The 72,089-nt window shown below is 43.9% G+C and overlaps 1 protein-coding gene and 2 long non-coding RNA genes across 11 annotated transcripts; 2 read left to right on the top strand and 1 right to left on the bottom strand.

The window, feature by feature from the left end:
* The first annotated feature begins 31,815 nt into the window (after positions 1–31,815).
* Positions 31,816–39,546, top strand: LOC139838538 (uncharacterized). Of its 6 annotated transcripts, none has more exons than XR_011755679.1 (6): positions 31,816–32,337; positions 32,563–32,637; positions 32,821–33,056; positions 34,084–35,586; positions 37,157–38,779; positions 38,944–39,546. It is a non-coding gene; the product is annotated as an uncharacterized lncRNA (long non-coding RNA). The 6 variants fall into 6 exon arrangements; XR_011755682.1 differs by having other exon boundaries at positions 31,817–32,337; positions 34,084–34,806; positions 35,005–35,586; positions 37,157–39,546; XR_011755681.1 differs by having other exon boundaries at positions 31,817–32,337; positions 38,703–38,779.
* Positions 39,547–40,482: 936 nt separating this feature from the next.
* Positions 40,483–47,853, bottom strand: LOC127343212 (aspartic proteinase oryzasin-1-like). The gene is made up of 13 exons (XM_051369328.2): positions 47,497–47,853; positions 47,340–47,400; positions 44,435–44,529; positions 44,227–44,339; positions 43,841–44,009; positions 43,713–43,752; positions 43,545–43,609; positions 42,917–43,030; positions 42,766–42,830; positions 41,988–42,138; positions 41,778–41,897; positions 41,433–41,521; positions 40,483–41,192 (listed from the first exon to the last, which is right to left on the bottom strand). The coding sequence occupies exons 1-13, from the start codon at positions 47,845–47,847 to the stop codon at positions 41,108–41,110; spliced, it is 1,518 nt and encodes a 505-aa protein (XP_051225288.1). The 5' UTR covers positions 47,848–47,853; the 3' UTR covers positions 40,483–41,107.
* Positions 47,854–51,947: 4,094 nt separating this feature from the next.
* Positions 51,948–65,562, top strand: LOC139838537 (uncharacterized). Of its 4 annotated transcripts, none has more exons than XR_011755675.1 (5): positions 51,948–53,082; positions 53,562–53,646; positions 55,838–55,900; positions 63,081–63,143; positions 64,345–65,318. It is a non-coding gene; the product is annotated as an uncharacterized lncRNA (long non-coding RNA). The 4 variants fall into 4 exon arrangements; XR_011755673.1 differs by lacking the exon at positions 64,345–65,318 and adding an exon at positions 65,327–65,562 and having other exon boundaries at positions 51,949–53,082; XR_011755674.1 differs by lacking the exons at positions 63,081–63,143; positions 64,345–65,318 and adding an exon at positions 57,102–57,538 and having other exon boundaries at positions 51,949–53,082.
* The last annotated feature ends 6,527 nt before the right edge of the window (positions 65,563–72,089 follow it).

The raw sequence follows: 72,089 nt of genomic DNA, 5'->3' as shown, positions 1-72,089 counted from the left end.
ATGGTGGGGGACGAGTGCGTGCGTGTGTGAGGGATGAACGAGCGAGGGGTCGGGCCTTGACTGGCTCGACCAGGCCGACTCAGTCGGACTGGGTTGGATCAGGTTTGGTTTGGGCCAAACCAATCGGGTCAGCCCATCTAACCATTTAGATATTTTCACTCATTTATATATCTTCTAAATAAATTAAGTCATGAGAAATTCAAATATAAATAATTTTGTATAAAATTAAGAATTTGTAAATACAAGTGAAAACAGAAACAAATATTTCAAAATCCATAGTAACATAATACGAACTCTTCACTAATTTTAGAAAATCAATTCTTAAGTCTTAAATTGTTAAGACATAAATTCTAAAAATATAACTTCCTAATCATTTGAAAATAATAATAATTGAAGAAAATACTAAATAAACGTTAACTTATATTCCAAGTTTATTCCTTAACCTTGATCAATTGTTCAAAGCATTATTTCTTTATACTTATTACCTTAAAATTGAATCACAAATTGAAAACCCTAATGGATCATTACTTCAACATATAATTCCAAAACCTAGAAAGGAATTAAAAGATATGTCCTTATTTAAAAAAAATATATATTTAAAACCCTAAACCCTAACAGGATATTGATAGTGATTGTCTTATCCTAAACAACCAATTCTAGAACCTTTAATAAACCAATCAAAATCATGTTTATATTCTACTTATAAACTCTACAAACTAAATGAAATGCATGGCTATGCCTTATTAGAGTTATACATGTTCCTTTTGCCAATAAGGTTATCATTTCATGTACTAGTTGAGTTGGCCTTATATGATCAAGTAATTATAAACCTTAACTTTTAATTCCAGGTCATCAACCTTAAACCCCATTATTTTATGTAACCATGGTGATCAACTAAAATAGCACTATTTTGTAGCAACTCACTTTATAATTTAATACTCCACTAAACCCTACAAGTACTTCCCAATTATGAATCATCCTATTTAGAAACTAACCAATCTTTAATTAGTGGATCCAATAGCAAACCCTAGTCAACCTCAACTCTAATTGAGATACTTCTTATTACTTAAGAAGTATGTTCTTCAAAAGTTATTCTTTTGAAGAAAATAAAGAATAGCCATCAACCCTGCCTCATAGGACCTATAAACCCTACCTAGCTATCACCAGCAAGATGAACCACCATGATAGCAACCATGTATAATTAATTGCTTAAGTTGCTTATGCCTAAGTAAAACCATACAAGCCCGAGTAGCTGATGAATCCAACCCTGTTATGATCCATCAACTCCTTACTCCAGCAACTAATTGGAACCATAGGAAACTATAGAACCCGTCAACCCAATTATCATATTTGTTCTTTATTAACAAACATGTTCTTCAAAAGTTATTCTTTTGAAGAATATAACAAGTAATCATTAATCATGCCATACTGTACTAAAATTGACAACTGCTCTTTACTTATTATACAACTACTATTCCTTGGTATGTATGATTGTTACTATGCATTTTACCACTTTCTTATGATACTAAAACAACACAACACTGAATAAGAACCTTGTTTGGGAATCACTCTAAAAGTGCAACACATCCTAAATCAATCATAACAACTCATTAATCCTAAATCATCGGGGTTAGGACACACTTAGAACGATTGCATCTCATCTTATGCATTATTGCATCCTTGCCAATCTTTTAAACATCGTCCTTACCGGACGATGATGATATTTCAGAATTTGGAGTTATTGCGTATCGAAGACTTTGCCTGCACAATCTTGCAGTCAAGAAAGGCAAGTTCATCACTTGCTCATGTCATTTGATTATTTCTATCAAATTACTTGCAAAGTACTATGGTTATCACTATCGCATAAAAACCAAAACCACTACTTTCATAACTATGAATATGACTATGTGGTGGGCAATGGAACCATGGATTGTGTGGATATGGTGGAGGTTCCATTGCACGGGTTTATATCCATCTAGGATTAAACAACAAATGTCGCCAGTGATTCTTGTGCCGTAATACTCGTGTTAACCATAAGATCTGGAATGGGACGGACTAGTCAATCGTATTTCCACCTCTTGTACATCAACGGATGCGCTTACCGTAGCAGTTGTATCTGGCGGAACAACCGGAGGGTGGGGATCCCACTCTAATTCCCCACGGTAAAGCATTGCTTGCCGTAGCAGTTGTGTCTTGCGGAACAACCGGAGGGTGGGGATCCCACTCTAATTCCCCACGGTAATGCGGTCTATGATGGGTTGCAGCTACCGGCGTAGGAGTGTATGGTAGAGCCCAGCACTGTCGTCGTGGTCGGGGTCCACCTTGAAATCTACAGGAATAATGGGACCGGCGTGGACCCAGGGTCGGGGCATGCAACAAAGGGTGGGTGTGCGAGGTAGCGGAGGAATATGATTGGCTATGACCTTATACCGGGCCTCACACCAAAGGAAGTGTGGACGGGGAGTACGCCCGGTTGGCACCAAGGTTAAGATCTCTTATGGGTAAAGCAACACACCTCTGCAGAGTGTAAAGAACCGTGACCTGTCACTCCCTGTTCCGGGATAAGGAACTGCGAACGCGGCCGGAAAGGAGCTCCATGAAGTTCTAGTAAACCGGTGAAGGCTGATACGTCTCCGACGTATCGATAATTTCTTATGTTCCATGCCACATTATTGATGTTATCTACATGTTTTATGCACACTTTATGTCATATTCGTGCATTTTCTAGAACTAACCTATTAACAAGATGCCGAAGTGCCAGTTGCTGTTTTCTGCTGTTTTTGTTTTCAGAAATCCTAGTAACGAAATATTCTCGGAATTGGACGAAATCAACGCCCAGGGTCCTATTTTGCCACGAAGCTTCCAGAAGACCGAAGAGGAGACGAAGTGGGGCCACGAGGTGGCCACACCTAGGGCGGCGCGGCCTGGCCCTTGGCCGCGCCGACCTGTAGTGTGGGGCCCTCGTGTGGCCCCCTGACCTGCCCTTCCGCCTACTTAAAGCCTCCGTCGCGAAACCCCCAGTACCGAGAGCCACGATACGGAAAACCTTCCAGAGACGCCGCCGCCGCCGATCCCATCTCGGGGGATCCAGGAGATCGCCTCCGGCACCCTGCCGGAGAGGGGAATCATCTCCCGGAGGACTCTACGCCGTCATGGTCGCCTCCGGAGTGATGTGTGAGTAGTCTACCCCTGGACTATGGGTCCATAGCAGTAGCTAGATGGTTGTCTTCTCCCCATTGTGCTATCATTGTCGGATCTTGTGAGCTGCCTAACATGATCAAGATCATCTATCTGTAATTCTATATGTTGCGTTTGTTGGGATCCGATGAATATAGAATACTTGTTATGTTGATTATCAAAGCTATTTCTATGTGTTGTTTATGATCTTGCATGCTCTCCGTTATTAGTAGATGCTCTGGCCAAGTTGATGCTAGTAACTCCAAGAGGGAGTATTTATGCTCGATAGTGGGTTCATGTCTCCGTGAATCTGGAGGGGTGACAAGAACCTCTAAGGTTATGGATGTGCTGTTGCCACTAGGGATAAAACATTGGTGCTATGTTCAAGGATGTAGTCACTAGTTACATTACGCGCAATACTTAATGCAATTGTCTGTTGTTAGCAACTTAATACTCGAGGGGGTTCGGATGATAACCTGAAGGTGGACTTTTTAGGCATAGATGCATGCTGGATGGCAGTCTATGTACTTTGTCGTAATGCCCAATTAAATCTCACTATACTCATCATAATATGTATGTGCATGGTCATGCCCTCTTTATTTGTCAATTGCCCAACTGTAATTTGTTCACCCAACATGCTGTTTGTCTTATGGGAGAGACACCTCTAGTGAACTGTGGACCCCGGTCCAATTCTCTTTACTGAAATACAATCTCTTGCAATCTTGTTCTCTTGTTTTTACGCAAACAATCATCTTCCACACAATACGGTTAATCCTTTGTTACAGCAAGCCGGTGAGATTGACAACCTCACTGTTTCGTTGGGGCAAAGTACTTTGGTTGTGTTGTGCAGGTTCCACGTTGGCGCCGGAATCCCTGGTGTTGCGCCGCACTACATCCCGCCGCCATCAACCTTCAACGTGCTTCTTGGCTCCTCCTGGTTCGATAAACCTTGGTTTCTTTCTGAGGGAAAACTTGCTGCTGTGTGCATCATACCTTCCTCTTGGGGTTCCCAACGAACGTGTGAGTTACACGCCATCAAGCTAAATTTGTGGCGCCGTTGCCGGGGAGATCAAGACACGCTGCAAGGGGAGTCTCCACTTCTCAATCTCTTTACTTTATTTTTGTCTTGCTTAGTTTTATTTACTACTTTGTTTGCTGCACTAAATCAAAATACAAAAAAATTAGTTGCTAGTTTTACTTTATTTGCTATCTTGTTTGCTATATCAAAAACACAAAAAAATTAGTTACTCGCATTTACTTTATTATCATGTCTAGTCCCGTAGTTGTTACTCTATCACCTGAGGAATCGATCTTCACCTTTAAACAAGGAGGTGAAGAGAATTTTAAAGAAGCATGGTCTAGAATTTTTGATGCTTATAGTAAAACTGAACCTAAAATGACCTTAAGTTTGCTTCTTAGTAATTTCTATTTCGGGCTTATTCTTCGCTATAGATATGCCTTAGATGCTGTAGTGGGAGGAGATTTCCTTCATTGTGATGGGGATCAAGCTTTTAATGCTATAAGGAAATTGATTACATCATCTAGCTCCGATAATAATTTTGATCCATCTCATGCTAGCATGCATAATAGATTAAACACTATTGAAACAAATATATCATGTTTAAAAGAAGTGTATAATCGAATTCGCGAATATTATGATTATGTTCCATTAAGCTTCGAACCTTCAATGTGGGTGCCTACTGTTAAAGTTACTATTGGTGGTGAAACTTTTCCTGCTCGTTGTGATATTATGTCCGAGTTTTGCCTCATGCCTGAAAAAATTTATAAATCTTTGACACTTTGGGGACTTACTGAAGGGGGAGAAGAAATAACTCTTACGGATAACTCTGTTGTAATTCCTATGGGTATAGCTGAAGGTGTTTTCACAACCTTTCTTGGAAGGATGGTATCCACTGATTATCTCGTTATTGAATGTGTAGGGACAGGACAAATCACGCTTGGAAGATCCCTGCTGAAACTCATGGGAGCAGTCATAGATGTTGGGAAAGGCACTCTAAATTTTACCTCTACACCCGGATGCGGTCATGTATTCCCTAGACCAAAGAGTAGGAATAAGAGTAAGAAAGGTAAGAGCAACACCCCTGGTAAGAATGCCGATGCACCACCCTCCGATAATACTTGATGCACACTTTCTGCGCCTAGCTGAAAGGCTTTAAAGAAAAGCGCTTATGGGAGACAACCCATGTTTTTACCTACAGTACTTTGTTTTTAATTTGTGTCTTGGAAGTTGTTTACTACTGTAGCAACCTCTCCTTATCTTAGTTTAGTGTTTTATTGTGCCAAGTAAAGCCGTTGATAGAAAAGTTCATACTAGATTTGGATTACTGCGCAGAAACAGATTTCTTTGCTGTCACGAATCTGGGCTGTTTTCCCCTGTAGGTAACTCAGAAAATTATGCCAATTTACGTGAGTGATCCTCAGATATGTACGCAACTTTCATTCAATTTGAGCATTTTCATTTGAGCAAGTCTGGTGCCATTTTAAAATTCGTCAATACGAACTGTTCTGTTTTGACAGATTCTGTCTTTTATTTCGCATTGCCTCTTTTGCTATGTTGGATGAATTTCTTTGATCCATTAATGTCCAGTAGCCTTATGCAATGTCCAGAAGTGTTAAGAATGATTGTGTCACCTCTGAATATGTTAATTTTTATTGTGCACTAACCCTCTAATGAGTTGTTCTAAGTTTGGTGTGGAGGAAGTTTTCAAGGATCAAGAGAGGAGTATGATGCAACATGATCAAGGAGAGTGAAAGCTCTAAGCTTGGGGATGCCCCGGTGGTTCACCCCTGCATATATCAAGAAGACTCAAGCGTCTAAGCTTGGGGATGCCCAAGGCATCCCCTTCTTCATCGACAACATTATCAGGTTCCTCCCCTGAAACTATATTTTTATTCCATCACATCTTATGTGCTTTTCTTGGAGCGTCGGTTTGTTTTTGTTTTTGTTTTGTTTGAATAAAATGGATCCTAGCATTCACTTTATGGGAGAGAGACATGCTCCGCTGTAGCATATGGACAAGTATGTCCTTAGTTTCTACTCATAGTATTCATGGCGAAGTTTCTCCTTCGTTAAATTGTTATATGGTTGGAATTGAAAAATGATACATGTAGTAATTGCTATAAATGTCTTGGGTAATGTGATACTTGGAAATTGTTGTGCTCATGATTAAGCTCTTGCATCATATGCTTTGCACCCATTAATGAAGAAATACATAGAGCATGCTTAAATTTGGTTTGCATATTTGGTTTCTCTAAGGTCTAGATAATTTCTAGTATTGAGTTTGAACAACAAGGAAGACGGTGTAGAGTCTTATAATGTTTTCAATATGTCTTTTATGTGAGTTTTGCTGCACCGGTTCATCCTTGTGTTTGTTTCAAATAAGCCTTGCTAGCCTAAACCTTGTATCGAGAGGGAATACTTCTCATGCATCCAAAATACTTGAGCCAACCACTATGCCATTTGTGTCCACCATACCTACCTACTACATGGTATTTTCCGCCATTCCAAAGTAAATTGCTTGAGTGCTACCTTTAAAATTCCATCATTCACCTTTGCAATATATAGCTCATGGGACAAATAGCTTAAAAACTATTGTGGTATTGAATATGTAATTATGCACTTTATCTCTTATTAAGTTGCTTGTTGTGCGATAACCATGTTCACTGGGGACGCCATCAACTACTCTTTGTTGAATTTCATGTGAGTTGCTATGCATGTCCGTCTTGTCTGAAGTAAGAGAGATCTACCACCTTATGGTTAAGCATGCATATTGTTAGAGAAGAACATTGGGCCGCTAACTAAAGCCATGATCCATGGTGGAAGTTTCAGTTTTGGACATATATCCTCAATCTCAAATGAGAAAATTATTAATTGTTGTTACATGCTTATGCATAAAAGAGGAGTCCATTATCTGTTGTCTATGTTGTCCCGGTATGGATGTCTCAGTTGAAGAATAATCAATAGCGAGAAATCCAATGCGAGCTTTCTCCTTAGACCTTTGTACAGGCGGCATAGAGGTACCCCTTTGTGACACTTGGTTAAAACATGTGCATTGTGATGATCCGGTAGTCCAAGCTAATTAGGACAAGGTGCAGGCACTATTAGTACACTATGCATGAGGCTTGCAACTTGTAAGATATAATTTACATGATACATATGCTTTATTACTACCGTTGACAAAATTGTTTCATGTTTTCAAAATCAAAGCTCTAGCACAAATATAGCAATCGATGCTTTTCCTCTATGGAGGACAATTCTTTTACTTTCAATGTTGAGTCAGTTCACCTATTTCTCTCCACCTCAAGAAGCAAACACTTGTGTGAACTGTGTATTGATTCCTACATACTTGCTTATTGCACTTATTATATTACTCTATGTTGACAATATCCATGAGATATACATGTTACAAGTTGAAAGCAACCGCTGAAACTTAATCTTCCTTTGTGTTGCTTCAATGCTTTTACTTTGAATTATTGCTTTATGAGTTAACTCTTATGCAAGACTTAATTGATGCTTGTCTTGAAGTGCTATTCATGAAAAGTCTTTGCTTTATGATTCACTTGTTTACTCATGTCATATACATTGTTTTGATCGCTGCATTCACTACATATGCTTTACAAATAGTATGATCAAGGTTATGATGGCATGTCACTCCAGAAATTATCTGTGTTATCATTTTACCTGCTCGGGACGAGCAGAACTAACTTGGGGATGCTGATACGTCTCCGACGTATCGATAATTTCTTATGTTCCATGCCACATTATTGATGTTATCTACATGTTTTATGCACACTTTATGTCATATTCGTGCATTTTCTGGAACTAACCTATTAACAAGATGCCGAAGTGCCGATTCTGTTTTCTGCTGTTTTTGGTTTCAGAAATCCTAGTAACGAAATATTCTCGGAATTGGACGAAATCAACGCCCAGGGTCCTATTTTGCCACGAAGCTTCCAGAAGACCGAAGAGTCAATGAAGTGGGGCCACGGGGTGCCCAAACCCTAGGGCGGCCCCCCCCCCCCTTGGCCGCGCCGGCCTGTGGTGTGGGGCCCTCGTGCCCCCTCCTGACTTGCCCTTCCGCCTATTTAAAGCCTCCGTGACGAAACCCCCAGTACCGAGAGCCACGATACGGAAAACCTTCCAGAGACGCCGCCGCCGCCGATCCCATCTCGGGGGATCCAGGAGATCGCCTCCGGCACCCTGCCGGAGAGGGGAATCATCTCCCGGAGGACTCTACGCCGCCATGGTCGCCTCTGGAGTGATGTGTGAGTAGTCTACCCCTGGACTATGGGTCCATACCAGTAGCTAGATGGTTGTCTTCTCCCCATTGTGCTATCATTGTCGGATCTTGTGAGCTGCCTAACATGATCAAGATCATCTATCTGTAATTCTATATGTTGCGTTTGTTGGGATCCGATGAATAGAGAATACTTGTTATGTTGATTATCGAAGCTATGTCTATGTGTTGTTTATGATCTTGCATGCTCTCCGTTATTAGTAGATGCTCTGGCCAAGTTGATGCTAGCAACTCCAAGAGGGAGTATTTATGCTCGATAGTGGGTTCATGTCTCCGTGAATCTGGAGGGGTGACAAGAACCTCTAAGGTTATGGATGTGCTGTTGCCACTAGGGATAAAACATTGGTGCTATGTTCAAGGATGTAGTCACTAGTTACATTACGCGCAATACTTAATGCAATTGTCTGTTGTTAGCAACTTAATACTGGAGGGGGTTCGGATGATAACCTGAAGGTGGACTTTTTAGGCATAGATGCATGCTGGATGGCGGTCTATGTACTTTGTCGTAATGCCCAATTAAATCTCACTATACTCATCATAATATGTATGTGCATGGTCATGCCCTCTTTATTTGTCAATTGCCCAACTGTAATTTGTTCACCCAACATGCTGTTTGTCTTATGGGAGAGACACCTCTAGTGAACTGTGGACCCCGGTCCAATTCTCTTTACTGAAATACAATCTACTGCAATACTGTTCTACTGTTTTCTGCAAACAATCATCTTCCACACAATACGGTTAATCCTTTGTTACAGCAAGCCGGTGAGATTGACAACCTCACTGTTTCGTTGGGGCAAAGTACTTTGGTTGTGTTGTGCAGGTTCCACGTTGGCGCCGGAATCCCTGGTGTTGCGCCGCACTACATCCCGCCGCCATCAACCTTCAACGTGCTTCTTGGCTCCTCCTGGTTCGATAAACCTTGGTTTCTTTCTGAGGGAAAACTTGCTGCTGTGCGCATCATACCTTCCTCTTGGGGTTCCCAACGAACGTGTGAGTTACACGCCATCAAAGGCTGACGGACATAGTTCTTCTGAATAAAAGCAACCTTTTGAAGAAATGGTTATGAAAACTTGCATTGGTATTAGACTTTCTGGTCTAATGCTGTAGCTAGTGCATTAAACACCTCTTTCCTATAATGAACTTGTTGAGTACGCTCGTACTCATCCCACTCTTAAATCCCCTGCTTAGATATGGAGGCATCGAAGGAGGATCTACAGTGCAACTCGAAGGCCAAGGAGCCAACAACTACTTCACGAGACAGGACCCTGTCAGCGGAGTCAGATACGTCATCCAACAAGGAGAAAACCTAGATTAGCAGTAGAAAGGAACTAGCTTCCTCAACCTAGCTCCTACTTAGCTAGAATCTATTCTTAGCCTCTATAGCTAGTCAAATACTCTACAAAAAGAGTTCGTGATAGAATTAGACTACGAGTCCTTCTTCTGGAGTTTATTTGCAGATTTACCTCATTGTAAAGTAGGAGGCTGTGCTGATCTTATCTAATAGAGTCAATGTTGTAATTCCATAGACATGCCTTGGACCGGCATATGTTTCTGTTGTACCACTCTGAGCGATATAATACTAGTGGATCGGTGTTTCATTGGTGTTATATCAGACTTGCATACTACAGCATGCAGTGGTATGCCGGGTCACCACAAGGGAGTAGTTCTCCCTCGAGGCTAAGGGCTGTACCGGTAGCTATGTGGTTAATCTCTCTCTCCCATGTACTTCAATACAATGATCTCATGAGCTGCCTTACATGATTGAGATTCATATGATGAGCTTTGTATCACTATTGATCTATGTGCTACTCTAGTGATGTTATTAAAGTACTTTATTCCTCCTCCATGATGTAATGGTGACAGTGTGTGCATCATGTAGTACTTGGCGTAGTTTATGATTGTGATCTCTTGTAGATTATGGAGTTAACTATTACTATGATAGTATTGATGTGATCTATTCCCCCTTTCATAGTCTGTCGGTGACAGTGTGCATGCTATGTTAGTACTTGGTATAATTGCGTTGGTCTATCATGCACTCTAAGGTTATTTAAATATGAACATCGAATGTTGTGGAGCTTGTTAACTCCGGCATTGAGGTGCTCTTGTAGCCCTACATAATTAATGGTGTTCATCATCCAACAAGAGAGTGTAGAGTGGTTTTATTATGTGATCAACGTTGAGAGTGTCCACTAGTGAAAGTATGATCCCTAGGCCTTGTTTCCAAATACTGCAATCATTGCTTATTTACTGTTTTACTGCATCTTTACTTCCTGCAATATTACTACCATCAACTGCACGCCAGCAAGCTATTTTCTAGTGCCGTTACTACTGCTCATATTCATTCATACCACTTGTATTTCACTATCTCTTCGCCGAACTAGTGCACCTATACATCTGACAAGTGTATTAGGTGTGTTGGGGACACAAGAGACTTCTTGTATCGTGATTGCAGGGTTGCTTGAGAGGGATATCTTTGACCTCTTCCTCCCTGAGTTCGATAAAACCTTGGGTGATCCACTTAAGGGAAAACTTGCTGCTGTTCTACAAACCTCTGCTCTTGGAGGCCCAACACTGTCTACAGGAAAAGAAGCCAACAGTAGACAGCAAGCTATTTTCTGGCGCCGTTGCCGGGGAGGAAAGGTAAAAGGCACTCACACTCTGGTCCTAGGTAACTAAGTTATTTTCTGGCGCCGTTGTAAGTGCTCGAAGCTATTTTCTTTAGATCCTGCAATTGCATCTTTTTGTTTCTTGTTTTTATTTCACTAGTAAGGCATAATGGAAAACAACTGTGAGCTTTTTAATCTATTTCCTGAGTTAAGACATGGATTGTTTGCTGCGAAAATTAAAAAAACCTATGGAATCTTATTTCCATGCTAGTAGCAATGATATTAGTATGAACGCTTTGAACACCATTGTTGCTAATGATATGGAAAATTCTAAGCTTGGGGAAGCTGGTTTTGATGAGCATGATATTTTTAGTCCCCCAAGCATTGAGGAGAAAATTTTCTTTGATGATACTTTGCCTCCTATTTATGATGATTATAATGATAGTAGTCTTTTGGTGCCGCCTACTATGGAGAGTAAATTTTATTATGATTATACTATGCCTCCTACACTTGATGAGAATAATGATGATAGCTACTTTGTTGAATTTGCTCCCACTACAATTAATAAGAATGACTATGCTTATGTTGGGAGTAGTAATAATTTTATGCATGTAGCTCATGATAAGAATGTTTCATTTGATAGTTATATTGTTGAGTTCGTTCATGATGCTACTAAAAATCTTTATGAGAGAGTAAAATATGGTTGTAGAAGTTATCATGTTACTTAAACACCTCTCTATATGCTGAAATTTTTGAAGTTACACTTGTTTTATCTTTCTATGTTTGTTGCATTATGCTTCATGAATTTGTTTATTTACAAGATTCCTTTTCATAGGAAGTGGGTTAGGCTTAAATTTGTTTTGAATTTGCTTTTTTATGCTCTCTTTTTCTTCAACTCTTATTTCTTGCGAGTGCATCATTAAAATTACTGAGCCCATCTTAATGGCTATAAAGAAAGCACTTCTTGGGAGATAACCCATTTTTTATTTTACTACAGCAATTTTGGTTTATATTTGTGTCTTGGAAGTTGTTACTACTGTAGCAACCTCTCCTTATCTTACTTTATTGTATTGTTGTGCCAAGTAAAGTCTTTGATAGTAAGGTTGATACTAGATTTGGATTACTGCACAGAAACAAATTTCTTGCTATCACGAATTTGGGAAGGGTTCTCTGTAGGTAACTCAGAAAAATATGCCAATTTTTGTGTGTGATCCTTAGATATGTACGCAACTTTCATTCAATTTGAGCATTTTCATCTGAGCAAGTCCAGTGCCTCTAAAAAATTCATCTTTACGGACTGTTCTATTTTGACAGATTCTGCCTTTTATTTCGCATTGCCTGTTTTGCTATGTTTGATGGATTTCTTTGTTCCATTAACTTTCAGAAGCTTTGTGCAATGTCCAGAAGTATTAAGAATGATTGTGTCACCTCTGAACATGTGAATTTTTGATTATGCACTAACCCTCTAATGAGATTGTTTTGAGTTTGGTGTGGAGGAAGTTTTCAAGGGTCAAGAGAGGAGGATGATACAATATGATCAAGAAGAGTGAAAATTCTAAGCTTGGGGATGCCCCCGTGGTTCATCCCTGCATATTTCAAGAAGAGTCAAGCGTCTAAGCTTGGGGATGCCCAAGGCATCCCCTTCTTCATCAACAATTTATCAGGTTTCTTCTATTGAAACTATATTTTTATTCTGTCACATCTTATGTACTTTACTTCGAGCGTCTGTGTGTTTTTATTTTCGTTTTTGTTATTTTCATTCTCTGAATAAATTCATGCTTGTGTGGGAGAGAGACACGCTCCGCTGGTTCATGTGAACACATGTGTTCTTAGTTTTTAATGTTCATGGCGAAGGTTGAACTGCTTCATTCATCATTATTATGGTTGGAAACAGAAAATGCTGCATGTGGTAGTTGGTATAATGTCTTGAATAATTTGATACTTGGCAATTGTTGTGCTCATATAGATCATATTTAAGCTCTTGCATCATGTACTTTGCACCTGTTAATGAAGAACTACATAGAGCTTGTTAAAATTTGGTTTGCATGATTGGTCTCTCTAGAGTCTAGATATTTTCTGGTGAGGTGTTTGAACAACAAGGAAGACAATGTAGAGTCTTATAATGCTTGCAATATTTTCTTATGTGAGTTTTGCTGTACCGGTTCATACTTGTGTTTGCTTCAAATAACCTTGCTAGCCTAAGCCTTGTACTGAGAGGGAATACTTCTCGTGCATCCAAATCCTTGAGCCAAAAATAGTGCCATTCGTGTCCACCATACCTACCTACTACATGGTATTTTTCTGCCATTCCAAGTAAATTGCTTGAGTGCTATCTTTAAACAATTCAAAAGTTATTACCTCTTATTTGTGTCAATGTTTTATAGCTCATGAGGAAGTATGTGGTGTTTATCTTTCAATCTTGTTGGGCAACTTTCACCAATGGACTAGTGGCTTCATCCGCTTATCCAATAATTTTGCAAAAAGAGCTGACAATGGGGTTCCCAGCCCCAATTAATTAACCTTCATAATTTTACAAAAAATAGACACTCCTCCATGGTATGTGATTGTTGGACGGCACCCGAGGATTCAATTAGCAATGGCTTGAGAAAGCAAAGGTGGGGAGGAGTGTCATCTAAATAAAACTAAAATAAAAGGCACTCCTTCATGGTATGAGATTGTTGGCAGGCACTCGAGGATTCGGTTAGCCATGGTTTGTGAAAGCAAGGTTGGAAGGAGTGCCACCCAAAAATAAAAATCTTTCATGGGAGCCGCTCTTTGAAAGTCTGTCTGGCAAGGGGGTTAGAGTGCGCACTACCATTCGTTGACAACAACAAACACCTCTCAAAATTTTACTTTTATGCTCTCTTTATGTTTTCAAAATAAAAGCTCTAGCACAAATATAGCAATCCATGCTTCCCTCTTCGAAGGGCCATTCTTTTACTTTAATGTCGAGTCAGTTTACCTACTTCCTTCCATCTTAGAAGCAAACACTTGTGTCAACTGTGCATTGATTCTTACATGCTTACTTATTGCACTTATTATTTTACTTTATGTTGACAATTATCCATGAGATATGCATGTTGAAGTTGAAAGCAACCGCTGAAACTTATATCTTCCTTTGTGTTGCTCCAATGCCTTTACTTTGAATCTATTGCTTTATGAGTTAACTCTTATGCAAGACTTATTGATGCTTGTCTTGAAAGTACTATTCATGAAAAGTCTTTGCTATATGGTTCAGTTGTTTACTCATTGTCTTTACCATTGCTTTGAATCACTACATTCATCTCATATGCTTTACAATAGTATGATCAAGATTATGTATCTTTGTTATCGTTTACCTACTCGAGGACGAGTAGGAACTAAGCTTGGGGATGCTGATACGTCTCCAACGTATCTATAATTTCTGATGTTCCATGCTTGTTTTATGACAATACCTACATGTTTTGTTCACACTTTATATCATTTTGATGCGTTTTCCGGAACTAACCTATTGACAAGATGCCGAAGTGCCAGTTCCTGTTTTCTGCTGTTTTTGGTTTCAGAAATCCTAGTAAGGAAATATTCTCGATATTGGACGAAATCAACGCCCAGAACCTTATTTTGCCCGGAAGCTTCCAGAGAGCCAGAGAGGGACCAGAGGGGAGCCCTGGGGGCCCCACACGTGTGGGCGGCGCGGCCTAGGGTGGGCGCCCCTGTTGTCTGGCTGCCTCGTCAGCCCTCCGACTCCGACTCTTCGCCTATAAGAAGCCTCCTGACCTAAAAACTTCGGAGGAATAAGCCACGGTACGAGAAACCTTCCAGAGCCGCCGCCATCGCGAAGCCAAGATCTGGGGGACAGAAGTCTCTGTTCCGGCACGCCGCCGGGACGGGGAAGTGCCCCGGGAAGGCATCTCCATCGACACCACCGCCATCTTCATCACCGCTGCTGCTTCCCATGAGGAGGGAGTAGTTCTCCCTCGAGGCTAAGGGCTGTACCGGTAGCTATGTGGTTAATCTCTCTCTCCCATGTACTTCAATACAATGATCTCATGAGCTGCCTTACATGATTGAGATTCATATGATGAGCTTTGTATCACTATTAATCTATGTGCTACTCTAGTGATGTTATTAAAGTATTCTATTCCTCCTCCATGATGTAATGGTGACAGTGTGTGCATCATGTAGTACTTGGCGTAGTTTAGGATTGTGATCTCTTGTAGATTATGGAGTTAACTATTACTATGATAGTATTGATGTGATCTATTCCCCTTTCATAGTCTGTCGGTGACAGTGTGCATGCTATGTTAGTACTTGGTATAATTGCGTTGGTCTATCATGCACTCTAAGGTTATTTAAATATGAACATCGAATGTTGTGGAGCTTGTTAACTCCGGCATTGAGGTGCTCTTGTAGCCTGATACGCGTACAGCACGCGTCCGTTGGGAACCCCAAGAGGAAGGTGTGATGCGTACAGCAGCAAGTTTTCCCTCAGTATGAAACCAAGGTTTATCGAACCAGTAGGAGACAAGAAGCACGTTGAAGGTTGATGGCGGCAGGATGTAGTGCGGCGCAACACCAGAGATTCCGGCGCCAACGTGGAACCTGCACAACACAACCAAAGTACTTTGCCCCAACGAAACAGCGAGGTTGTCAATCTCACCGGCTTGCTGTAACAAAGGATTAGATGTATAGTGTGGATGATGATTGTTTGTAGAAAACAAGAAACAAGATTGCAGAGATTGTATTTCAGTATAGAGAATTGGACCGGGGTCCACAGTTCACTAGAGGTGTCTCTCCCATAAGATAAACAGCATGTTGGGTGAACAAATTACAGTTGGGCAATTGACAAATAGAGAGGGCATGACCATGCACATACATATTATGATGAGTATAGTGAGATTTAATTGGGCATTACGACAAAGTACATAGACCGCTATCCAGCATGCATCTATGCCTAAAAAGTCCACCTTCAGGTTATCATCCGAACCCCCTCCAGTATTAAGTTGCTAACAACAGACAATTGCATTAAGTATTGCGCGTAATGTAATCAGTGACTACATCCTTGAACATAGCACCAATGTTTTATCCCTAGTGGCAACAACACATCCATAATCTTAGAGATTTCTGTCACTTCCCCAGATTCACGGAGACATGAACCCACTATCGAGCATAAATACTCCCTCTTGGAGTTACAAGCATCTACTTGGCCAGAGCATCTACTAGTAACGGAGAGCATGCAAGATCATAAACAACACATAGATATAAATTGATAATCAACATAACAAGTATTCTCTATTCATCGGATCCCAACAAACGCAACATATAGAATTACAGATAGATGATCTTGATCATGTTCGGCAGCTCACAAGATCCAACAATGAAGCACAATGGGGAGAAGACAACCATCTAGCTACTGCTATGGACCCATAGTCCAGGGGTAGACTACTCACACATCACTCCGGAGGCGACCATGGCGGCGTAGAGTCCTCCGGGAGATGAATCCCCTCTCCGGCAGGGTGCCGGAGGCGATCTCCCGAATCCCCCGAGATGGGATTGGCGGCGGCGGCGTCTCAGTAAGGTTTTCCGTATCGTGGCTCTCGGTACTGGGGGTTTCGCGACGAAGGCTTTAAGTAGGCGGAAGGGCAGGTCAGGGGCCACACGAGGGCCCCACACTACAGGTCGGCGCGGCCAAGGGCCAGGCCGCGCCGCCCTAGGGTGTGGCCACCTCGTGGCCCCACTTCGTCTCCTCTTCGGTCTTCTGGAAGCTTCGTGGCAAAATAGGACCCTGGGCGTTGATTTCGTCCAATTCCGAGAATATTTCGTTACTAGGATTTCTGAAACCAAAAACAGCAGAAAACAAAGAATCGGCACTTCGGCATCTTGTTAATAGGTTAGTTCCAGAAAATGCACGAATATGACATAAAGTGTGCATAAAACATGTAGATATCATCAATAATGTGGCATGGAACACAAGAAATTATCGATACGTCGGAGACGTATCAGCATCCCCAAGCTTAGTTCTGCTCGTCCCGAGCAGGTAAAACGATAACAAAGATAATTTCTGGAGTGACATGCCATCATAACCTTGATCATACTATTTGTAAAGCATATGTAGTGAATGCAGCGATCAAAACAATGTATATGACATGAGTAAACAAGTGAATCATATAGCAAAGACTTTTCATGAATAGTACTTCAAGACAAGCATCAATAAGTCTTGCATAAGAGTTAACTCATAAAGCAATAATTCATAGTAAAAGCATTGAAGCAACACAAAGGAAGATTAAGTTTCAGCGGTTGCTTTCAACTTATAACATGTATATCTCATGGATATTGTCAACATAGAGTAATATAATAAGTGCAATATGAAAGTATGTAGGAATCAATGCACAGTTCACACAAGTGTTTGCTTCTTGAGGTGGAGAGAAATAGGTGAACTGACTCAACAATGAAAGTAATAGAATGGTCCTCCATAGAGGAAAAGCATCGATTGCTATATTTGTGCTAGAGCTTTGATTTTGAAAACATGAAACAATTTTGTCAACGGTAGTAATAAAGCATATGTATCATGTAAATTATATCTTACAAGTTGCAAGCCTCATGCATAGTATACTAATAGTGCCCGCACCTTGTCCTAATTAGCTTGGACTACCGGATCATCGCAATGCACATGTTTTAACCAAGTGTCACAAAGGGGTACCTCTATGCCGCCTGTACAAAGGTCTAAGGAGAAAGCTCGCATTGGATTTCTCGCTATTGATTATTCTCAACTTAGACATCCATACCGGGACAACATAGACAACAGATAATGGACTCCTCTTTTATGCATAAGCATGTAACAACAATTAATAATTTTCTCATATGAGATTGAGGATATTGTCCAAAACTGAAACTTCCACCATGAATCATGGCTTTAGTTAGCGGCCCAATGTTCTTCTCTAACAATATGCATGCTTAACCATAAGGTGGTAGATCTCTCTTACTTCAGACAAGACGAACATGCATAGCAACTCACATGAAATTCAACAAAGAGTAGTTGATGGCGTCCCTAGTGAACATGGTTATCGCACAACGAGCAACTTAATAAGAGATAAAGTGCATAAGTACATATTCAATACCACAATAGTTTTTAAGCTATTTGTCCCATGAGCTATATATTGTAAAGGTGAATGATGGAATTTTAAAGGTAGCACTCAAGCAATTTACTTTGGAATGACGGAGAAATACCATGTAGTAGGTAGGTATGGTGGACACAAATGGCATAGTTGTTGGCTCAAGTATTTTGGATGCATGAGAAGTATTCCCTCTCGATACAAGGTTTAGGCTAGCAAGGTTATTTGAAACAAACACAAGGATGAACCGGTGCAGCAAAACTCACATAAAAGACATATTGTAAACATTATAAGACTCTACACCGTCTTCCTTGTTGTTCAAACTCAATACTAGAAATTATCTAGACCTTAGAGAGACCAAATATGCAAACCAAATTTTAGCATGCTCTATGTATTTTTTCATTAATGGGTGCAAAGTATATGATGCAAGAGATTAAACATGAGCACAACAATTGCCAAGTATCACATTATCCAAGACATTATAGCAATTACTACATGTATCATTTTCCAATTCCAACCATATAACAATTTAACGAAGAAGAAACTTTGCCATGAATACTATGAGTAGAGCCTAAGGACATACTTGTCCATATGCTACAGCGGAGCGTGTCTCTCTCCCACAAAGTGAATGCTAGGATCCATTTTATTCAAACAAAACAAAAACAAAAACAAACCGACGCTCCAAGCAAAGCACATAAGATGTGATGGAATAAAAATATAGTTTCAGGGGAGGAACCTGATAATGTTGTCGATGAAGAAGGGGATGCCCAAGGCATCCCCAAGCTTAGACGCTTGAGTCTTCTTAGAATATGCAGGGGTGAACCACCGGGGCATCCCCAAGCTTAGAGCTTTCACTCTCCTTGATCATGTTGCATCATACTCCTCTCTTGATCCTTGAAAACTTCCTCCACACCAAACTTAGAACAACTCATTAGAGGGTTAGTGGACAATAAAAATTAACATGTTCAGAGGTGACATAATCATTATTAACACTTCTGGACATTGCATAAAGCTACTGGACATTAATGGATCAAAAAAATTCATCCAACATAGCAAAAGAGGCAATGCGAAATAAAAGGCAGAATCTGTCAAAACAGAACAGTTCGTATTGACGAATTTTATCGAGGCACCAGACTGGCTCAAATGAAAATGCTCAAATTGAATGAAAGTTGCGTACATATCTGAGGATCACTCACGTAAATTGGCATAATTTTCTGAGTCACCTACAGAGAAAACAGCCCAGATTCGTGACAACAAAGAAATCTGTTTCTGCGCAGTAATCCAAATCTAGTATGAACTTTACTATCAACGACTTTACTTGGCACAATAAAACACTAAACTAAGATAAGGAGAGGTTGCTACAGTAGTAAACAACTTCCAAGATACAAAATAAAAACAAAGTACTGTAGTAAAAACATGGGTTGTCTCCCATAAGCGCTTTTCTTTAACGCCTTTCAGCTAGGCGCAGAAAGTGTGTATCAAGTATTATCGGAGGGTGGTGCATCATCCTTACCTTGGGCTTTACCCTTACCTTTCTTGTTGTTTTTCTTTCTCTTTGATTTAGGAAATGTATGATTCCCCCCCGATATAGAGGTGAAATCCAGGATGCTCCTTCATCAACTCCCCAAAGTTTCAAAGATTTATAAATGCTCTCAGGTATAAGGCAAAATTCAGACATAATATCACAGTTGGCACGAAGGGTTTGATCACCGATAACAATTTTAACAGTAGGATCCCATAATGAAGGTTTAGAGTTCACTAAAACTTGTTCAAGACGATTACGAACATGGTGATAGTTGTCATCCAAGCGAGATGTACTTATCTCGAGATTGTTTAATCTATTATAAATGCTAATAAGGGCTGAATCAAAGTTATTAGCTGAATCATGTGATGCAACCAACTTCTTTATGGCATTAAAAGCTTGATCCCCATTGCAATGAAGGAAATCTCCTCCCACTAAAGCATCCAAAGCATATCTATAACGAATCATAAGACCAAAATAAAAATTACTAAGGAGCAAACTTAGAGTCATTTGAGGTTCAGTTTTATGATAAGAAGTAAAAATTCTAGACCAAGCATCCTTAAAACTCTCCTCATCCCCTTGTTTAAAAGTGAAGACTAATTCTTCAGGCGAAGAAGTAACAGGTTCAGAGCTAGACATGGTAACAAAAGTAACTAATTTTTTTGTATTTTTAATATAGAGTGCAAGACAGTAAATAAAGTAAACTAGATAAAGTAAATGCAAGTAACTAATTTTTTTGTGTTTTTGATATAGCAAACAAGATAGCAAATAAAGTAAAACTAGCAACTAATTTTTTTGTATTTTGATTTAGTGCAGCAAACAAAGTAGTAAATAAAACTAAGCAAGACAAAAACAAAGTAAAGAGATTGGGAAGTGGAGACTCCCCTTGCAGCGTGTCTTGATCTCCCCGGCAACGGCGCTAGAAAAAGGGCTTGATACGCGTATAGCACGCGTCCGTTGGGAACCCCAAGAGGAAGGTGTGATGCGTACAGCGGCAAGTTTTCCCTCAGTATGAAACCAAGGTTTATCGAACCAGTAGGAGCCAAGAAGCACGTTGAAGGTTGATGGCGGCAGGATGTAGTGCGGCGCAACACCAGAGATTCCGGCGCCAACGTGGAACCTGCACAACACAACCAAAGTACTTTGCCCCAACGAAACAGCGAGGTTGTCAATCTCACCGGCTCGCTGTAACAAAGGATTAGATGTATAGTGTGGATGATAATTGTTTGTAGAAAACAGTAAAACAATATTGCAGTAGATTGTATTTCAGTATAGAGAATTGGACCGGGGTCCACGGTTCACTAGAGGTGTCTCTCCCATAAGATAAACAACATGTTGGGTGAACAAATTACAGTTGGGCAATTGACAAATAGAGAGGGCATGACCATGCACATACATATTATGATGAGTATAGTGAGATTTAATTGGGCATTACGACAAACTACATAGACCGCTATCCAGCATGCATCTATGCCTAAAAAGTCCACCTTCAGGTTATCATCCGAACCCCCTCCAGTATTAAGTTGCTAACAACAGACAATTGCATTAAGTATTGCGCGTAATGTAATCAGTGACTACATCCTTGAACATAGCACCAATGTTTTATCCCTAGTGGCAACAACACATCCATAATCTTAGAGATTTCTGTCACTTCCCCAGATTCACGGAGACATGAACCCACTATCGAGCATAAATACTCCCTCTTGGAGTTACAAGCATCTACTTGGCCAGAGCATCTACTAGTAACGGAGAGCATGCAAGATCATAAACAACACATAGATATAAATTGATAATCAACATAACAAGTATTCTCTATTCATCGGATCCCAACAAACGCAACATATAGAATTACAGATAGATGATCTTGATCATGTTCGGCAGCTCACAAGATCCAACAATGAAGCACAATGGGGAGAAGACAACCATCTAGCTACTGCTATGGACCCATAGTCCAGGGGTAGACTACTCACACATCACTCCGGAGGCGACCATGGCGGCGTAGAGTCCTCCGGGAGATGAATCCCCTCTCCGGCAGGGTGCCGAAGGCGATCTCCTGAATCCCCCGAGATAGGATTGGCGGCGGCGGCGTCTCAGTAAGGTTTTCCGTATCGTGGCTCTCGGTACTGGGGGTTTCGCGACGGAGGCTTTAAGTAGGCGGAAGGGCAGGTCAGGGGGCCACACGAGGGCCCCACACTACAGGTCGGCGCGGCCAAGGGCCAGGCCGCGCCGCCCTAGGGTGTGGCCACCTCGTGGCCCCACTTCGTCTCCTCTTCGGTCTTCTGGAAGCTTCGTGGCAAAATAGGACCCTGGGCGTTGATTTCGTCCAATTCCGAGAATATTTCGTTACTAGGATTTCTGAAACCAAAAACAAAAAAACAAAGAATCGGCACTTCGGCATCTTGTTAATAGGTTAGTTCCAGAAAATGCACGAATATGACATAAAGTGTGCATAAAACATGTAGATATCATCAATAATGTGGCATGGAATACAAGAAATTATCGATACGTCGGAGACGTATCATAGCCCTACACAATTAATGGTGTTCATCATCCAACAAGAGAGTGTAGAGTGGTTTTATTATGTGATCAATGTTGAGAGTGTCCACTAGTGAAAGTATGATCCCTAGGCCTTGTTTCCAAATACTGCAATCATTGCTTATTTACTGTTTTACTGCATCTTTACTTCCTGCAATATTACTACCATCAACTGCACGCCAGCAAGCTATTTTCTGGTGCCGTTACTACTACTCATATTCATTCATACCACTTGTATTTCACTATCTCTTCGCCGAACTAGTGCACCTATACATCTGACAAGTGTATTGGGTGTGTTGGGGACACAAGAGACTTCTTGTATCGTGATTGCAGGGTTGCTTGAGAGGGATATCTTTGACCTCTTCCTCCCTGAGTTCGATAAAACCTTGGGTGATCCACTTAAGGGAAAACTTGCTGCTGTTCTACAAACCTCTGCTCTTGGAGGCCCAACACTGTCTACAGGAAAAGAAGCCAACAATAGACAGCAATGACGGTGAAGACTTCTGCCAGCCTGGGGACGTCCTCAAGACGCGGCATCGACGCGGGCGGGGCTGGGACGCTCCGAAGCAGCGGCGGCGACGACAGAGGCGTGACGGGAGCAACAAATCGAGTAGGAGGGTGGCGCGCAGGAGCCGATGAGGATGTGTCAGGGCTCGGGGCGGGCTCCTCAGGGTGGTGGCAGAAGTGTGCTCGGTGGCCGGAGCGGAACAAGCGTCTGCACTTGACGGGGTCGCGGCAAGCAGCAGCACGGTGCCCATGTCTCCCTTTGTAGAGGAAGTGGAACCAGCGCCCAAGCAGCCAGGCTGGCGGAGGCGGTCGTTGGCCCGGAGTAATTGCCGCACTTGATGGCAGCAAAGCCGCGCGGGCGGATTAGACCGCCCTCCCTCCCATCGGCCATGAATCTGGCGCACAGAGCTCTGCAACTCCGTTCGGCGCGGCAGTAATGCCTGAGAAGACTCCTGGGCGGAGGAGGCATTGATGGCCCGGTCGAGGCCCGTCCACCCACCCGCAGCAATAATTTTGCCCGCGCCGGGTCAACGGAGGCATGGTCTTGGGCGTGTCGGGGTGGATCAGCAGGGGTTCCCTGCACCTCTTGAATGCTGCAGGAGGAGCCGGCGGCGGCCGGCGGTGAGGACTAGCTGGCAGAGCCCAGATCTGATGGGGGGGGGGGGGGCAGAGTAGATGGGTAGTACCTAGGGGCGAAACCTGGCGGGATCTGCGAGGGCGGCGGCGGGAGCAGGCTGGGGAGGACCACCGCCGCGGCGCAGATGGTCGGCGGGGTGGTGCGGATGGCCCGGGGAGGTGGCGGCGGCGCGGGTCGCCAGGGCTCGGGAGGAGCGGTTCCAGTCTTCCATATGTGGTCGTTGCTAACAAACTCAAAAGTTGTAGCTAATAACTACTATACTAAACCTTAACAAACTTCTTTTTTCTCACTTTTCTGAATTTACTTTTTGCCTAATGGCTGTGGTGACAAGTGGTTTAGGGCATCTCCAACCGGCTGACCCAAACGGACACGCTGGGCCGTCCTGTTTGGGCCGTTTGGGTGGCTGATGGCGTGTATTTCACACGTTCGTTGGGCAACCCCAAGAGGAAGGTATGATGCGCACAGCAGCAAGTTTTCCCTCAGAAAGAAACCAAGGTTTATCGAACCAGGAGGAGTCAAGAAGCACGTTGAAGGTTGATGGCGGCGAGATGTAGTGCGGCGCAACACCAGGGATTCCGGCGCCAACGTGGAACCTGCACAACACAACCAAAGTACTTTGCCCCAACGAAACAGTGAGGTTGTCAATCTCACCGGCTTGCTGTAACAAAGGATTAACCGTATTGTGTGGAAGATGATTGTTTGCGTAAAACAGAGAACAAGTATTGCAGTAGATTGTATTTCAGTAAAGAGAATTGGACCGGGGTCCACAGTTCACTAGAGGTGTCTCTCCCATAAGACGAACAGCATGTTGGGTGAACAAATTACAGTTGGGCAATTGACAAATAAAGAGAGCATGACCATGCACATACATATCATGATGAGTATAGTGAGATTTAATTGGGCATTACGACAAAGTACATAGACCGTCATCCAACTGCATCTATGCCTAAAAAGTCCACCTTCGTGTTATCATCCTAACCCCCTCCGGTATTAAGTTGCTAACAACAGACAATTGCATTAAGTATGGTGCGTAATGTAACTAGTGACTACATCCTTGAACATAGCACTAATGTTTTATCCCTAGTGGCAACAAGACAACACAACCTTAGAACTTTCTGTCATCGTCCCGGTGTCAATGCAGGCATGAACCCACTATCGAGCATAAGTACTCCCTCTTGGAGTTACAAGCATCTACTTGGCCAGAGCATCTACTAGTAACGGAGAGCATGCAAGATCATAAACAACACATAAGCATAACTTTGATAATCAACATAACAAGTATTCTCTATTCATCGGATCCCAACAAACGCAACATATAGAATTACAGATAGATGATCTTGATCATGTTAGGCAGCTCACAAGATCCGACAATGATAGCACAATGGGGAGAAGACAACCATCTAGCTACTGCTATGGACCCATAGTCCAGGGGTAGACTACTCACACATCACACCGGAGGCGACCATGGCGGCGTAGAGTCCTCCGGGAGATGATTCCCCTCTCCGGCAGGGTGCCGGAGGCGATCTCCTGGATCCCCCGAGATGGGATCGGCGGCGGCGGCGTCTCGGAAAGGTTTTCCGCATCGTGGCTCTCGGTACTGGGGGTTTCGTCACGGAGGCTATTTGTAGGCGGAAGGGCAGGTCAAGAGGCGGCACGGGGGCCCCACACCACAGGGCCGCGCGGCCAAGGGGGGGGCCGCGCCGCCCTATGGTTTGGCTCCCCTGTGGCCCCTCTTCGTCTCTCCTTCGGACTTCTGGAAGCTTCGTGGAAAAATAGGCCCCTGGGCTTTGATTTCGTCCAATTCCGAGAATATTTCCTTACTAGGATTTCTGAAACCAAAAACAGCAGAAACAAGAATCGGCACTTCGGCATCTTGTTAATAGGTTAGTTCCAGAAAATGCACGAATATGACATAAAGTGTGCATAAAACATGTAGATAACATCAATAATGTGGCATGGAACATAAGAAATTATCGATACGTCGGAGACGTATCAGCATCCCCAAGCTTAGTTCTGCTCGTCCCGAGCAGTAAAACGATAACACGTATAATTTCTCGGAGTGACATGCCATCATAATCTTGATCATACTATTTGTAAAGCATATGTAGTGAATGCAGCGATCAAAACAATGTATATGACATGAGTAAACAAGTGAATCATATAGCAAAGACTTTTCATGAATAGCACTTCAAGACAAGCATCAATAAGTCTTGCATAAGAGTTAACTCATAAAGCAATAATTCATAGTAAAAGTATTGAAGCAACACAAAAGAAGATTAAGTTTCAGCGGTTGCTTTCAACTTGTAACATGTATATCTCATGGATATTGTCAACATAGAGTAATATAATAAGTGCAATAAGCAAGTATGTAGGAATCAATGCACAGTTCACACAAGTGTTTGCTTCTTGAGGTGGAGAGAAATAGGTGAACTGACTCAACATTGAAAGTAAAAGAATGGTCCTCCATAGAGGAAAAACATCGATTGCTATATTTGTGCTAGAGCTTTGATTTTGAAAACATGAAACAATTTTGTCAACGGTAGTAATAAAGCATATGCATCATGTAAATTATATCTTATAAGTTGCAAGCCTCATGCATAGTGTACTAATAGTGCCCGCACCTTGTCCTAATTAGCTTGGACTACCGGATCATCACAATGCATTGTTTTTACCAAGTGTCACAAAGGGGTACCTCTATGCCGCCTGTACAAAGGTCTAAGGAGAAAGCTCGCATTGGATTTCTCGCTATTGATTATTCTTCAACTTAGACATCCATACCGGGACAACATAGACAACAGATAATGGACTCCTCTTTTATGCATAAGCATATAACAACAATTAATAATTTTCTCATTTGAGATTTGAGGATTGTTGTCCAAAACTGAAACTTCCACCATGGAGCATGGCTTTAGTTAGCGGCCCAATGTTCTTCTCTAACATATGCATGCTTAACCATAAGGTGGTAGATCTCTCTTACTTCAGACAAGACGGACATGCATAGCAACTCACATGAAATTCAACAATGAATAGTTGATGGCGTCCCCAGTGAACATGGTTATCGCACAACAAGCAACTTAATAAGAGATAAAGTGCACAATTACATATTCAATACCACAATAGTTTTTAAGCTATTTGTCCCATGAGCTATATATTGCAAAGGTGAATGATGGAATTTTAAAGGTAGCACTCAAGCAATTTACTTTGGAATGGCGGAAAATACCATGTAGTAGGTAGGTATGGTGGACACAAATGGCATAGTGGTTGGCTCAAGTATTTTGGATGCATGAGAAGTATTCCCTCTCGATACATGGTTTAGGCTAGCAAGGCTTATTTGAAACAAACACAAGGATGAACCGGTGCAGCAAAACTCACATAAAAGACATATTGAAAACATTATAAGACTCTACACCGTCTTCCTTGTTGTTCAAACTCAATACTAGAAATTATCTAGACCTTAGAGAAACCAAATATGCAAACCAAATTTTAGCATGCTCTATGTATTTCTTCATTAATGGGTGCAAAGCATATGATGCAAGAGCTTAAACATGAGCACAACAATTGCCAAGTATCACATTACCCAAAACATTTATAGCAATTATTACATGTATCATTTTCCAATTCCAACCATATAACAATTTAACGAAGGAGAAACTTCGCCATGAATACTATGAGTAGAAACCAAGGACATACTTGTCCATATGCTACAGCGGAGCGTGTCTCTCTCCCGTAAAGTGAATTCTAGGATCCATTTTATTCAAACAAAACAAAAAACAAAAACAAACCGACGCTCCAAGAAAAAGCACATAAGATGTGATGGAATAAAAATATAGTTTCAGGGGAGGAACCTGATAATGTTGTCGATGAAGAAGGGGATGCCTTGGGCATCCCCAAGCTTAGACGCTTGAGTCTTCTTAATATATGCAGGGGTGAACCACCGGGGCATCCCCAAGCTTAGAGCTTTCACTCTCCTTGATCATGTTGCATCATACTCCTCTCTTGATCCTTGAAAACTTCCTCCACACCAAACTCGAAACAACTCATTAGAGGGTTAGTGCACAATATAAATTGACATATTCAGAGGTGAAACAATCATTCTTAACACTTCTGGACATTGCATAATGCTACTGGACATTAGTGGATCAAAGAAATTCATCCAACATAGCAAAAGAGGCAATACGAAATAAAAGGCAGAATCTGTCAAAACAGAACATTTTGTATTGACGAATTTTAAAATGGCACCAGACTTGCTCAAATGAAAATGCTCAAATTGAATGAAAGTTGCGTACATATCTGAGGATCATGCACGTAAATTGGCTTAATTTTCTGAGCTACCTACAGGGAGGTGGACCCAGATTCGTGACAGCAAAGAAATCTGGAACTGTGCAGTAATCCAAATCTAGTACTTACTTTTCTATCAACGGCTTAACTTAGCACAACAAAACACAAAACTAAGATAAGGAGAGGTTGCTACAGTAGTAAACAACTTCCAAGACACAAAATAAAAACAAAGTACTGTAGGTAAAAACATGGGTTGTCTCCCATAAGCGCTTTTCTTTAACGCCTTTCAGCTAGGCGCAGAAAGTGTGTATCAAGTATTATCGAAGGATGGGGCTTCTACAGCGGGGTGTGGGATTTTCTCAACCAGGCATAGTATATTAGATACATAAGTTTTAGCATCTCCCTTTTTATTAGTCTTAGGCGTGCTACTCTCATCAAATAAATTTTCAGGAACAAGCCAAGCATAGTTATTTTCTAGTGCATCATTCATAGCTAGGAGCTTACATGGTATTGGTGCTTTGATCTCCCCTCCATCATCAATATTATTAGTGTATCTTATTCTATCCATATCCATCTTTTCAAGGAGACTAACAAAATTAGTAGGTGAACCAAGCATATTAAATTTAGCAAACACCTTTCTAGCTTCTCTTGCTAGACCACCAAATTCTCTAAGAAGGGTTTCTAATACAAAATCTTTCTTTTCCCCTTCTTCCATATCGCCAAGTGTGAAAAACAAGTGTTGGATTATAGGATTAAGATTAACAAATTTAGTTTCCAACAGGCGAACTAAATGCGCAGCAGCAATTTCATAAGTAGGCGCAAGGTCTACCAAGTGTCTATCTTCAAAATTTTCGATAGTACTAACATGATTGAAAAATTCTTCTATATTATTTCTCCCAACTATAGACCCACGTCCTACCGGTATGTCTTTTGTGGTAAAATTAAAAGGAAACATGATGAAATAAATAAAGTAAATGCAAGTAAACTAATTTTTTTTGTGTTTTCGATATAGCAAACAAGATAGCAAGTAAAGTAAAACTAGCAACTAATTTTTTTGTATTTTGATTTAGTGCAGCAAACAAAGTAGTAAATAAAACTAAGCAAGACAAAAACAAAGTAAAGAGATTGAGAAGTGGAGACTCCCCTTGCAGCGTGTCTTGATCTCCCCGGCAACGGCGCCAGAAAATGTGCTTGATGGCGTGTATTTCACACGTTCGTTGGGCAACCCCAAGAGGAAGGTATGATGCGCACAGCAGCAAGTTTTCCCTCAGAAAGAAACCAAGGTTTATCGAACCAGGAGGAGTCAAGAAGCACGTTGAAGGTTGATGGCGGCGAGATGTAGTGCGGCGCAACACCAGGGATTCCGGCGCCAACGTGGAACCTGCACAACACAACCAAAGTACTTTGCCCCAACGAAACAGTGAGGTTGTCAATCTCACCGGCTTGCTGTAACAAAGGATTAACCGTATTGTGTGGAAGATGATTGTTTGCAGAAAACAGTAGAACAGTATTGCAGTAGATTGTATTTCAGTAAAGAGAATTGGACCGGGGTCCACAGTTCACTAGAGGTGTCTCTCCCATAAGACGAACATCATGTTGGGTGAACAAATTACAGTTGGGCAATTGACAAATAAAGAGAGCATGACCATGCACATACATATCATGATGAGTATAGTGAGATTTAATTGGGCATTACGACAAAGTACATAGACCGTCATCCAACTGCATCTATGCCTAAAAAGTCCACCTTCAGGTTATCATCCGAACCCCCTCCAGTATTAAGTTGCTAACAACAGACAATTGCATTAAGTATGGTGCGTAATGTAACTAGTGACTACATCCTTGAACATAGCACTAATGTTTTATCCCTAGTGGCAACAGCACAACACAACCTTAGAACTTTCTGTCACTGTCCTGTGTCAATGCAGGCATGAACCCACTATCGAGCATAAGTACTCCCTCTTGGAGTTACAAGCATCTACTTGGCCAGAGCATCTACTAGTAACGGAGAGCATGCAAGATCATAAACAACACATAAGCATAACTTTGATAATCAACATAACAAGTATTCTCTATTCATCGGATCCCAACAAACGCAACATATAGAATTACAGATAGATGATCTTGATCATGTTAGGCAGCTCACAAGATCCGACAATGATAGCACAATGGGGAGAAGACAACCATCTAGCTACTGCTATGGGCCCATAGTCCAGGGGTAGACTACTCACACATCACACCGGAGGCGACCATGGCGGCGTAGAGTCCTCCGGGAGATGATTCCCCTCTTCGGCAGGGTGCCGGAGGCGATCTCCTGGATCCCCCGAGATGGGATCGGCGGCGGCGGCGTCTCTGGAAGGTTTTCCGTATCGTGGCTCTCGGTACTGGGGGTTTCGTCACGGAGGCTATTTGTAGGTGGAAGGGCAGGTCAAGAGGCGGCACGGGGGCCCCACACCACAGGGCCGCGCGGCCAAGGGGGGGGCCGCGCCGCCCTATGGTTTGGCTTCCCTGTGGCCCCTCTTCGTCTCTCCTTCGGACTTCTGGAAGCTTCGTGGAAAAATAGGCCCCTGGGCTTTGATTTCGTCCAATTCCGAGAATATTTCCTTACTAGGATTTCTGAAACCAAAAACAGCAGAAAACAAGAATCGGCACTTCGGCATCTTGTTAATAGGTTAGTTCCAGAAAATGCACGAATATGACATAAAGTGTGCATAAAACATGTAGATAACATCAATAATGTGGCATGGAATATAAGAAATTATCGATACGTCGGAGACGTATCAGTGGCCGAGCGGACACGCGGACAGCGGCCCGCGTCCGCGTGTCCGTTTGGGTCGCGCGCTGCGCCCAACGCGCGGACGCATCGCAAAAAACGTAGAAACAGGAAAACAAAAAAATACGAATTTAAACGAAATTATATTGAACATATGCCCTATTTTGGGCAAATTTGTACATAGCCCTATTTTTGGGCAAATAAAACTAACAAAAGAAGCCCCTATATGGGCTTTTAAATTTAAACTAAAATTAAAAAACCCTCTATTAGGGTTTGGTCGGCGGCGCGGTGGCCGCCGTTGCGCCGCCTAGCCCCTGTGGGCGTCGTCGGCGACGCTGCCGACGTCCCCCGGCGGCGACGCGCTGTTGTGGCTCGACCGCGCCGGGGACTCCGGCCACGGAGACCACAGGCCTCCTCCCACGGCGAGTGGGGGTCCGGAGCCACCCGCGGCTGCGGCGGCGCACGGAGCGCCGCCTCCTCCCCGAGGCGCTGCTCCGTCTCCTCGCGTGCGCGCGGCGCTCGCCTCTGGCGCCGCCGCCGGGTCGGCGCGGCGCTCGTCTCCCGGCGGCGCCGCCGTCGGCGCGGCGCCCGGCCTCCTCCCGCCGCGCCGCCTCCTCCTCCTCCTCCCGTCGCGCCCGGAGGGCACAGGCGTAGAGCTCCCGACCCTCCGCCTCCTCCACCTCCCGCCGCGCCGCCTCCTCCATTTCGGAGGTGCGAATGGCCGCATGGAGGTGCGGCCATTTCGCCTCCTCCTCCGCCGCCGAGATGATCGTGGCGGCGCGGAGGTCCGGTCCTCCTCCGAGGACTCCGGCTTGGGCTCGATGAGGAGAGGCGGCGGTTGCGGCAATGCCGCACCGCCGCGGGCGGCCTCTCCGATGTGGAGGCCGCCGCGGTTCCCTCCGCCCGCAGCGGCCGGCGGCGGACGCCGACCGTCGGCCTCGTCGTCATTGGCTCCGGAGCGAACCGTCGCCGGGGCCATGGTGGCGGTTTTGCTCGGGAGTGGAGCTGGGACCAGGAGGAGGGCCGATCCTCCGCCCCCATTTAATAGTCTCCCTGGTCACCGACAGGTGGGCCCAAGGGAGACGAGGCGACCAACGCGTGGACGCGAGCGGACGGCGCGTGCCATCCGCGGCCACGCAAACCTAGCCCAGATTTGGGCCGGGTAGCGTCGTTCCGGACGCCGCGGCCGTCCGCTTTTGCGGTGCGTCCCCGCGCGGTTTGGGTCGCACGGTTGGAGATGCCCTATAGAGTGCTAAATTGCTCTTCCATGTGTAATTTTTCGTGTGCCTTGCAGTTTCTGACTATTGGGTCTCCACGTGAGTGTTTCTTTTGTATATTTACTTCTGAGTGAGCCTAGCTATTCTTTTTACGCTCAGTTTTCTGCTTCGCCACGCCGCTTTGCCCTGGACCTTTCTGCAAATCCCGTATCCCTTCTCTCTCTATCCCAATCCCATCCCCACTTCTCATCCCCATCCACACCACCACTGCCAAAGATTTTGCGGTGACCGGCAGCGATAAAAGAGGTGGTGACCGGCGACATGGGGAGTAGCTGCCGGAGAAAAGAGAGGAGGCGGCCGGTCGCCGGTGGCGGGAGGGGATGCAGCGGCCGGTCGCTGCTCCCCATCGCCGCCCCGGTATGTGGATGGAGGGAGTGGAGGGGAGCAGCGGTACCAGAGGAGAGCTGGACGGATCGGAGGACGCGAGGATCCCGACCGAATCGGCGCAGAGATCAGTGCTCACTAGCCACCTACTTCACGTTTCCTCTATCTCCGACCAAATTCGGGCGCCTAGGTCGGCGTTCTCTCCCTGGCCCGTACGCCCCGACCCGATTCCGCGTCTATCTCCGGCGCCATCCCTCGTGAAGAGAAACTCTGATGAAGCCCGACCGCCTCAGTATGTGCCCCATGTTCGGATTTATTTCCACCCTCTTTTCTCTTTCAAATCCTATCCATGCATAGGTCACGAGAATCTTAATCCCCTTAAGAATCTAAATCCTCCAAACTGTATCCAAGGTTTTTCTATTTCTTTAGTTTCCTTTACAGATCGGGAGCTGTATATCTGGAATTGTTGTGTTTTCTGTACTAAAAGATGCTTTCCATGGTGCTACATTTTTTGCAGGTTGTTGTCTTCTTCCCAAATGATACCCTGCTGGGTGATGCGTGGCTGATTGAAGACATCAATTTCACATTGCCGGTATGTACGAGATGCTTATGCAGTTGCTTTTAGTATAACAACACAATTCGCTCCTTTTAGCATTGTCCTTCAACATCTCTAGAAGGTTTGGGGTATTTCAGGTTTGAAATGAATATTTGCAAATACCATAGATTTTTGCAGTTCTACATCCATCACATTCAGCTGTTTATCAAATCATTGCAGTTAATGTTTGATCTCGACGAGAAGGAAGAGATCTACTGAAAGTGGTTATTTGGCATGGATACTGAGCTTAAAGATCTGTCTTACCAATTATCTGCAAGTAAAGATGCATTTGATCCTGGCAAATTTGGTTGTTTCGATCCTGTCAAGATGGTTCATAGGCCAGCAATGATCCATCTGCTCATTTTCATTATCAGATAATACAAATTTCATTGTATGCTCCCATTGGTGTTCTCAAGGTATGCTCCCATTGTTGTGCTCTTGCTACTGTTTATTTTAATCAAATGCTTGCAAGATAGTTGAGAGTTTCCTCGGACCGTTACTTTCTAGATATTTACAGGGAAATTTTTGTCTGAGTAGCTTATTTGAATAATGATATGATGTGAGTAAAAAGTAAATACTACACAGCACCTCCGCGAAAATAGCACTTCTGAAATATATCATGAAACTAAAATGAGAGCTTTCATTCAAGACAAAGGATGACATGTTTTATCAGGCCATGCAGAAAAAAAATTCATGAACAGCTCTGCATATGTTGAGAAAGTTAATTAATAGAACGATTCTTTTCACTGCTATGATCATTTTCTGATGCTATGGAAAAGTTATTTCCTTGAACAAAATAATCTACCAGATGAAGAGATAGCACTTCTCATGCGCTGTGATTATTGTTCCATTGATCAATGATCTCATTGGCTCTTTGTACCTTGCAGTATTTTTTTATACCATGAAAATAGGTTGTGTAAATTTACTTTCATAATAACGGATATTTGCATAACTTTGGAAGAGAGGTATTGTTTTTCTGACATAAATATTTACTTCTTCCTTTGTTTTTCTTTCCCATGGAGTTATTTTTTTTCGAATTGAATGGAGATCTCCGTTTATACTATTTCATTTTTTATTATTTGGTATGGAGATCACACATGAATCCCATTGATTGGCATCAAGATTCAAGAGAGATTGGCATACTTGGAAAGGTTATGCCTACTCTCCCAAGTCCTAATCCTCTGTTATCTTAGTCTCGATGGGTACCTAATTTGTTCATCCACATTCTTGCCGTGTACATAGTAGAGCACAACCTGAGTTGTGTTTGAGAATCTATATGGCCAACCACTGTAGATGTGATTATTTTTTCCAGTTAGTACTTCTGGCCACCTATTTTAATTATTTTAGTGAGCGTCTCCTGGGGTTGCTATATGTTTCAGCATCTATCGACCATGCCATTGATAGGTTTTTGCCGAATACCTGAAGATGCACTTTTTTTTGCAGGGATCTTACATATGCACTACTTGCGAGCAAAGATTTGATTGGCCAGTTTCCTTCATTATTTGAGGAATGCAGCGTGTCAGTCAAATGCATACCTAAGCTTTATTGTCTCAAATAGCTGCTCCCAAATATTTTCAGCATTCAAATTTAATATAACAATTATTTTCAAGGTTGTCCACTAATATGACTCAGTTTTCATCACAGACAAATGACACTTTTCCTTAGTACGTAACAATATGGTGGCATGGCTGCTGAATATTTACAAGCTTTTCAGGTGCTAGCTATAGACCCACATGTTACAAAAAATTGTCTGCTGAATCAATATTCAGAAAAATGAATGTGCAACCTACTTTTGGCCTCCTGAAAAAAAAAACTTTTGGCTTGGGGGCCATTTTTGTCAGTATAAGCAGTACGACACATTAGCCAGCATTCGAAACTACATATATTAGTAAAGGTCACAAAGGGGTTTTGATTGATTTGGAGTTATAGTATAAGTTGCCCGTTATGCTATTGGACTGACCATGGGGGTTCCTATTCCTCTTTCAATGCTGATTCGAGATATGAATCAATTCCTCTGATTCTTCTTACTTTCTTACTTTCTTGCAACCTTGAGGTTTCTAATCATTATGGGATTATTACAGTTACATTGCATTCGGAAGATCTGTGACAAACATATCCTTTAATTCTAGAATGTAACGAAAGAAGAGAAAATGCTACAGTGATTTAGTAAGTGCGTTGTTTGTGACTGTAATCTCCAACCTTCCATACTTTTGTGTTTCCAAAACGCTTTCTCCATGTATTATTCCCAGCAAAAATGCTCCACGGGCCGTAATTGAAGTTCTTTATGGCAAACAGAATCATATGTACTAATCAAGGCTATCCTCTTCGAGTTCTGTGTGTGTGAATTGTATGTGTGCTTATCAGTAGCAAACATAACAAAAACCTGAAGAAAAAATACCCACCATGTATAGCTTTTCCATTTCACAATGGTGAGAAAACAAAGTAAACTTTGGCTACTGGATGCTGCGGTGAGATTTCCGAGTAGTTTATCTTATTTTCATTTCTGTTGTTGTTGTTGCAAGAGAGGAATAGTTGTGCTTTTTCCATTATCAAATGAGTAATTTTACCCCCTTTCCTCATTTTTATGTTTTCTTTCTATAAATAAACTAATGGAAAAGGATTACTTCGCATAGGAGACGTAATTAAAGTTCTCTATGGCAAGAAACTTCCATTTGTAGCTTAGAATGGATGAGCAGGATCCACATCGACCAGGTGTGGTCCAATTTTGCCGAGGCGAACAGCGTGGCTACAGGTGACGGTCCGATCTTCACATACATTGCTAGCTCTGTGATGGAGATACCCATCTCCGGCATCTTCAGCAGCAACGGATGCGAAAGAGAGATCAGCCACATTGAGTAAGCCACTTCATGGAAGCAGTAATCCTATGTTCTTCAGCGGGGAGAGTGCCCATGACGCTGAGTCTACTACATCAAGAGTTGTCCACCGGTGAGTATTTTGAGCCCTATCATTTTCTCTATGCTATGTTCTAACTTCTGATTTGTGTTTTTTCTGCAACCGATAAAATTTTCCTCAGATTTCATTGCTCACTTTCTAATCTGCTACTTAATTTTTTCGAGAAAAAACCTCCAGAAGGAGGGACACACACACACACGACACACACACACACACACACACGACCGTCCTCACCAAGCGACTACAACTTGCTAAGGAGGCGCCCTCTACAGACCGCAAAGACAGAGACATTAGGCCTCGCCAAGCCTAGCCTCCAACCAAGAATGGCGAGGCAACGGGGCTCGGGGCAGCAGGGCAGCGACACCGCCGTCGCAAGAAGCCTTCGGGGACGTTTCATCTCCATGACTGCCTAGGCCGACGTACCTCGCATCCATTGTGCCTAGAGGTCGGCAGGTGAGAGGCAGGGCTTCGGCAGGAACTAGTGTAGAAATGTCGGTGAAGAGCTCGCGTTGGCAGATGTTGCGCCCCATACATCCACCCCATGTGTGGCACACTACTCCGGAGACGCATCGTCAACCTCCAAAAGCCGCATCTGGTACTCCACTCGCAGCCAAGGCAGCGCCTTCAAGAAGGGAGCGGCGCTGAGACGCCTCCGCTGCCCGGTCCTCCCAACAGGCCAGACCTGGAGTTTCCCCCCGCTGCTCGAGGAGGAGGTCCGATCAGAGTCATGCCAACGCCTCCAAGGAGGTAACGGCGCCCTCGGGCGTCGCCGTTGACAGCGCAGGCCGCTGCCGCGCAGGGATTTCGCCTCCGAAGACCGTTTGATGCAAGGCATACCGGAATAGATGAAGCAGGCCGCCGGAGAAGATCTGCACGGAGGGGGGAAGCCTAGGAACTTGTCTTTGCAGGAGGGGGCACCGACCCGTGCAGCGCTAACAGCCACCGCCGGAGCTCGTCGAGCAGGCGAGAGCCTGCACCGCGACGCCGCGGACAAAGGCCGTCGCTGCACTGGCCCGCAGCTTCCGCCGCCGGGATTCGCCGGGGCATAGCACAGCAGCCGCTGCTGCTGGCATGCTCGCACGCCGGGCGGCCTCGACCAGCGACGGACGGGAGGAGGGTGGGAGGAGGGAGATAGTGGGAGGGGCAGCCAGCAGGACCCGCCGCCAGCGACGTCGCATGGACGCGTCGTGGCCATGGCCCGCCCGACCCAGGTCAGGCTCAGATCGGGCCCGGGCGCCGCCACCAGCAGGCGCGCCACCACCGCCACTAGATGGCACGCCGCGCAGCCTCCTGGTGCCGCACCGCCGCGCCGAAGCCCCGTATCAGCCGCTCCTACACCACGCCGCCTCGCAGCCGCGCGACCCGCGCGACGTCGCATCTCCGCGCGAAGAAGCTCCGTCGGGGTGCGCCACGCACGCAGCCCTCCGCCTTCGGCGGCCGGGCGCCGCCACCGCCGCCGGAGGCGGCGGCGGCAAGGGAGGGAGGAGAGCGGGGGTGGTTTCTAGGGTTTGGCTGTCGCCTCCGGAGTCGCCCGCGCGAGCGACCCGGGAGGCAGCGGTCCTCAAGATTTCTCTGCTACTTAATTTTCTTTTCTATACTGAAGAGCTCTGCTTATGTAGAGATGAAGGGAAAGCGAGCGACCCGGGAGGCAGCGGTCCTCAAGATTTCTCTGCTACTTAATTTTCGTTTCTATACTGAAGAGCTCTGCTTATGTAGAGATGAAGGGAAATGCAATATTCAGACTTCCTTAGTCAAGGGCGTGTTGCCCAAATCTTATCGGTGGGAAATCCTTCTGTGTATAGGCAGTATCTGGGATTACATATACAATCAAACAAAATAGCACATATATGAATCAGGCCTCATTGTTGTACACCATGAGGTGATCTTGCCATACTGAAGAGCTCCTCTTAATTAGATAAAGGGAAAGGGAAAATATTCAGACTTCATTGGTCAAGGACGTGTTGCGCAAATCTTATAAATGGGAAATCCTTGCATGTATTGGCCATACTGGGAGTACATATGGCAGCAAACAAGATAGAGCATATATGAAGTATGCCTCATTGTTGTAGACCGTTTACAATTGCCGACTTTAAAATTATTCTTACCCTTCTTTTTATTATTTACCTCTTCATCTGTATAAAATATTTTATTTCTCAGTATTATCAGCATCTAATTGTCACACTTGGCAGTATTTTTTTAGCTTTCTAAATTATATGTTCCTGGAAGCATTGTTTCCCCTTACTTGCAGATTACTTTATTACCAACATGGTTAAAAAATGGTTGCCACAAGATGTACAATGTTTAGTTCTTTGTTTTTCCTTTGATAAATTTTTTTTTTCCTATAGATAGTAGTATCAGAAAAAGATCATTAAAGGTACTGATTCAGCAGCATTCCTATTTTTCTATATTGTTGCTTATATGCGATGCTCACAACGTACCTACATGACTTTTGCCTAAAAAAAGAAGATCTTGGATGCATGTCTGCCTGTTTTGTTTTTAATTTTATCACAGCATCCACCAAAACGTGATATTTCAGGTTCCTAATCTTTTGACTACACAAGTGTGATTAGCTTATGGTAATGTAGAAAGTTGTAAGAGATAGACATGTGAATTACAGGAAAACATAGATTGATCTCTGTATTGCCAAGCAGGTTGCAGGCAAGCTAATCCTTTTTTTACAGGATTTTTTTTTTTTGCTTTACTTCTTATGTTCATTATGACCTAACCCAATATGGATAACTCGAAGGAAATCAGGGCAGTTTTGTAAGCAATGAGCAAGTTTCCTTGATGTTCCCTGATGCATTCAAATACTCGCCGATACATATATGCAATGGAAACATTTCAACCAAATGATTTCTGTATAGAAAGCTAAGAATGAAAATAGTTTTGATATGCTTAGTGCTCATATTTGTATGTGTATGATCATTTGTGTTGCTATATAAAGATCTCAATAACTGAATCCGCAGACTGTGCATATATATACTTATGTGCTTTTCATACTAACTGCATCGTCTTTCCTTGCAATTAAATATGACATGGGCTTCTTTATATTTATTTTTAAATACATTTTATTTCTTATCTATTGATTGTACATTTGTGTGGCTAATTCTGTATTTGATTGTCTTTTCTTTTACTGTGTGCCTGGGCAGAGAAGCTTTATGTTCTTTGATACAGTACATTTGCTACTGCTGACATATCAAGTTAGTGGCATCTAAATCATTTATATGTAAGTTTTTCTTTGAATCACACACATGTTGGTGCTTCAGTTAGAGTGAAGCTTCAGATGCTCGGCTTTGGGTTTCTTTTATGTTTCCTATCCTCTTGTGTTCTTGCATTTTTTTATGACATGTTCTCTCTATATTCAGTTAGTTCATTTACATTTTTTTTCAGGGCACCTTCTCTATTGTGATCGTCATGTGGACAGTAGGCCTGGAATATCTAGCCCTTAACTGCAGCTACCGTCGGTTGTTTTTGCTAAAATCTTTTGTGATTACACGTGGTCTTACTGGAATCGTGATGCCTGGAATAGCCCCTTAGTTGATGCTCGGCTTTGGGTTTCTTTTATGTTGCTTATCCTCTCATGTTGTTGCATTCTTTTCTGCATTATGTACCCTCTATTCAGTTAGTTCATGTTGTTTACTTACTCTTTTCCGCAGGGCACCATCTCTATTGCAACGGGAGGCCTGGAATACTATCGGTTGTTTTTGCTAAAATCCTTTGTCATCACACATTGTTGTACTGGAATCGTCAAGTCAACATGAGGCCTCGAATAGCTAGCCCTTAGTTGTAACTATCTTGGGTTGTCTGCGGATTTCTTTTGCGATGGTTTTCACTAAGACACTTTGTAGCCATGTGTTCCGTCTGTACCCAAAGTAGTGTTTACCATGTTGGTTTGGTGCTGTTACATGGATTTGTTCTGTTGCCGCTTAAAGTATTTCAGTACTGATGCTAATATAGCTATACAAAAAGTACCCCATTTTGCTTGGACTTTAAGCCTTTTTGCTTGGACTCTAAGAAGTTTAGGTTGCTTTATATTGGAAGGTTTTCTTCCTAGATTGTTCAGTACATAGAGCTTGAACCATAAGTGATGCACTTTTCAATTTTTTATTAGTTTAGAATATGTGACAAGAATGATCAGGTGTGGCATGTTTAATGTGAGTAGGGCTATGGTCAGACAATAGGTACTAGAAGGGGATGAACTAGAGGGTACAACTAGTGATGTCATCATCCTCTCCTCTGAGGTTGAACACAACGCCAGCGAGCGATGAACCTGTAAGGGGCAGGGGCTGGAACAATCAGAGCACTTAACACATGTCTCTTGGCATAATGACTACCATAATGCTTAAGTTTCGTTAGCCTCACTTATGAATGTGTTTACAATGTTATAATTTAAAATAGGAACATATCTCACCGTTGTAATTCAAAATAAGAATAAATTTCAGTCTTCAACACACTACTTCCAGGGCACGGTGTGCTGCCGTGCTAGTCCTTGCTAGTTAAGTTGAAGAGAGAACAATAGAAGATTTGATCGATCGATCGGTCGATCTTGCGTATGTTTACATGCATGTAGATGGACGACGACTCGGGAAAACAATCGCGTGGTGAAACGAAATGGTTGACCTGCTACTGGAACGCGTGGCTGATTGATCGATCGATTCGTTGGTTCGAGTTCGCTTCCACTCCCGGATCACTGCCTCCTGCTACTTGCTTTACTGTTACTACTTTCGATGATGATGATGCATGCTTTACTCTTACCCCGACGTGCTTCTTTCGACGATGGGCCATTATTCATTCGCGTCCGCGGAATAGCGCACCCAAGCGGAAGACACGAGGAGCGAGTACCTGGACCGAGTTAAGTTGATGTGCACGCTACGGAAGCCGCTGATGATCCCCTAGTTCGGCAAGTCGCAGAGGGACTCCCGGTCCCGGCCGGCTACAGCAGCCCGTGCAGCGGGACGTCCAGTTCGGCACGGTGTACGCCAAGATCTACTAGTCAGCGTGGATGTGCACGTGCGGGCTGGCTGTGGGCGGGGTTCTTCTGGCAGCTCATGGCCGACGTACGGCATGGATGGCTACGAGGCCATCTTCGCGGAGCCGCCATCGCGTCGCAGAGCCGGAAGCTCAAGCTGCTTGGCAAGGCGATGGCGCGGGGGGCGATCGGCAACGGTGGCAACTAGCCAATTCCTTAAAGAGATCATCATCACGGAGTAAGAGTGTATCCATGCGTGAGTTAAGCTTTCCTCGAGATGATTCGGGATTGTTCATCAGCAAAAGAAGGAGAAATATTTGTCATCCTCCTTGGTATCTTAACTTGAAGAGGACATGTTTTCCCCTTCCCGAGTGTTATTGTAGGAAACCACGAGATAGCCATCCCGTGGCAAAGTTTATGATGAAAATCTGCTTGCATTGCATCAGTGCCTTAGACATATTATAACGTACATGTTTATTATCTTGGATCACACGAGCATTATTAGCAACACGCAAATATGCACATTCATTCTTTTTTCTTTGCCGATCGGACATGAAATCGGCCGGAAGAGCTCATGATCACCGCCTATGCCACCTCGGCGAACCCAATCTTCATATTTCCATAGTCAAAAACCGTGTGGTAGGCTTCCATGAATATATCACCCAAGATCCTGCGACACCAGTTACTCTCAATGTCAGAACCGAGGACGTACATCAAGTTCGTGGAGCGGTTACTTTCAGTTTTGAAGATGCAAACATCTATCTGCTTTCTTTTCATTTAAAGACCTAATAATTCTTAAAACTCTGGAACTAACAAACATCGTATTTTTTTTCTAGGGAAGAGGCATCACACACATATTTTATATTGATTCGAAGAAAGTTGGGAGATCATAACACGTGTATAACTTTACCAGAGAGGGCCACCGGTAGGAGGAGCGTCCATAGCTGAGAATCCACTGGTGCACTTCGTAGCATCACCCTCATCAATCTTCACTATGTACTGAACAACAGAAATCACAAGTCAAAACGAATCAGCACTAACCGGCATGGGTTATAAACCTTGTGTGGCTCATCAATTTTATATGCAGGTAAGATTTTATAATTGACAACTGATATACTAAGGACCGAATCTTCAAATAATCCGTGGGAACAACATATGGAATCTTAAGAAAAAAATATGACACTTGCTAAAAATGATAGATAATTTGGACACACATAAAATACGACAGGTAATAACCAGGGACAAGAAGCAATACTTGTTCGGGTTTGAGCACAAACTGTTTGGCCCCGATGGTGAAGGCGACGTCAGGCATGGATTTAAGTTCTCCACAGTCCACGGATGATTCTCCCGTAGGGATGGGAATTCCGTCACACATCTGCAAAGTTGAATAAGTTAGATTTTGGTTCCGGTTCAACTTTGTTACCGTGTGATTTTTTGCATTGGTATTACAAGGTAGGAAACATGCCTCGTAAATGGTATGCACTATAGAATCCTCAGTCTGATTATCTGCAACTTGCGACACCACCCATTCAACAATCAACTCACAAGCTTTGCACACAATAAAACCATTTGTCCCAACTTCATCTTCTACCCTTTGAATACCAGCGTTGTCGTCACTATGTACATAGGAAAGAGTGTAACAATGTCAACCATCGGGATATAAGGAAAACAATGTGGATGGTCAAAAGGAGACCAAACCTACTTCATGCACTTCTGCTCTTTAACTATTGAATTCTAAATTCCTTCAGCGCCAGCTAGGGAAAATTATCCAAGCAAATCAAACAATTTCGGTACGTTGAGAAATGTCGAAATTAGCACTACTGCATAAATGATATTTGTTTGTTGGTACTACGAAATATGGCAGTTAACACTACTGCGTAAATTATCCTCATGGTATAAATACATATATTTAACTACACGACTTGGAAATGACTACACAAGATTGTTGTCATGGATCTGCCACTGTATGTTTGTATACGTCGCCCTGCATGCAGTTGTACATAAGAGACATAACAAATGAGGGTATTTTCAAAGTATTGTCAAAAGAATGCGCGAGCAATATTCTGACATTTCAATTATATGTTTTAACGAATATATATTATATACACTATAATAGCCCACGCACTAATTATCCTCTTACTCGCACAATATCTATGCTTCATGTTTTAATGCATATTTCACAGCATATATGTTGTGCAGAACATGCATAAGTACAAAAGGTACAAGCGAGACTCAACTCTTACCTTACACCATGAGGTTCAGCAAGGAAACATAAACGAAGCATGCCACATATCGTTCTTGGCAATATCTGCATCATAGTCCCGGAAAAGAAGATTTTACAAGCCTTATGCATGACAAATCAAGCTAGAAAGCAACTTCTGGAAATGAGCAAACCCGCTTTAGCACCAAATGCACGATCTTCCGCCCAAACTTTGAAACAACGTTCTTGCACGCTTTGCTCACTCTCCTAGGTATAGGAAGTCTCCAATTTATTTCAGTAATTATCTCCTGTATATATTTCACAGCAAACACATAGAGATTAAAGGAAAAGAATGGAAATTTAACCCACCAGAGATGACTCTATGAGCTATCGACAAAAACGTTATACATAATATGCTTCAAAACGTGTCATGCTGGTCTATTAGGTTTTATTTTGATGATCTTCACATTATGTAATATTACTAGTTCTGCTTCTAAAGAGCTGGTAATTGCAAAAATTATATATTTAAAATTTTCTATTGAGCTTGTCCTTCTACTGTAACTACCATAATTCAATCAAAAGAAACATCTGCAATGGATCTAACCATACACTTTTATCTTCACAATGCACATTTCCTCCACTAAAAGGTAAAACTGAAGGCAAAAACATATGGGTTACGGCCTAAATTACGAAGGAATGTCTCGTTTAGGTAACTAGAAATGTTGATTGTGAGGTTTTATCGATAAATCATGGTTAGATGCATTAACTAAAGCCCCTTTCCTTGCTTATGGGCATAAACATGAATAGATCTCAAACACATACCGTGGGGCCAGTAAGAAATGAAGTTCCCGAGTCTACTATTGCAGCACAACCAGATTTACATAATCCTAATACAAATAGAGGTATAAGAAAAACAATTAAAAACATTTTATATTCATATACGAGCATATACTGTGTATGATTTTTCATGAAAAAATGACATGTTAGTACCTGTGGAGTTTCCTCCAATCAAAACGTCGCCCATGTCAAACTGAACCAAGTGGGGCAAAATTTATGAGCATAAACTAATTACTATAGCTTGAATTTCAAGATTACTCAACTAAACGAAATGGTTTCACCTGCCAGTATCCCTTCTTAGTAACAGGGACATACGTATGTCTTCCCTTATAATGATTAGGATCAACTCCTCCAATAACTATTTCTCCTCCCTTCACTTTACCAGCATGTCGGTTCAACCAGAATGAGAAAACAGGGCTACCAACCAGACCTTGGCTAACCATGTTATACCTATAATTTCGCTTATGATGTCAGGGATAAGAAATATTGTTATATGATAAACATTTGGTGATACGATATGCCAGTAAATTAGAAGAACCCACAGTGCACCATTTAGATATTAATATAATACATAAAACAATACGCATAAATTAAAATATTCATGTCTAGTGTTGATAGTGTTACTAAATAGGAAAAACAGAGAAATTCTGTAGACAACATTTCTCACCAAATAGGTTCGGCACCCCCGGATGACATTTCTTTAAACCCAAGACCAACGATGCCATCGATTTTTTCAAGCATGAAAGTAATACTCTGTTCCAACGAAGCTTCAATAAAATCCTAATAGGGAAGCATAATAAAATTAGTATAATCTGAAATAGGATGAACATCACGTAGCATAATATAAATTTGCCCGTCTGGTGCAGCGCGTAAACCTGATTTTTCACAACTAGACCACCAACTTGCACATTGTCTTGGCTAACATAACCAGCAATTGTGCCAGTTCTGTAGTGAATTGATACCCTTTTTCCTGCCAAGATTGGAAATGAAATATTATAATCATGGAAGTATCATTTTCCTGGTTACTAGAGTTTAATCTAAACCATCTGATTAATACCTAGGTGAAGAAAATACGTGTATAATGTGTTAGGATGGCATCATCTCATAATGCATACATCACCAGTAGGAAAAAGGCTATCAACGGTGTATCAAAAACGTGGTTAGTGGCATGCAAGTGTTAAGCTGCTGGTATCTCGCTTCTGATAACAATTATCAGCAGATTCCTTGTGCCACATCATATGTAATTGTATTTTTTTGTGAAAAGCTCACCGATCTTCTATTCATAATCTTCAATAGTTGTACAAGAAAAGATAAAAATTATAAAAATTATAACCCAGTCCTTGGATGACCTAGCGACGACTACAAAAACTCGAGCGAAGCCGCCCTCACCCTTCCTCACTGGAGCCGGACAAAGCTTGCCAATATAGAGCTTATTGTAGTAGCGGAAGTCGTCGTGCTAAAGCCCCAAAGAGCCATTGCACGAGAGCCTCAACCGTCGCTGATGAAGAGAAGCTTTGACCAGAAGGAATACCGACCAAAACCAGCGAGATCTGCCGGAAACACACCTCCACACGCTCTCCAAAGACACTAGATACACCGTCAGGACGGGGACTTGATGGGGAGGAATTTATTCCATCTTGAGGGAGTCGCTGCCACGCCTTCCTGAATAGGACACTAACTCTAACCAAACTGAAACAGAGCCCTCCCGCCAACAAGGACCGGGATCCACCGTGTCTCAATAGCCTAAGGCCAAGGGAGGTTGACGTACAACCATTCACCACGCCATGGTAAACTACCACATGCCCAAAATAGCGGGCCAGGCCCAGCCCATCAACCAAACCCTAGACCTATAGCATGTCGCCGCCGTCGAGCTCCTATTGCTGCTGAAAGGAAGGGAAGAAGTAGCCACCATTCTAGTCGCCTATGAGAAGCTCGTCCTGGATCTTGGCGATACCATTGACGTGCAAGAGATCGGGAACATAGCGGGAACTCCGGTGGCGTGCATTGCCATGGAGGCAGATCCGGATATTGCAGGTGTTAGATTATCTTGCTTAACTTAGTGTTTGAGTTTAATTTATGCAAGTGTCCACGTGTATAGCTTTCTAGCCTAGTCCGGTATGGAATGCCATGCCGCAAGAGGGGCGCCAATCACCATGGCCTGGAGCCGCCCAATTCCGGTGGAAGCCCATCGCTCCCATAGCGGCCGCACACCGCTGCAGCCCTGAAGAGCATGATGAGAGCGAGCCACGAAGAAGCGTGCCGCTAGAAGGACCCCACTCCAACCGGGTACCTCCGCCGGCGGTACCATCCTCGAGTATGACCTCCGGCCGGCCATCCTCCTCCAATTCATGTGTGATCCCCGCCAACAGGGTCGCGGCAGCCGCTGCCTCCTTGCTCCTCGCACCAAGTGTAGCAGCAACTCTTCCCCAACGACAAGCGCCTCCATCCAGTGTTGACGTCACTCATGCATCCATCTCTCATTCTCTCTCCTCCACCTGGACACGTCCTTCGCGTGACCGATGTCGGCAAGGTGTCGCCCCGACTACTCGTTTGTGCCTTCCGGCGCCAGCAGCTTCAACCCTCGCTTAAAATGCAATTTTTTATCAGTGGACTTCTTGTCTAGGAGTGTGGGTTGATTTGCCAATTTACGAGGGGTTTAGGTGAAAAATAGCACACCATACCATCATCACCTATTGCAGTTTTATAGTACCTAGAGACTAGTACGTGTTGGTCTGGCTTTGCATTTTTATAGACGCATCCAATTCTGTAAGATTGTACATATTTGTGAAACATAAATAAGGAGAAAAACAAACAGTGTGACATGCATCCTTGGAAAAGATTTTCTGTTTGTATGTTTGTCTATATTGATGTGATCGAACCATGGAGGAATCCCATCACATGGTGCGGGCGGATGCTATCGTGGCCTGAAGCGATTGCCCTTGGGGTGAGCTGTGGAGGAGAAGGGTGTCGGATATGAGGATTCCTTCACCGACGATGGAAGATTCGAGCGGCAAGCATGGAGACAGGTTTTAGGTCGTAGGAGCAGGGCGTGAGGAGGGAGGTGGTCCGGGCCAGTTAGTGGTGCGGTGCGTTTGGCCGGTGGGGGCTCCGGTTGTCGGGACTAGGTGGCGTTGCGCACTGTGGTGTCAAGCTGACGTGCAGGACGAGGGAGAGAGATGAGCCAAGGAGAGAGAGAAATGCGGACGAGAGGGGGGATTTTCGTGGCGAGAGGTAGAAGGAAAAATGTCAGGGGGTCCTAGGACACCGGAGTGGGCTTACTCGCAAGGTTAGGGTCACGCTTCGCTGGGCTTCAAGGCAGCAAGTAATAGCAGCGTGCCAGATTGCCAAAGCCTTAATGATAACAGAGTGACACGCGGCCCCATGCAACGAACAGGTGGTGTATTAGCAGTGTACGTTACTGTCTCACATCACCACCTGCAGTTGAGAAAATGTTCACATTTGATGGCGTGCTATTTGGCTAGTATGCCACCAGTTACCTATTTATTAGCGGTGTACTACTATATAAGACGTTGGCAGTATTTCAACCCTAAGATCAGCGGCGACAGTAAACTTTAGTGGTGCATCGTCGTTATTTCTTCCTGTATCTATATATAGATTTTTGAGATTTGTCTAAATCTAGATATATCTAGACACTAAATAACGTCTAGATACATCTAAATTAAGATAAATGTTAACATCTATTTATAGACGAATGCAATATTTTTCTTGCCTGTTAGGTATTTACTACCGGTGCGTGGATAATATGTTAGATTAACAAACCTTTCTTCGTGTATGTGCTCGACCGGCTGGCTGTGTAACTCTTGTGCAAGTGGCATGCAGTCTGCAGCAAAAGTTCCCAAAACATACACCCCATATTAGTGCTATGTGATAAATAATAACCAAACTGTATAAAGACTTGACGAGCTGGAGCACGCACCGAAGAGTAGCACTCGGAGGAGGGCACCCAGAGGTTGGAGCTGCCTGTGTCGAAGATGACGGTGAAGTTCTGGGGTGGTGTTCCGATGCCGACCTCGCCGTAGTACTGAGCGTTCAGGTAGTTCTTCAGTGTTACGATATCGCTCTTTGGCGGTGGCTGCGGCTCCTTGTTAAGGACGAGGCCATGGTGCTGCGAGAGGAAGCTCCGAGCATCCTCTCGAGCGATGAGGTGGTTCTGGCCGACCGGTAGCTTCATCAGCGCGACGCGGACCAAGCCCTCCGCGGTCGTGCCGAGGAGGAGCATGGAGAAAAGGATGAGTAGGTATTGGAGCGCGATGCGGCCGGTTCCCATGACTGCGCGATGAGCTGCAAATTTAGGAGAGAAATTCATCATCCCAATTACTAGAATTATTTTTGAAAAAATCAGATCACAGAGCACTAATAATAAGATGAAACATGATAAGCCATGGAAGTAGCCCAAAATAAAAAAAAAAAACATTTGCTCGATCTGATCACCAACAAATCGAAAACCGGTCAAAACTTCTTTGTGGTTGAGAAAACACACTAACAAGAGATGTGCTAGATTGCAGTTCATAGATGATAAGTTCCCCCAAAGTATTCTACCCAGGAAAGAGAGAGAGAGAACACACCGAACAACAGTGGTAGGGAAGGAGCAGAGTGTCCGGTGAACTTGCGAATAGTGCAGCACTCCAGTGCCTTGTGTCAATTTATAAACTTTGGCCGGTGGGCAGAGCAAAGCTAAATGATCATTCCACCGTTGGATCATTCAATGCCCTTCCGTGAGCCATCAGATCAGGGCGTGGTGATCACGTCCCGTGGTGGATTTTGTTGGGTTCACCGCGGGGACCACAAAATTACTGCAAGCCAGTGTCTTCGGTGGTCATGTACCATTTCCTGAAGATATAAAAATATATTTCTTGTCGGTGGTGAATAACTAGTGTGCCGCACGGCTCATTAATCACGAAGCATGAGAAGAAACTGAAGATGATAACATTGAAGCCAGTTTTTTGTGCTCCTGCATGGTTGCAAAAGAGGAAACGTCCATCTGTTGGCGGAAACGATGACCACTATCTTGTATCGGTTGCAACGTATACACAGAAAGACTTAAAGAGAATACAAATAAGGCAAGAAATAAAAAAAGGAACCAGCCGCTCTATATGGTTGTTAGGTCAAACTAGCCGTTGGTGTACTACACCACACAAGGAAAGATTTAAAAATAATACAAACAAGGCAAGATATTAAAAAAAGGAGCCAACGCGCTATATGGTTGTTAGGTCAAACTAGTCGTTGGTGTACTACACCATTTAAAGAAATACTTAAAGAGAATACAAACAAGGCAGGAGATAAAATGAAAGGATCCAACCGCTCTATATGGTTGTTAGGTCAAACCAGGCGTTGGTGTACCACACCATAGAAAGAAAGACTTAAAGAGAATACAAACAAGGTAAAATATAAAAGGAAAGGAGCCAACCGCTCTATATGGTTGTTGGGTCAAACTAGCCGTTGGTGTACTACACCATGCAAGGAAACACATAAAGAGAATACAGACAAGGAAAGAGATAAAAGGAAAGGAGCCAACCGCTCTATATGGTTGTTGGGTCAAACTAGCCGTTCTTGTACTACAGCAGAGGGTTTGTATTCTTCATGGTTGTTGGGTCAAAATAGTTGTTGGTGTACTACACCATACAAGAAAAGACTTAAAGAGAATAAAACAAGGCAAGAGATAGAAGAAAAGGAGCCAACCGCTCTATATGGTTGTTGGGTCAAACTAGCCGTTGGTGTAATACATCATACAAGGAAAGACTTAAAAAGAATAAAAAAAGACAAGAGATAAAAGGAAAGGAGCCAACCGCTCTATATGGTTATTAGGTCGAACTACCCACTGGTGTATTACACCATAGGATTTGCCCTTGCCATATTTATGTTGGTTACATTTTTTTCTTACACCCTAATTTAACCTAAAGCGCGGAAGAAATGGAGAGGTTGAGATTACGCTTGAATTCTTCGAAAGTCTTCAGTCGAAGAGGCTTTTTAAAGCCGTCGGCTAGCTGATCTTTGCTTGATATAAACTTTAGCTCAATTTCTTTGCTTGCAACTCTTTCTCTTATAAAATGGAAATCAATTTCAATATGTTTAGTGCGCGTATGAAAAATCGAATTTCTGCACAAGTAGGTGGTGCCATGATTGTTACACCAAAGACAAAGAGTAGCACGAAGAGACACATGTAGTTCATAGAGCAAGGCTTGAACCCAAATTATTTTGGCTGTTGCATTTGCTAGAGCTTTGTATTCAACTTTGGTTCTTGAGCGTGAAATGGTGGCTTGTTTATGAGCACTCCAAGAAATGAGGTTGGGGCCAAAAAGGATTGCAAATCCTCCTATGGAGGGTCTACATCGAGGCAGCCAGCCCAATCTCTGTCTATAAAGGCACTAAAGAGACTAGAGTTAGATTTTCGGAAGGTAATATCAACTTTGAGTGCACCTTGAATATAGCGGAATGTCCTTTTGGCCGATGTCCAATGAGTGATAGTGGGTGATGGGGATATGCCCAAGGGGGTGCATCATTAGTCTCACTCGCCGCAGAAAGGAAGGCCCAGAAAGTTTTCCAGTCGGCGAAGGCGACTAGGCCTAAAACCCTGGTGCGACTGGACCTAAACCCCGGAATGGCGACTGGACTGAAGGCCCAGGCGACTGGAAAGCGCGATTACTTGTCTATGGGATAACAGATCCCGACTTTGTAGCAACTTATATGATTCAGATACGATTTGTAGTTATCCTCATGTAACCCTAGATCGGGGTGCCTATATAAACCCCCGAGCTAGACCTTAGACGACACACCTTCAGAGATCGGATCTCACCTCCATAGCTCTCGGTATCCATGCCGACTGAGCCACCCCATTGTAATTCTACACTGAGTAATAGATCTAGCAGGACGTAGGCCTTTTACTCTCCGGAGGGGCTGGACCTGGGTGAAACCTTGCGTCTTGTGCACCTCGCTCCGCAGATGGCTACGTCGCCTTGCTCCCGCTTCAACGAAGTGCTGCACCCTGTAGCACCTGTCGTGGTCATATCCATGACAGTGGCGCCCACCATGGGCGTGGGACGTCAAGCCTCTGAGCTGTGGCGAGGCCCTACTCGCCTTCCCGGCGGCCAGTCGCCTCCGACCGGATGATCACCACGGGCAGCTTCTTCCACATCCAGCCGAGCACTTACCACCCGGCTCCGTCGCCTCTCACCCACGCTTGGATGGTGCCGGTCGGCATGATCAACCTCTTCGTCGGGCTCGCCGGCGTCAGCGACCCCGCCGAGGCCCGCCCCGGCCAGCTGCACGACCCGTATGCACCGGGCCAGCTGCTTACTGCCACTCTCCCCATCACGGAGAAACTTACGTTGAGGACGAGTCGGCTTTGGAGTACGACGCCGATTTGGCGGCTGCGACGTCAGCCGTCGGATCCATCATCGCAGCGTCGGCCGTAGACTCCATCACCCCGGTCTCCAACTCGGGTGACTACGAGGACAGCTCTGTCCTCCCTCTCTTCGACAGCGACTCGGAGCCCAACTCCGTCGAGGCCCCACAGTACCAGTACTCGACCACCGTCTTCATGGTGTCTGGTGATGATGAGCCCAACGACCCATTCTCACGCCGCTCCCCGCGACCAAGACCGCGGCCGAGATCGAAGCACATCGAGCGGCCCTGGAGGCACATAGGAAAAAGGAGTTGGTCGAGCGGCAGAAATTCCGCCTCGAACAGGACTCAGCAAGAGCCCTGTCACGACACCACCAACAACGCGCCCACCTGCGCATTGAGCGCGCCCACGACCAGGGCTTCCCCAGCGCCCGCCTCAACTTCGACGATCCGGACGCGAAGTACGGGTCACCCGAGTCTAGAACAATGGTGCCCCAGAGTCAAGCCGAGCCGCCGCCGATCCAGCGAATGGAGCACCACCACCACTGTAGCGGCCCGGGAAAATACCCTCTATTAGGTTTGTTTGTTCCTTTTCTTTTATGCATAATCATGCATCTATCACTTTTGTTTGTTTTATTAAAAACCATCCATCTTTTATTTTATAATAAAACCAAAAGAATAATAAAGTTTTGGAAATTTTGCGAAAACTTATTTTTCAAACAGTGCTAAAGTTTCTCTAATTCTTTCAAAATGTCTAAATTCATCATCCCAAAAAACCATCTCCTTTCTACTCTTGTTTTCCTGAAAAACTTGTGAGAAAAAGAAGCAGACAGAAGACTTTGAGAAGAAGAGAAGCAAAGAAGGCACCGTTCAGTCTTTCAGCCAGCAATCATGCTCTCTTCTTCCTTCAATCATCACTCACCCTGGAACGTGAAGCCTCCCATCGCTAGCGACGCCATCCCCAACCACTCCCTCCTTCATGACTTTCTCCCTGGACGTGGAGCTGAAATATATATATCTATTGCCTGAAATATATATATTTCCTATCTCCACACACACACACACGCATCTGCATCGCCCACACTCCCTTCCTTTCCCCTTCTTCACGGAAGAAAACGGAGAGGGTTTTGCCCGGCGGCAGAACCCCGGCGCCCCGCTGACTCCGGCCTCCCCTCGCCAAGCCAAGGCAACCACGAGTTGCTCCTCGTCACGCTGAATCTCGTCGACCCAAGAAAGCTTCAAATCGATCACGAAATCGTCGTCTTCTTCTCCATCTTCGTCTCCGACCACCAGCAGAAATCGTCGTCTCCGGCCACCTCCGTCTACCTCCGGCCTCCCAGAGGTGTCCAATCGTTTCCTGGTGAGATGCTCTTTCTTCCCCGTCCTTCCCCCGTTGCATCTGAGCTCTTTTCCGCGTCACCAATATCTGACGACAGTTCTCGTCATCTGTTTTCTGCAACTTCGCGTCCGCTTCGCTGCCGTTCCTCGCCGCCGTCCGCCGCGCTGCGAGCGGGAATGGGTCTGCAGTAACCTGCACTTCGTCCTCGACATTATACCCGTTCTGGAGCCGCTCTGGAACGGACAAGGCCATCCTCGTCTTCCTCCCGAAACTGCAACGCGTCTTCTTCCTCTACGTCCTCGTCTCCGTCTCCTCCGAACCACATGTCTACTACGACAGCAACCTCCTGGTGAGCCTCCGGCAAATTCCACCTCTCCTTCAGTTTCCTGTACCGATAGCCGTCGTTCGCATGTCGTCTCCGTCCGCAATCACCTGGCTGCTCCGATCTGAAATTCGTCCAGAAAAACAGCACACACTTTCAGTTATACTGTATATCCGAACAGCAGTTCTTTCATGTCCTCCGTTTTGTCGATATTGATATCCATCCCAACGCCACATGCGTAGCATCCTTCTTGTTTGCCTTATATCGCTGCACCCTTCTGTGGTTCAAAATCATGCGCGTTCCAATTCTGGAGGAGATGTGATGTCAATGGAGTTGGATCGTTACCTGCTCCTCTACCCAGTTATCTTTTATGGATGCAAACTCACTTGTTTTTCTGTTATTCCAAATAACCTGCTCCATTCTTTGTACGTCAACTGAACCAGTCAACTAGGAGATCTAAATCCGGTGGCAATTTGTATTCCATCGCTGCACTGGCTCAGGTCCGGCCCAGTTCTATTAACCATCTCTGTTATTCTTTTCATATTTGCAAATCTTTTATATCATTTCTTGAGATTTGTAAATTCAAACATTACAAATAAAATGTCTATTTTAATCTGAAAAACATGAGGAATAATAATATGCCATCTATATGAATTGTTTGCATCTCGCATCATATTGTGTCGTGATAGTTTGCATCGCACCTAATAACTAATATGCGGAGTATTTGGGAATTGCCGGATACGGTTTCCCGCTTCGCTTAATATTGTGTAGCTCACCCATGCCATGCCTTTGCAATACTAATCAACATTTAATTTGTCGGTAGAAAAATAACTTGAACTAATATTTAATTGTCGGGATTTCGACCCCGCTTAATCCGGATAAGTGCATTGCATCATGTTTGCCATGTCATGCATACCATCCTGATTATGCTGGATCTTCGTATCCGTAGTAGTAAGACTTGCATACGTTGTTTGTCCAGCATTTGCTTCTTCCCGGATAGGATCGCGAAGTGGTGTGGTGAGATACGACGAGTCCTCCAGATGTTCCTCGGCAAGCTTTAACAGGCAAGTATTTCCCATACTTCTGCCTCTGCAGAAGTCGCTCACCTATTTTATTTTGCCTTCTCCCGCATCCTAGCCTTAAGTTGCGTTCTTGTCACGTGTCCCTTCCACTTGTTACCTCAAGAAGCCTATATTGTCTCCACCAACCTCCTACAGCTGTTGTTTGGTTTCGGGTATGCCTTGTGAGTCGTAGTGCATGTTAGTGCTGTCTTATCTTGTTACCGTTGTTGTTATCTTATCGGGTTATCTGTTAGGGAATCATGACACATGATTTATGGATATATTTGTTGGAGATAATCATGCTTTACTTATTGTTAACAACTAAAATGGTAAGCAAAGGCATCTGTGAGCCCCTTTGCGAAAGCATCAGAACTTTGACTCACTAATGTCCCCTAGGACTCGAGTTCTTATTATCTATTCCGAGACTGAGCGCTCTAACCACACGTGGATATGTTTTTGGGTCTCCCCTCGACCACTGCTGGAATCTACAGCTTTGTCCAGTGGCCACAACTAGTTTGCAATGTTTTACAATTTGTTGTTGCGTGCATGCCAGCATGTTACTTATTTATTTTGGGAAGCCCTAGGGTGCCCTGTATCCCTTGTTTCTAGTATGCACGTATAGGTCGCGGAGCCGCTGCAAAGTGGTTTATCGCCCCAGTATGTGTTTAAACCACCTAGTACGCTATCGCAAATAGCTAGGTCCACTTCGGAGATACGACCTGTAACATCCCAACCTTGTTATCTTGAATAAATGAGTGTTCATGAGCATTGCATGCATATAGTTTGCATCTAAGTAAAATTTGCATCTCCATTTTGAATTATGCAAATCCCTCTCTATCTCTTTCTCATTCAAATCTTCCAAGTTTTTAATACTAAGCAACATGGTTTTGTTGTTATTCAATAAGTCCATGTGTGTTTAATATCTTCTCTGCAAAATTTGAGTTCAAACAAAATTCAAAACAGATTTGAAAATTGAATTTGAAATGAGAAATAAAAACCAGAAAAAAATAGAGAGAGCCCCTCTCTTCCCTCTCCTTGGGCTCAGCCCACCTCTCTCTCTCCTTCTCTCCCCCTGGCCGCAGCCCAAACATGGCCCAAGTGGCCCAGCCGCACCCCTTTGCCAGCCCAACACTTTTTCCAGGGGGGTATGTGCAAAAATGGCTTCTTCCCCGCAGGCCAAAGCAGCTGCCTGGCAGCGCCATGGCCGCCCGATGGCGCCGGCGGCCAGGATGAGCTCCGCCGCCCCCCGGCGGCTACAAGTAGCTCGCCGCCCCTAACCATAATCCCCCACTTCTCCCCTTCCCCCGCGGCCCCGAAGCCCCCAGCAACCCTAACCCTAACCCGTCTGCCGGCCGGCCCCCGGCCAAATTCGCCGCCGGCGAGCTTCCCCGGCGGTCGTCGACCTCACCATCGAACTCGTGGTGAGCTCCTCTCTCTTCCTGTGCCCTCGCCCTGCTCCCCCTCGCCTCCTAGCGCCGCGGCACCACAACACCTGCCCCGGCCGCCGCATTCCATCGCCGCCGGCCGTGCTCCGGCGACGCAAATGGGGCGGCGCCGCCACCAAACGCCTCAGCGCGTTGAGGCGCTTCGTTTCCCCCTCACGCGCGCCCCAGGAGCCCTTCCAATCGCCGGATTGGAGCTCCACCGAGCTCAATTGTGAGCTCATGGCCATGCCGCCATAAATAGTTATTCCATTTTCAGTAATTATTTTCTATATTTCTCTAATTAGAAAATAATATGACATGTGGGCTCTACTGTCAGATATTTAATAATTTCATAAATGATTAGAAAATAATAAAATTATGACATGTGGGTCCAAATTGTTAAACTTTTATTATTTTTGTATAATTTTTAGAAAATGATTTAAAATGAATTAAATTCTGGAAATTCATAAGTAATTCATTTTAAATCAGAAAATATGAAATTATATATCAAAATGATCAGAAAAACATTTCCTAATTATTTATCCATGTTTCATACATCTTTGAACCAATTAAATATGAGCCTTAGTAGAAACCCTAATTTGACCCCTCTCATATGTCGGGGTTCGAAGCCGAACCCCTTTAATTTCCATCGATGCACCTAGGGTTACCCAAACCCCTTTAATATGACATGTCATCATATTTTATGTGCATTGCATTGTACCTTGTCTTGATTGTGCTCTTCCTTTCCGGTATTTGGTTCTTCTCGATAGGGACCGAACGCGAGCCTGAGATCAACGCCACCGAAGAGCAGCATCAGAACAACGAGGGACAAGGCAAGCCCTATCCTGGTTCATATATGCTTTCGAAATGCTTTACTTCTGGTTCTTACATATTGCATCCGCTTCAAATATGTTTTATCGGCAGTTGTAGATATCCTATGTGTGCATAACTCCATCCTTGTAGCCCAGAGTTACTGATCCACCGCTCCCAGCAAAACTAGGTCTGAGCTTGTTCGCATCGCTAGAGCCGTATATGTGTTATGCTTAGCCATGCTTAGCTATTGAAGTCTGATCCATCCGGTTGATGAATCAGAGCTACGAATGAACCTAGTTTGACAGGATGACGTGGTAAGATCAGTGATGGTGTTAATAAACATGCTAAAGGCTTGGATGGGCCGCCACATGGGGATGTGGTGATTTGACTCGTTCTCGCCGATACTAGGACCTGAGTTCTTGCCTCTGGAACCAAGACTGAGCGTACAGCCACACGGGGCCCATGGGAACCCCTTGGTCCGAACTTACCTAGCTTACCCATGAGTCAATTAGTTTGCGAGTTCCATTTGCCATACGCATGGGGGAAAGATGGAAAAGGTTTTCAAAGTGCATCATACAGGGCGTGGCTAGGGTGAAGGATGCTGGAGGCATTGAACTGGATCCCCTGCGCATAATGACCGAGACCGCCTCAGAGAGTGGCTACCTACGATGACGGAGCTCCCAAGTTAGTTTGACTCATGGAATAGGCGAAGTAAGGGAAAGGTTTTGGTCGACCACCCTCTGCCAGCACACCAAGGAAGTGTGTTATACTAGTGGCACTAAGAGTCGGTCGGCGCGTGTGGGTAAAGTTGTACACCCTTGCAGGGTAAATCTTTTCGAAAAGCCGTGTCCACGGTTAAGGACGACTTGGGAAAGGACGTGATGATCATAGACAACTTGAACCTGATCGTAAAACTTGCTGTCAATGTGTGATAAGGATCCCTTCTCAGGGTGTCGAGGGGGTGATCCTAGGTAACAGGTTCAGGTGATGATGAAGATTCGGTGGATTCAACATGATGATCTTAGAGCTAGAGTTGATATCGCTCTCTTATCCCTTTTGAAAATGGTCTGAATAGACGAGCTTCTGCTCCCTCCTGTTTACAAAGGAAAACTGGCTTTCCGCAAAATAAGCTCCACATAAAGCCTCGCATACCCGCTTTGCTAACAGGTTGTACTAAGTCTTGCTGAGTCCCTGTACTTAGCCTTGCATGCTTTGTTTCAGAGGAAATCCTTCCAACTGATGGTGGCTTCTACCTCGACGTCGACGAGTAGTTCGGAGTTCCTCAGGCGGCAGCCTGAGACTTATGGGCTGGGACGTCGCCTTATGTTATGGCCTCTTAGGCCCTTTGCAGTCTTGTTATCTAGATAACATAATTTGCTTTCCGTTGCTTGTTGAATTGTGGTCAGTGACCTCTGCGTGTAATAAATTTGGATCTTAACTCTGCTAAGAGTTGTAATATATTTGCTTTCAGTCGTAGAGTCACTGTTGTGTTACCGATTCTCACCCTGTAAGCCCTAGAGATCTAGGTTAGGCTTATGCCAGATGTGATATCTGGGTTTGTCTAGCCCTGACCTCCGGGGTCGCGACAGGTTTTGGTATCAGAGCAGGAATGCCTATAGGAAACCCTTTCGACTGGTCGATGTTGAGTCTAGTAGTTGTGAAAACTATTTGAAAGCTAAAAGTATTTGCAAAAGCATCTGAATAGGATTATTTTTACTCCTTATCTAGTGTCATTCCAATGTTGGGTCATCTTACCTTGTTTTGATTGAAAAAGGTTTTACCTCTACCCTGATATTTCCAAACTTATAGGATCTACGAGTTTGGGTTGTTTTCTCTAAAAAGTACTCCGTACTTGGTTGCTTAGCTCAGTGTTCCTAAAGTTACATCAGTTGATCTGAATGTTGTTCCTTCCATTCAGTGAATGTTATCATTCCGTTGAATCCTTTCCAAGAAATCCGTTTCTCATGATCTTTTTACTTTGTGGGTTCCACATAATTCTGTTCTAGGATTCAAGGTTTCTTTTTACCTTGGATGCCTCCTTCCCTTTCTAATTTTCTTGAATAATACTTTTGAAGCTAGGTATGGCTTCTTGAAAGTTACCTTGTGATTACTACCTCGTAGTGTCCTCTGTGTCACTCAGATAGTAGTTAACCCTTTATTTGTGTTTTCCCCTTGGACTTGAACCGAAGGTCCCGGATTGTGCTGGGTTCACTTGGTGTGAATCTAAGTACATGATGCTGGCCTTTAACCCAAGATCCATTCCGTTGATCCCTCCTCTTGTCGTGCTTGTCTGACCCATGTCTCTTCTGATGAGGCTGAAAAGGATCCAAGCGTCCTAATGGGTACGCTCTATATAAACTCAATCCTAGCTACAGTTCTGTTTGATTTCCGGAGCATCGCATACATTCATGTCTCAAGAGTTTGCAAGAAAGCATGATATACCCTTCGAGACAATGCCCTCCCCTCTAGAGATCACAACTCCTGGTTCTCATTGGCAAACTATCTGGATTACCCCTGAGGTTATAATCAGTATAGGGCCAGTGTGGTTCCCCACCTCTCTCATTGCCCTCAAGTCAACTGATATTGATATCATCTTGGGCATGGATTGGCTAGTAAAGCATAAGGCAGTCATTGATTGCGCAGCTAGGTCTATTGTGCTGACCAATCTTTCTGGCAAAAGTGTTCTGTACTGGGCTCCATCCGCAATACCTCCGTCGGCAAGGTTTACCCCTGAAGCCGAGTTATATGCCATTGAAGCCCTATCTAAACCAGAAATCTCCGATGTCTGGGTGGTCCGTGACTTTCCAGATGTCTTTCCTGAAGAGTTACCTGGCATGCCACCTGATCGAAGTGTGGACTTTGTCATTGAGTTGGTTCCCGGAACTGCCCCTGTTTCCCGGAGACCATATCGTATGCCTCCGGAAGAGTTGGTTGAACTGAAGAAGCAGTTAGAGGAGTTAGAAGAGAAGAACTTCATACAACCCAGTGCTTCTTCCTGGGGTTGCCCTGCCCTCTTTGTCAAGAAGAGAGATACAAACATTCCGCGGCTGGTTGTTGATTACCGTCCGCTCAACGCAGTGACAATCAAGAACAAATACCCCTTCCTATAATCAATGATCTTTTTGATCAGTTGTCCGGTGCCACAGTTTTCTCCAAGATGGATTTGAGATCAGGGTACCATCAAATCAAAATCCGCAAGGAGGACGTTCCAAAGACAGCGTTCACAACTCGTTATGGTCTTTACGAGTACACTGTCATGTCCTTTGGCCTCACAAATGCTCCAGCCACTTTTATGCGGCTCATGAACTATGTTTTCATGGAGTATCTTGACAAGTTCGTCGTGGTCTACGTCGACGATATTCTGATCTACTCCAAAACCGAAGATGAACATGAGGAACATCTCCGTCTGGTGCTAACCAAACTTCGTGAGCACTGTCTCTACGCCAAATTCTCCAAATGTGAGTTCTGGTTAAAAGAGCTCATATTCCTTGGTCATGTTATCTCTGAAAAAGGTGTTGCAGTCATTCCAGATAAAGTTCAAGCCGTTCTTGACTGGAAGACACCTAAGTCAGCTAAGGAGATTCGAAGTTTTCTCGGTCTGGCGGGTTATTACCGCCGATTCATTGAAAATTTCTCCAAGATTGCCAAGCCAATGACCGATCTTCTTAAGAAAGACAAGAAGTTCGAATGGTCAGAAAAGGCTGAAGAGAGTTTCCAGGTTTTGAAAACCAAACTGACTACTGCTCCTGTTCTCGTCCTTCCGGACACAAGCAAAGACTTCGTTGTCTATTGCGATGCCTCTCTCCAAGGGCTCGGATGTGTGTTGATGCAAGATGGCCATGTGGTGGCCTATGCCTCTCGACAGTTGAAACCACATGAGCTCAATTATCCTACTCATGATCTCGAGCTTGCAGCTGTGATCCATGCTCTTAAGCAATGGCGACCTTACCTTTATGGTAATCGTTGCGAGTTGTACTCAGATCATCAAAGTCTGAAGTATCTTTTCACCCATCCGGATCTGAATATCAAACAGAGAAGATGGCTAGAAGTCATAAAAGATTATGACTTGGGTCTCAACTATAAACCAGGCAAAGCCAATGTCGTTGCTGATGCGCTAAGTCGGAAGTCCTATTGCAACAATCTGATGGTTAAGCAAGCGCAACCTTCTCTCTATGAGGAACTTGCAAAACTCAACCTCGAGATTGTTCCTAGTGGATACCTTACTAATCTTGAGGTGAAGCCCTCTCTTGAAGACCAGATCAATAAGGCTCAGAAGCAAGATTCTGGCATTACCGAGATCAAGAAGAACATTGCTAGCGGAGTTGCTAAATGTTTCTCCATTGATGATCAAGGTACCGTTTATTTCGGTAAGCATCTAGTCGTGCCGGATAAATTGGATCTCAAAGAGCTAGTCCTTAAAGAAGCTCATGAATCACCACTCTCCATCCATCCTGGTAGTACCAAGATGTATCGGGATCTTCGCCAAAGATTCTGGTGGTCTGGGATGAAACAAGAGATCGCTAAGTTTGTTGCTGAATGCGACGTTTGTCGTCGCGTAAAAGCTGAACATCAAAGACCTGCTGGCACTCTGCAACCTCTATCAATTCCAGAGTGGAAATGGGATGAAATTGGCATGGATTTCATTACCGGTCTCCCCAAGACCAAAAATGGAAAAGATGCTATATGGGTAGTGGTTGACCGTCTATCCAAGGTTGCTCATTTCCTTCCTATTCGGGAAGATATTCGTGCTAATCAACTGGCCGATCTATACACGTCCCGGATAGTCACTCTTCATGGTGTTCCCAAGAAGATCATCTCTGATCGTGGAAGCTTGTTTACTTCCAAATTTTGGGAAAGTTTTCAGAAAGCTATGGGAACTCATCTTTCCTTCGGCACTGCCTATCATCCTCAAACCGGTGGTCAAACCGAAAGAGTGAATCAAATTCTTGAAGACATGCTCAGGGCCTGTGTTATATCCTTCGGTAAAGATTGGGAAAAGTGCCTTCCATTTGCCGAGTTCACCTATAACAACAGCTTCCAATCTAGCCTGGGCATGGCACCTTTTGAAGCTTTGTATGGCAGAAGGTGTAGAACTCCTTTGAACTGGTCCGAAACTGGAGAAAGAAAGTTCTTTGGACCAGATATAATCAATGAAGCAGAAGATCAAGTTCGCATCATTCGCGAGCGTACGAAAGCTGCTCGACCACGTCAAAAGAGCTACTATGATCGCCATCATCAAGAAGTGAAGTATGAAATTGGTGATCAAGCTTATCTTCGAGTCACTCCTCTCAAGGGTGTTCGTCGTTTCGGTATCAAAGGCAAACTAGCTCCTCGCTATGTTGGTCCTTTCCGCGTCCTTGCCAAGTGTGGTAATGTTTCCTACAAGTTGGAGTTACCTTCCAATTTTCCTGAAGTTCATGATGTCTTCCATGTGTCCCAACTCAAGCGTTGCTTCAAAGATCCTATCCGTGGTGTTGATCACTAGACTCTTGACCTTCAAGAGGATCTAACTTATCGAGAACATCCTGTTCGTATCCTTGATGAAGACGAGCGTAAAACTCGATGTCAGAGCATCAAGTTCCTGAAAGTTCAGTGGTCTAATCATTCTGAGCAAGAAGCAACCTGGGAACGAGAAGATCGTTTACGATCTGAGTACCCTTCCTTCTTTTCTAAAATCTAGGAATCTCGAGGACGAGATTCTTGTAAGGGGGGTAGAGTTGTAACATCCCAACCTTGTTATCTTGAATAAATGAGTGTTCATGAGCATTGCATGCATATAGTTTGCATCTAAGTAAAATTTGCATCTCCATTTTGAATTATGCAAATCCCTCTCTATCTCTTTCTCATTCAAATCTTCCAAGTTTTTAATACTAAGCAACATGGTTTTGTTGTTATTCAATAAGTCCATGTGTGTGTAATATCTTCTCTGCAAAATTTGAGTTCAAACAAAATTCAAAACAGATTTGAAAATTGAATTTGAAATGAGAAATAAAAACCAGAAAAAAATAGAGAGAGCCCCTCTCTTCCCTCTCCTTGGGCTCAGCCCACCTCTCTCTCTCTCCTTCTCTCCTCCCTGGCCGCAGCCCAAACATGGCCCAAGTGGCCCAGCCGCACCCCTTTGCCAGCCCAACACTTTTTCCAGGGGGTATGTGCAAAAATGGCTTCTTCCCCGCAGGCCAAAGCAGCTGCCTGGCAGCGCCACGGCCGCCCGATGGCGCCGGCAGCCAGGATGAGCTCCGCCGCCCCCCGGCGGCTACAAGTAGCTCGCCACCGCCGCCCCTAACCCTAATCCCCCACTTCTCCCCTTCCCCCGCGGCCCCGAAGCCCCCAGCAACCCTAACCCGAACCCGTCTGCCGGCCGGCCCCCGGCCAAATTCGCCGCCGGCGAGCTTTCCCGGCGGTCGTCGACCTCACCATCGAACTCGTGGTGAGCTCCTCTCTCTTCCTGTGCCCTCGCCCTGCTCCCCCTCGCCTCCTAGCGCCGCGGCACCACAGCACCTGCCCCGGCCGCCGCATTCCATCGCCGCCGGCCGTGCTCCGGCGACGCAAATGGGGCGGCGCCGCCACCAAACGCCTCAGCGCGTTGAGGCGCTTTGTTTCCCCCTCACGCGCGCCCCAGGAGCCCTTCCAATCGCCGGATTGGAGCTCCACCGAGCTCAATTGTGAGCTCATGGCCATGCCACCATAAATAGTTTTTCCATTTTCAGTAATTATTTTCTGTATTTCTCTAATTAGAAAATAATATGACATGTGGGCTCTACTGTCAGATATTTAATAATTTCATAAATGATTAGAAAATAATAAAATTATGACATGTGGGTCCAAATTGTTAAACTTTTATTGTTTTTGTATAATTTTTAGAAAATGATTTAAAATGAATTAAATTCTGGAAATTCATAAGTAATTCATTTTAAATCAGAAAATATGAAATTATATATCAAAATGATCAGAAAAACATTTCCTAATTGTTTATCCATGTTTCATACATCTTTGAACCAATTAAATATGAGCCTTAGTAGAAACCCTAATTTGACCCCTCTCATATGTCGGGGTTCGAAGCCGAACCCCTTTAATTTCCATCGATGCACCTAGGGTTACCCAAACCCCTTTAATATGACATGTCATCATATTTTATATGCATTGCATTGTACCTTGTCTTGATTGTGCTCTTCCTTTCCGGTATTTGGTTCTTCTCGATAGGGACCGAACGCGAGCCTGAGATCAACGCCACCGAAGAGCAGCATCAGAACAACGAGGGACAAGGCAAGTCCTAACCTGGTTCATATATGCTTTCGAAATGCTTTACTTCTGGTTCTTACATATTGCATCCGCTTCAAATATGTTTTATCGGCAGTTGTAGATATCCTATGTGTGCATAACTCCATCCTTGTAGCCCAGAGTTACTGATCCACCGCTCCCAGCAAAACTAGGTCTGAGCTTGTTCGCATCGCTAGAGCCGTATATGTGTTATGCTTAGCCATGCTTAGCTATTGAAGTCTGATCCATCCGGTTGATGAATCAGAGCTACGAATGAACCTAGTTTGACAGGATGACGTGGTAAGATCAGTGATGGTGTTAATAAACATGCTAAAGGCTTGGATGGGCCGCCACATGGGGATGTGGTGATTTGACTCGTTCTCGCCGATACTAGGACCTGAGTTCTTGCCTCTGGAACGAAGACTGAGCGTACAGCCACACGGGGCCCATGGGAACCCCTTGGCCCGAACTTACCTAGCTTACCCATGAGTCAATTAGTTTGCGAGTTCCATTTGCCATACGCATGGGGGAAAGATGGAAAAGGTTTTCAAAGTGCATCATACAGGGCGTGGCTAGGGTGAAGGATGCTGGAGGCATTGAACTGGATCCCCTGCGCATAATGACCGGGACCGCCTTGGAGAGTGGCTACCTACGATGACGGAGCTCCCCAGTTAGTTTGACTCATGGAATAGGCGAAGTAAGGGAAAGGTTTTGGTCGACCACCCTCTGCCAGCACACCAAGGAAGTGTGTTATACTAGTGGCACTAAGAGTCGGTCGGCGCGTGTGGGTAAAGTTGTACACCCCTGCAGGGTAAATCTTTTCGAAAAGTCATGTCCACGGTTAAGGACGACTTGGGAAAGGACGTGATGATCATAGACAACTTGAACCTGTTCGTAAAACTTGCTGTCAATGTGTGATAAGGATCCCTTCTCAGGGTGTCGAGGGGGTGATCCTAGGTAACAGGTTCAGGTGATGATGAAGATTCGGTGGATTCAACATGATGATCTTAGAGCTAGAGTTGATATCGCTCTCTTACCCCTTTTGAAAATGGTCTGAATAGACGAGCTTCTGCTCCCTCCTGTTTACAAAGGAAAACTGGCTTTCCGCAAAATAAGCTCCACATAAAGCCTCGCATACCCGCTTTGCTAACAGGTTGTACTAAGTCTTGCTGAGTCCCTGTACTCAGCCTTGCATGCTTTGTTTCAGAGGAAATCCTTCCAACTGATGGTGGCTTCTACCTCGACGTCGACGAGTAGTTCGGAGTTCCTCAGGCGGCAGCCTGAGACTTATGGGCTGGGACGTCGCCTTATGTTATGGCCTCTTAGGCCCTTTGCAGTCTTGTTATCTAGATAACATAATTTGCTTTCCGTTGCTTGTTGAATTGTGGTCAGTGACCTCTGCGTGTAATAAATTTGGATCTTAACTCTGCTAAGAGTTGTAATATATTTGCTTTCAGTCGTAGAGTCACTGTTGTGTTACCGATTCTCACCCTGTAAGCCCTAGAGATCTAGGTTAGGCTTATGCCAGATGTGATATCTGGGTTTGTCTAGCCCTGACCTCCGGGGTCGCGACACGACCGGACTTTGATACGGGTTCAACTTGGTTGGTGGCTTCCTGGACTTTGTTGTCGTGAAGGAGAGTGCGAGTCGTGATGTCCACCTGTCGCAAGTGGGTTGATCGTGCGTGTGGGCACATTTGTGCACCCATGCAGGGTTAAATCTTATCGATAAGTCGCGTCCGCGGTTATGGACGACTTGGAGCTGTATGACTCGACCATAGACAACTTACACATGTTGTTTCAATACTAATAACTTGCATAGTAAGATAGAATAATTTAAATAATAACTGGTTAAAACTTGTCGACCGTGTGAGTGCCCTTGTAAGTACTTCCTTGTGAGGGGGGAACACATCGACTGTGTTATGTTTGCAGAGTATAGAACTGTTAGTTTATGTGCTCTCTCACCTTCTCTGATAGACGACTGTTGTAGAGTGTCTCTATAGGTTTTTAGTGCTTGCGCGCTGCCGCTTAATCCCACCATATTGCCTATGACGTTCCTCTTGCGTCCTCTAAGTCCCATGTGTGCCTCAAGTACATAGGATGACTGGTTGACGAATGCTTATACGTTTTGAAGTCTTGTTAAGTACGAACCTGTACTTATTGCTGCTTCTTTGGGACATAACCGGGCAGGTTTGAAGTTATGTACGATGAAGAACGACGCTAGCAAGGTTACCCTTCCGGCTTGGCCTGGGCAGGGTTATGGACACCATTGGTTATCTTCAGGACTCTTAGTCCAATTTGTATCTTGTCCCTACTCGGACATATTTGATCTTCTGTATGATTTGGATCTTTGTATTGTATATTTGTATCTTGACTCGTTGGAGTCGTTGTTGTAATATATAAGTTTCTTGTGGGCTCTATTGTAATCATGTTGTAATGTTACCGCTTGTGTTAATTCTCCGGCATCACGTGTGTGATCTGTCGCGCATGTCGTGTCGGAGGGCATCTTAGAATCGATATCGTGAGGATTTCGGCGGATTCGCTGGAATCCTCATGGTACCTGTTTAGGGTCGTCACAAGTTGGTATCAGAGCATCAGGTTGACGGTACCCCACTAGTCCAGCCTTTAGGATAACCTTGCCAACGGTCGTTGAGTTTAGAGTGTCAAAACCTATTTTCTGAAACATCGTTGGATAGATCTGATTAGCTTTGAATTTTTCTCCTTATCTATATTCTTTCTCATCTTATCTTTCCGAGTTTTGAATCTTCTCTTATCTATGTCTTGGAGTCTTAGGTTCCGACGCGGTTTGGACGATCTTTGCCTTTATCCTAGTAGGTCCGATCTTCGCAGGATCCGACAGAAGCGCATCATCATCGACGGAACAATGACTTCTTGTTAGTGGTGTCGCCGATCTACGTGGAGCAAGAACTCTTATTAGTGGTGTCGAGAAGATCAACACTTCGCCAGAAGAGGGTTTCTTGTGGGCTCTATTGTAATCCTGTTGTAATGTTACCGCTCGTGTTAATTCCTCCGGCATCACGTGTGTGATCTTTCGTGCATGTCGTGTCGGAGGGCGTCTTAGAATCGATATCGTGAGGATTTCGGTGGATTCGCTGGAATCCTCATGGTACCGGTTTTGGGGCGTCACAACCACCGCCACCACCACCACCTCCACCGGGGGGCCGGGCGATCCCCCCCCATAGAAGTCTACGCCAACGGGCTGCCGCTGCACTCATCGCTGGAAGACTATGTTGTCGCCGCATAGGCAGCCCTCGCTATCCTCCCCGACACTGGCAACGGTGCCCTCTTCATCCAGCATGCCAAGGCCTCGGAGCAGCAGTACGCCGCCCATGATTCTCTGGGGCGGTTGTACTTGCGCTCCTCCGCCAGTCGGCTGCGTCTTCTGCGGCAGCAAACCGCGCAGTCGCCAACGTCAACAACTTCCCGCCCCTAACGCCCCGCGGCGCTCACTCAACTAACAACACCGTCAAGCCGCGCCCTCCACGCGTGATGGTCGCCACCAACGGGCAGCCAATCGACGCGCGCACGCACATCACCAACAACCAAGCATGGAGTGCACGCAACCGCCTAGACGACAACTACAGGGGAGAGTCGTCGTGCCAGAGGGGGTTCAAACGAGTCGGCCCAGCATGCTTCGGCCCGATGATCAGGGGCGAGCAGTACCCAGTGGGGATCAAGGTGTTGGAGATATGCCCGAGAGGCAATAATAAAATAGTTATTGTTATATCTTAGTGTTCATGATAAATGTTTACACTCCATGCTATAATTGTATTAACCGGAAACATTAATACATGTGTGTTGTGTAAACAACCAGAGTCCCTAGTAAGCCTCTCATTTAACTAGCTTGTTGATTAATAGATGATCATGGTTTCCTGATCATGAACATCGAATGTTATTAATAACAAGATCATATCATTAGGTGAATGATATGATGGACACACCCATAGTAACCATAGCATGAGATCAAGCCATTAAGTTCAACTTGCTATAAGCTTTCGATACATAGTTACCTAGTCCTTCAACCATGAGATTATGTAAATCACTTACACCGGAAGGATGCTTTGATTACATCAAACGCCATTGAGTAAATGGGTGGTTATAAATATGGGATTGAGTATTCGAAAAGTGTGAGTTGAGGCATATGGATCAAGAGTGGGATTTGTCCATCCCGATGACAGATAGATATACTCCGGGCCCTCTCGGTGGAATGTCGTCTAATTAGCTTGCAAGCATGTGACTAGGTCACAAGAGATGACATACCACTGTACGAGTAAAGAGTACTTGTCGGAAACGAGGTTGAACTAGGTATGGAGATACCGATGATCGAACCTCGGACAAGTAAAGTATCGCGTGACAAAGGGAATCAGTATCGTATATAAATGGTTCAATCGATCACTAAGTTATCGTTGAATGTGTGGGAGCCATTATGGATCTCCAGGTCCCGCTATTGGTTATTGGTCGGAGAGGAGTCTCGATCATGTCTGCATAGTTCACGAACCGTAGGGTGACGCGCTTAAGGTTCGATGTCGCATAAGTAGATTCGGAATATGAGATGGAGACCGAAGTTTGTTCGGAGTCTCGGATGGGATCCAGGACATCACGAGGAGATCCGGAATGGTCCGGAGAATAAGATTCATATAAGGGAAGTTGATTTCTAGGTTTTGGAAAAGTTCGGGATTTTTCCGGTGGAAGACCGGGAAGGTTATAGAAGGTTCCGGGGGTCCCACCAGTGGGCCCACGACCCTAGGAGGCCTAGCATGGGCCGAGGGGATGCACCCTATCCTAATGGGCCAGGGCACATGCCCCTCAAGGCCAAAGTCGGCCAGCCCACTAGGGTTCCCCAAAACCCTAGGGGGATCAACTTAGGGGGAAGAAAACCCCCCCTCCTTGGCCGCCGGCCCTAGATGGATCTAGGGGGTTGGGGGGCCACCCAAACCGACCCCCCCCCCTATATAAAGAGGGGAGGGGGCAGGGGGGGCACACCCTTGAAACCCTAGCCCTGGCCCCTCTCTCCTCCACTACACATCTGCTCCGGCTTGGCGAAGCCCTGCAGATTTTCTCCTCCTCCACCACCACCATGCCGTTGTGCTGCTGGGATTCAGAGGGGATCTACCACACCTCCTCTGCCCGCTGGAACGGGGAGAGGACGAGCTTCATTGACACCGTACGCACGACCGAGTACGGAAGTGCTGCCGGATTGCAGCATAGGACGATCGACTACATCAACAACGAGATCTAATCTCGTAGGTTTTGGAATCTTCGAGGGTTAGTCTCACATACATCTCGTTTCTTCGATCTTGTAGATTAGATCTTGCTTCTTCCTAGATTGGATCTTGGTTTTTGTTCATGTTCACGGTAGAAATTTTTTGTTTTCTCACATAAAATTTTGTTTTCCATGCATAGAATTTTATTGTCTTCAATTTTTTTGTTCATGTACAGTGGTATCAGAGCCGTGTCTATGCATAGATCTGTTGCACGAGTAGAACACAATGGTTTTGTGGGCGTTGATGCTCTTGTTGTTTTTAGTTAGTGTACTTTGCATCTTGCAGGATGGTGGGATGAAGCGGCCCAGGCTAACTTTACATGACCTCGTCTCATGAGACCTGCTCAACGCTTGACATGCAACTTGTATTGCATAAGTGGCTTTACGAGTGTCTGTCTCTCCCACCATAGTTAAGATTCAATTTGCTCTTTCAATTGACAACATTCGTATCACCGTTGTGGTTCATGTTTGTAGGTAGATTGGATCTTACTCGAAAACCCTGAACCACGTAAAATATGCAATCCAAATTAGAGGCGTCTAACTTGTTTTTGCAGGGTTTGGTTATGTGATATGGCCATGATGTGATGATTATATTTGATGTATGAGATGTTCATTATTGTATTTTGGCAACCGGCAGGAGCCTAATGGTTGTCTTTAATTTTGTTAAGACCTGCTTGTCTATTCACCATGTAATAGCTTTATTCCATTACTATTTGTTAGTAGTTGTAATAGTTGCTATGGATGGTGGACAACCATGAAGCGGCGCCATGGACCTTGGTGCAATGCTGGTGATGATGGAGATCATGCTTGTGTGCTTTGGAGATGGAGATCAAAAGCACAAGAAGAAAGGCCATATCATATCACATATTATGAATTGCATGTGATGTTAATCCTTTATGCATCTTATCTTGTTTGGATCGCGACGGTAGCATTATAAGATGACCCCTCACATTAATATCAAGATAATAAAGTGTTCTCCCCTCGTATGCACTGTTGCTAAAGTTCATCGTCTTGAAGCATCTTGTGATGATCGGATGTGATAGATTCTACGTTCACATACAACGGGTGTAAGCCATGTTGCACCCGCGGAAATACTTGGGTTTTCTTGACGAGCCTAGCATGTACAGACATGGCCTCGGAACATAGGAAACCGAAAGGTTGAACACGAGTCATATGGATGATAGGATTGTTCATCTTTTTCTATATATATAGTTAGGGTTAGGGTTTATGGTTTGTAGAGATGCACATATTTTCATTTCACATTTGTGATGTACAATAATACATAGGTAAGATTCCAAGCATGACCTTTGTTAGAATAACCTTTAACGTGTTCTCTCACCTTTAGATTCAAATGGGCATAAACATTCAGAAAAAATCGAAAAAATGAAAAACCAAAGCACATAGTCTTCTTATGTCATATAGTAAGAATTGAAGTTGATAAACAAGGTCTAGACATATTCAAACCAGTCAAATCATGTATCTACACCTAACCCTAAACTTTATCTTATGAAGTCAAGCATGAAGAGAAATGGTTTTGGGTTTCAAACATGGAAATTTCAAAAACCTCCCAAAAGTTTCATTTTAGAGTTACTAAGAAGGATACAGGCTTACCTTTTCATTTTCATGTTTTAAAATTGTTTAAATCCTGGTGAAAACTAGGATTTGAACGAGATTCAAATGGGTATAAAAAATAAAAAAATGCACATAGCCTTTTTATGTCATATAATGCATGAGCACTCAAGTTGATAAACATGGTCTAGACATATTAAAACTAGAAAAATCATGTATCTACCCTGGCCCTAACCTTAAACTCTGTATTATGGAGTCAAGCATGAAGGGAAGTGGTTTTGGGTTTCAAACATGGAAATTTCAAATTGATGAACAAGGTCTAGGCATATTCAAAACAGAAAAAGCATGTATCTACCCCCTAACCATAAACTCGGTCGATCTTATGAAGTCTAGCATGAAGAGAAGTCGTATTGGTTTCAAACATGGAAATTTCAAGAACCTCCCAAAAGCTTCATTTTAGAGTGACTAAAAAAGATCCAGGCTTGCCTTTTCATTTTCATGTTTTAAAATTGTTTAAATCTTGGTCAAACCTAGCTAGTATTTGACCAAGATTCAAATGGGCATAAAATTCAAAAAAACTAGAAAAATGAAAAACCAAAGCACATAGCCTTCTTATGTCATATATAGTAAGCATTCAAGTTGATCAATAAGGTCTAGACATATTCAAAACAGAAAAAAGCATGTATCGATCCACCCCTAACCCTTAACTCTGTCTTATGAAGTGAAGCATGAAGAGAAGTGGTTTTGGGTTTCAAACATTATATTGAGATTTCAAGAACCCCCCAAAAGCTTCATTTTAGAATGACTAAGAAGGATCCAGGCTTGCCTTTTCATTTTCATGTGTTTTAAACTTGCTAAAATCTTGGTCAAACCTAGGACTTGACCAAGATTCAAATGGGCATAAACATTAAGAAAAAATCAAAAAATGAAAATCAAAGCACATAGCCTTCTTATGTCATATATATATATAGTAAGCATTCAAGTTGATCGATATGAACAAGGTCTAGACATATTCAAAACAGAAAAAGCATGTATCTACCCCCTAGCCCTTAACTATGTCTTATGAAGTCAAGCATGAAGAGAAGTGGTTTTGGGTTTCAAACATGGAAATTTCAAAATCTTCCCAAAATCTTAATTTTAGAGTGAATAAGAAGGATCCAAGCTTACCTTTTCATTTTCAGGATTTATGCTTGTTCAAATCTTGGTCAAACATAGGATTTGACCAACACACATATAGTCTTCTTATGTCATATAGTAAGCATTCAAGTTGATAAATAAGCATGCATTTCTAGACATATTCAAATTAACCCGACAAATCATGTATCTACCCCTAACCTTAAACTCGGTCTTATGAAGTCAACCATGAAGAGAAGTGGTTTTGCATTTCAAACATTGAGATTTCAAGAACCCCCCAAAAGCTTCATTTTAGAATGACTAAGAAGGATCCAGGCTTACCTTTTCATTTTATGTTTTAAACTTGTTTAAATCTTGGTCAAACCTAGGATTTGACCAAGATTCAAATGGGCATAAACATTAATTCAGAAAAAAACAAAAAAACTGAAAAACCAACGCACATATAGTCTTCTTATGTCATATAGTAAGCATTCAAGTTGATAAACAAGCATGTCTAGGCATATTCAAACCCGACAAATCATGTATCGATCTACCCCCTAACCCTAAACTCTTTCTTATGAAGTCAACCATGAAGAGAAGTGGTTTTGGGTTTGAAACATTGAGATTTCAAGAACCCCCCAAAAGCTTCATTTTTGAATGACTAAGAAGGATCCATGCTTACCTTTTCATTTTCATGTTTTAAACTTGTTTAAATCTTGGTCAAACCTAGGATTTGACCAAGATTCAAATGGGCATAAAAATTCAAAAAAAAATAAAAAAAATAAAAAAAACCAAAGCACATAGCTTTTTTATGTCATATAATGAGCATTTAAGTTGATCAACATGGTCTAGACATATTAAAACAAGAAAAATCATGTATCTACCCTGGCCCTAACCCTAAACTCGATCTGTCTTATGAAGTCAAACATGAAGAGAAGTGGTTTTGGGTTTCAAACATGGAAATTTCAAAAACCTCCCAAAAACTTC

Source organism: Lolium perenne, chromosome 3 (assembly GCF_019359855.2).
Source record: "Lolium perenne isolate Kyuss_39 chromosome 3, Kyuss_2.0, whole genome shotgun sequence".
NCBI lineage: Eukaryota > Viridiplantae > Streptophyta > Magnoliopsida > Poales > Poaceae > Lolium > Lolium perenne.
Note: the sequence above shows the minus strand (reverse complement) of the source record. Positions and strands in the feature narration are given on the sequence as shown.

Bases quoted from the DNA above. Each gene is read 5' to 3' on its own strand.
- LOC127343212 (XM_051369328.2), bottom strand. From the start codon at position 47,847: ATGGGAACCGGCCGCATCGCGCTCCAATACCTACTCATCCTTTTCTCC. The intron at 42,831-42,916 runs GTTTGCTCATTT...ACTATGATGCAG, and splicing joins TGCATTTGGTGCTAAAGCGG to ATATTGCCAAGAACGATATG. The intron at 41,522-41,777 runs GTATTGCTTCTT...TCTGTTGTTCAG, and splicing joins TTGTGCTCAAACCCGAACAA to TACATAGTGAAGATTGATGA.